The sequence below is a fragment of the Henckelia pumila genome, chromosome 4 (genome assembly GCF_033568475.1).
Source record: "Henckelia pumila isolate YLH828 chromosome 4, ASM3356847v2, whole genome shotgun sequence".
Classification (NCBI taxonomy): Eukaryota; Viridiplantae; Streptophyta; class Magnoliopsida; order Lamiales; family Gesneriaceae; genus Henckelia; species Henckelia pumila.
The window spans coordinates 147,532,807-147,604,895 of NC_133123.1; the positions used below are offsets into that span (position 1 = coordinate 147,532,807).

The following is a 72,089-nucleotide window of genomic DNA, read 5'->3' on the forward strand; positions in this document are numbered from 1 at the left end:
TATAAAATGGTATATTTTCTTCTGTTTTACTAATGACACGTTGCATGTCATATGGATTCATTTGCATTGAAGTTTTTGTGCCAATGCTATCTTGAAGTTTTTGGATGTTTACTGACCATGATTTTTCACCCCAACATTTTCACACTATAACTTCATCCAGAAAATCGATTGTGTTCCAGCTTGGTTAATATGACTCACTCTACGTTGTGCTCGATCGATGATATATAGTACTCAAATCATGTGTATACGGTGCTTGATTAGAAAACTAATGTACTCAATCAGATCTATTATGTACTCGATAATTTCTTTAATTGTCTCTCATCAAGTAAGAATTGTGCTCGATTGACATTATATTGTACTCAATTCATGTGTACACTGTGCTCGATTAGAAAACCACTGGACTCGATCAGATCTTTTTTGAACTCGATAATTTCTTTACTTGTCCCTCATAAAGTAGGATATTAACTTGAATAATAACTTAAATCAATATGTTGGATTTACCTTGCAACGAGATCTTGTACATTTTAGTAGCTAGTGTCACATCAAGTGATGCTAATATAAAATGGTATATTTTTTCTGCTTTACCAATGAGATATTGTATCTCATATGGATTCATCTGTATTGAAGCTTTTGTGTCAATGATATCTTCAAGTTTTTGGATGTTTACTGACCATGATTTTCACCTCGACATTTTCACACTATAAATTCATCCGAATAGTCAATTGTGTTCCTTAGCTTGGTTAATGTGAATCATTCTACGTTGTGCTTGATCGACGATATATAATACTCAATTCATTTGTACACGGTGCTCGATTAGAAAATTAATGTACTCAATCAGATCTATTTTATAATCGATAATTTATTTAATTGTCCCTCATCAAGTAGGACTTTTACTCGATCGACGGTATATTGTGTTCAATTCATGTGTACATTGTGCTCGATTAGAAAACCATTGTACTCAATCAGATATTTTTTGTACTCGATAATTTATTTACTTATCCCTCATAAATTAGGATAATTAGCCTGATCAATAATTTAAATCAATATGTAGGATTTAACTTACAACGAGATCTTGTAAATTTTAGTTGTAATGTATATCACATCAAGTGATGCTACTATAAAATGGTAAAATTTTTTATGCTTTACCAATGAGATATTTTATCTCATATGGATTCATCTGTATTGAAGCTTTTGTGTCAATGCTATCTTCAAATTTTTGGATGTTTACTGACCATGATTTTCACCTCCAAATTTTCACACTATAAATTCATTCGAAAAGTCAATTGTGTTCCTTAGCTTGGTTAATATGACTCACTCTGCGTTGTACTTGATCGACGATATATAATACTCAATTCATGTGTACACGGTGCTCGATTAGAAAATTAATGTACTCAATCAGATCTATTTTATAGTCGTTAATTTATTTAATTGTCCCTCATCAAGTAGGACTTGTACTCGATCGATGGTATATTGTACTCAATTCATGTGTAAATTGTGCTCGATTAGAAAACCACTGTACTCAATCAGATCTTTTTTGTACTCGATAATTTATTTACTTGTCCCTCATAAATTAGGATAATTAGCTTGATAAATAATTTAAATCAATATGTTGGATTTACCTTGCAACGATATCTTGTAAATTTTAGTTGTAATGTATATCACATCAAGTGATGCTACGATAAAATGATATACTTTCTTCTTCTTTAATAATAAAATGTTGTATCTTATATGGATTCATCTTTGTTGAAGCTTTTGTGTCAATGATATCTTCAAGTTTTTGGATGTTTACTGACCATGATTTTCACCTCCATATTTCACACTATAAATTCATCTGGAAAGTCAATTGTGTTCCTTAGCTTGGTTAATATAACTCACTCTACGTTGTGCTTGATCGACGATATATAATACTCAATTCATGTGTACACAGTGCTCGATTAGAAAATTAATGTAATCCATTAGATCTATTTTATATTCGATAATTTATTTAATTGTTCCACATCAAGTAGGACTTGTACTCGATCGACGATGTATTGTACTCAATTCATATGTATATTGTGCTCGATTAGAAAACCATTGTACTCAATCAATTCTTTTTTTACTCGATAATTTATTTACTTGTCCCTCATAAATTAGGATAATTAGCCTGATCAATAATTTAAATCAATATGTTGGATTTACCTTGCAACGAGATCTTGTAAATTTTAGTTGTAATGTATATCACATCAAGTGATGCTACGATAAAATGGTATACTTTATTTTGCTTTAATAATAAAATGTTGTATCTCATATGGATTCATCTTTATTGAAGCTTTTGTGTCAATGCTATCTTCAAGTTTTTGGATGTTACTGACCATGATTTTCACCTCCACATTTTCACACAATAAATTCATCTGAAAAGTCAATTGTGTTCCTTAGCTTGGTTAATATGACTCACTCTACGTTGTGCTTGATCGACGATATATAATACTCAATTCATGTGTACATGGTGCTCGATTAGAAAATTAATGTACTCAATCAGATCTATTTTATACTCGATAATTTATTTAATTGTCCCTCATCAAGTAGGACTTGTACTCGATCGACGGTGTATTGTACTCAATTCATGTGTACATTGTGCTCGATTAGAAAACCATTGTACTCAATCAGATATTTTTTGTACTCGATAATTTATTTACTTGTCCCTCATAAATTAGGATAATTAGCCTGATCAATAATTTAAATCAATATATTGAATTTACCTTGCAACGAGATCTTATAAATTTTAGTAGCTAGTGTATATCACATCAATTGATGCTACTATAAAAGGGTATACTTTCTTATGCTTTACTAATGACATTTGTATCTCATATGAATTCATTTGTATTGAAGTTTTTGTGTCAATTATATCTTGAAGTTTTTGGATGTTTACTGACCATGATTTTTCACCTCGACATTTTAACCCCATAACTTCATCCGAAAAATCAATTGTGTTCCTTATCATGGTTAATATGACTCATTTTACGTTGTGCTCGATCGACGATATATAGTATTCAATTCATGTATACATGGTGCTCGATTAGAAAATTAATGTACTCAATCAGATCTGTTTTTTACTCGATAATTTCTTTAATTGTCTCTAATCAAGTAGGACTTGTGCTCGATCGACGATATATTATACTCAGTTCATGTGTACATTGTGATCAATTAGAAAACCATTGTACTCAATCAGATATTTTTTGTACTCGATAATTTCTTTACTTGTCCCTCATAAAGTAGGATATTAGCTTGATCAATATTTTAATCAATATGTTGGATTTACCTTGCACATAGACATTTTCACGCTATAACTTCATCCGAAAATCACTTGTGTCCCTTAGCTTAGTTAATATGACTCTAACTCTACATTATGCTCGATCGACGATATATAGTACTCAATTCATGTGTACACGATGCTCAATTAGAAAATTAATGTATTCAATGAGATCAATTTTTGTACCAAGACACTGCGACAATATAACTTCATTTCGAAAATGACATGTGTTATTTAGAATGGTTAATATGACTCACTTTATTTGTGCTCGATCGACGATATATTTTACCCAATTCAAGTGTACACAGTGCTCGATTATAAAACCATTATACTCAATCACATCTTGTTTGTACCAAGACACTACTACAATATAAATTCATCTAGAAAATCACTTGTGTTCCTTATCATGGTTAATATGACTCATTTTAGTTGTGCTCGATCAACGCTAAGTTATACTCAATTCAGTGTACTTTATGCACGATTAGAAAATGAGTATACTTAATCAAATATTTTTTGTACCCAGAAAATCACTTGTGTTCCTTAGCATGGTTAACATGAATCATTTATACCTTACATGCCAAAAATTTTGTCTCATATGATTCATCATTATTGAAGTTTTCTTGCCAATACTATTTGATGGTTTTGGAGTAGATAATCATCCTTACATAACAAATATTATGTCAAGGTACATATCATGCTTTTTAGGGACAATACAGAAAATATCTAGTATAAAAAACAACAAAAAATTGAGAACTCATTTTGGGTCCTCTATTTTCTGTATTGTGCTTGATAAATTAGGAAATGTGTTTCTGATTTAGCACACCATATGATTTATATGGTTGATCAAGGTGCATATGATACTTTTTATGAACAATATAGAAAATATCGAGGACACATTGAAAGTAATCGAGCTCAGAACTAGATAAACTGAGAACTCAGTTTGGGACCTCCATTTTCTGTATTATATGTCATAAAGTAGGAAATGTGCTTATGCTTTGTCCTTCCTCCTGCGTTTTGGTGTGGAGCTATTTGGTTGGCATTTGACCTTGCCGTCAAAATTCCGCGTTAAAAATATAAAGTTCAGTTTCAAGTCCATGTCAACTGGTTGGTCACTATGAGGTAAGCCAAAAACAATTGAGAAATCTGCTAATTTGAAAGGGATGATAATGTCATCACGAACAACAAAAGAACATGAATCAACCTCAAATCTGTTTAGAAAATAATCAATCCGGCCACTATTTATTGCAAGGGCCAACATATCAATCCATTTTTCAAATGGAGTATCATTTATTGACTCCTCTGCTGCTCGCCTAATATTGGCTTCAATTCTCCCATCACAGTTTTAAAATAAGGAGGGGAACATCGGGAAAATATCAATTTCCTCTCTTTTTCTCATGATGATCATTAATTGATCTCTCTTCCACAACCATTTCTATATTAAAAACCAGAAACAAATTTGTAAAAATAATTATTATAAACACAACTATGAAAAAAAAAAAGAAGAAACAGATGCTAAAATACCTTATCAATTAAATGTTGCACGTAAATATTGATGATAATTTGCGCCTTATATACATATATATGTGTGTATGCGTGTGTTTCTTTCAATTTCTAATAATATGCATAACAATCCAAATAATTGAATAAATAACAATATCAATCTTCTTTATTTTCAACTTAGTGAGCGGAAAAAAGATACAAAAACGTCCCTCTAAATTTTTTTGCAGTACACCACAACAGTAACCACAAAAAAAAAAATACTCGAATGCCCAATAGAAATTTAATTGCACAAAACACAAAAAATTTCTAATTGCTTCCTTGAAATCAAGCATTGCACCTCATTTCTTAATTTCAAAAATTTTTGGAAAGAGCAATCTAATGCAACTAAACATCAACGGAATTGCAATATCAAACACAAAACCTAGAAATTGGGGGAAATAGTTGTCAATAAGCTAAAATAAACAATTATTGTAGTAGCACGTACCCAAAATCAGTGATTAAGGATTAATCAACGTTAATTAAATAAATTGGGTACCGGACGGATCGGAAACACCGATGCAGGATCGGACGTTCCGATCGAGATCGGAAGCTCCGATGCAGGATCGGAAGCTCTGATGGTATTACGTCAGGCATGACGTGTGGTAGGATCGGAAGCTCCGATCGCACCTATCCGAATTCAACCAGTGATATTTTGACACGTGGCAGATGAGGATCTTCGGAAGCTTCGATGGCAGGATCGGATGTTCCGATCGATGTCTATAAATAGAAGGCCGAGGCTTCACTTTCAATTGCCAATTCCGAGAATCCCTCTCTATTCCAGGAATATTTGAGTAGTTCTAGTCTTCATAGGCTTGACCCGGGGGTTGACGAGGCATTCGATAGTTGTAGCGGAGTTGTGCCTAAGTTCTGGAGGTATCGACATCAAAGGGCTAACGACGGACGAAGGTATAGCTTTTGCTTCCTATAAATATTTAGGAGTATTCAATAGCTTAGTTAAGGCTTTTAGAGTACTATAATGATAGTAGTATCATTTGGCAGTGTAAAGCAGACTATAGGCGTGGACCTAGAGTTGGTAGAGCTTGCACTGATTTGAGGTACAAAAGTACTGTTCGAGATATCCTGACTGAGTATGCATGTATTATGTGACTGCATGGTTTATATGTCATTGATTTATGCTGCATTCATTTGCATACTAAGCTATCTTCTTCGAGATGTCTATTAGTAGGGTTGTACCCTATCCTAATAGTGGATGGAATTCCATGGCTTTGGGTCCGATAAATCCACTGGTATTTGGTATGTGAGCCACCTCCTGAAGCGACGGCACAGCGTGCTACATACCAGGGCCCGGTCTGTCTCTGTTATCTGATCCTTGACCTCGAGTTTATAGGGAGTTCACTTTGCATGCATGTATACTCATACTCTCGTACTGAGCATTTTATGCTCACGTCTCGTACTCTGTGTTTCTAGACACCCTATTCCATGGGGCAGGTTTGCGATTGGATGAGGCGGGTGGATCCAAGAGGGGCTAGGCAGTGGTTGGCCAGCTGGAGCTTCCTTTAGGTTTTTATTCTGTTGTTGTTTTGGGTTTATACAGTTGTTCGATCTGGTTGTATAATATTTGAGTATTTACATATTCCTTGCCTTGGGATTGTATATGTTTATGGTTTCCGCAGTTGAATTCTGATATCCGTTTAATTAAGTTAATTGCATGCCTAAGTTCTGTTTAGTAGGTGATCCAGGTAAGGGTCAATACATTTATGGTATCAGAGCATGCAAAGTATTCTTGGGATTTAGATTCTACATAAGTTAACCGTTAGGTTAATTTTGTAGATGGCAGAACGTGACGACTAGAGTTCTCATGGCAGTATTGGTGGACGTTGGGGTGATGCCGACCGGGAGCCTCATCGGGAACGCCGCCATCGTCATCGAGATGAGGACCGTTTCAGTGTACGTCAATTCTTGCAGATGGGGCCTAAGTCCTTGGTTGGAGGTGAGTCTCCGGAGGATGCGGAGAACTGGTTGGACCGCATGGAGACGACTTTTCAGACTTTCCAATGCACCGAGGAGCAGAAGATGGAGACCCTTGGTTATCTTCTGGATGGACGTGCGCGCAGGTGGTGGAGGTTTACTTCTGCACCTTTTGTTGCAGTGAGAGGAGTGGCCACCTGGGCCGAGTTCCGCATAGCTTTTCAGAAGCTGTATTTTCCTCCTGCACTCCGTCAGTCGAAGGCGGATGAGCTACTGAGTCTGCGACAGGGAGCCATGTCTATTGATGAGTATCAGCAGAAGTTCTTTGATCTGCTATCCTATTGCCCCGAGATTGCCGACAGCTCCAAGATGAAGTATAATCTGTTCCTTCTGGGCCTTAACCCTGAGATCCATGACCGTGTGGTGGTTGGTGACGACATTTCCTACGAGGGTTTGGTGAGCCGTTGTCACCAGGCGGAGGACAGCATTCGACGGAACAGGTATTTCTCTCAGTCGAGACCTGCTAGTTCTTTGGGTCCTCGTGCCCAATCTTTCAAGAAGTCTGGATCTACTTCTTCTTCCTCTGACTCTGCTGGTGTTGTTCGTTTCGGAAAGAAGGACAAGTGTGATCACTGTGGGAAGAACCATCCATCCGACAAGTGCCGTTGAGCTTCTGGAGCTTGTTTCCGTTGTGAAGAGACTGGTCATATCCGGAGAAATTGTCCACTATCTGGGGGAGGCGGTTCTGGTTCTCAGGCCACCGTTCAGTAGAGGTCGCAGGGACAGCCTGCTGGGAGTTCTCATTTGAGGTCACGAGCTTCTGGCCAGGTGTTTGTCCTGAGACATGATCAGGCAGTGGAGGAGAATGAGAAAGTCATTGCAGGTACATTTCTGCTTTATGGTATACCTGCTCTTGTACTTATTGACACTGGTGCATCTCATTCCTTCATTTCTGCACGTTTTGTTAAGAGGCATAAGTTACCTTGCATTTCACTAGATGTAGTAGTTTCAGTTTCTACTCCGATGAGTCAGTCTGCTTTGGCCAAGCGCCTAGTGATGGGTTGCCCTTTAGAGTTCGAGGATAACATTTTGATTGCGAATCTAATGGTCCTTGCGATGGATGATTTCGATTGCATTCTGGGAATAGATATGTTGACTACCTATCGAGCTTCAGTGGACTGCTATCAGAGATTAGTACGCTTTCATTCGGAAGGGAGTGAGAGCTGGTTTTTCTATGGTGAGGGAGCGCGACCCCCGATGCCTTTGGTATCAGCTTTGAGAGCCTATCGAGCTCTAGAGTCTGGCGGGGAAGGTTACCTTATCTATGCAGTTGATTTGTCCGCTGAGAGTGTTGGGATAGAGAGTATTCCTGTTGTGGATGAATTTCCAAATGTATTTCCTGATGAGATTTTGGGTTTTCCTCCTGTTAGGGAAGTCGAGTTTGGCATAGAGTTGATGTCGGGTACTTCGCCTATTTCGCGAGCACCGTATCGTCTGGATCCATCAGAGATGCGTGAGTTGAAGAATCAGCTACAAGATCTTTTGGACAATGGGTACATTCGTCCTAGTGTATCTCCTTGGGGAGCTTCTGTTTTTTTTGTAAAGAAGAAGGATGGGTCGATGCGGCTGTGCATTGACTATCGGCAGCTGAATCGAGTCACTGTGAAGAACAAGTATCATTTGTCTCGTATTGATGACTTGTTTGATCAGCTGCAGGGCACTTCAGTTTACTCCAAGATTGACTTGAGATATGGGTATCATCAGTTGAGAGTCCGAGATCAAGACGTAGCCAAGACTGCATTTCATACTCGCTATGGGCATTACGAGTTTCTAGTGATGCCATTTGGTTTGACTAATGCGCCGGCTATATTCATGGACCTGATGAACCGTGTCTTCAGGGAGTATTTGTACAAGTTTGTCGTGGTCTTCATTGACGACATCTTGGTGTATTCGCGTAATACGGAAGAGCATGTTTCTCACTTGCTGTTGGTACTGCAGACTCTTTGGGATGAGCAGTTATATGCCAAGCTGAGCAAGTGTGAGTTCTGGATGGATCGAGTGGTCTTTCTTGGCCATATCATATCCAGGGAGGGAATTTCTGTTGATCCAAGCAAGATTGAGGCGGTGCTTAATTGGTCACGACCGACAACAGTTGCTGAGATCCGTAGTTTTTTGGGTCTAGCAGGATATTATCGTCGCTTCATTCTGAACTTCTCTCAGTTAGCTCGACCGTTAACGCAACTTACCCGCAAGGGTGTTGATTTCGAGTGGTCCTCCGAGTGTAAGGAGAATTTCTGTGAGCTTCGACGGCGGTTGAATTCTGCGCCAGTGTTGGCATTACCGTCAGGATCTGGAGGGTATGTGGTATACACTGATGCTTCTCTTCAGGGGTCAGGTTGTGTCCTGACTGAGAATGGGCATGTAATTGCATACGCTTCTAGACAGCTGAAGCTTCACGAGGATAACTACCCAGTTCATGATTTGGAATTGGCAGCCATTGTGTTTGCGTTGAAGATCTGGCGTCATTATCTGTATGACGAGAAATTTGAGATCTTCACTGACCATAAGAGTCTCAAGTATTTGTTCACTCAGCCGGAGTTGAACATGAGGCAGAGACGTTGGATGGACTTGCTTAAGGACTATGATTGCGAGATTAAGTACCATCCGGGAGCTGCTAATATCACCGCTGATGCATTGAGTCGCAAGGTGCGACTATTCGCACTTCAGACTTGTTCGATGTATAGTGCGATCAGTGACTGTTGTACTTCAGGATATACTTTAGAGCATAAGAAAGGTATGCAGAGTATCCAGATGTTTGCGATATTATCTGAGCCAGCTTTGTATTCGCAGATTCGGGATGCTCAGATGTCTGATTCAAAGACCCAACGTTTAGCTCGTCTAGCTAACGAGGGTAGCTCGTCTGGATTTCATTACCGGTCAGATGACTTTCTGTGTTTGTCTGGTAGGCTTGTGATTCCGCAGGATGTAGAGTTGCGAGAGGAGATTTTGTCTCAGGCGCATCGCACTAAATTGAGTATTCATCCTGGGAGCAACAAGATGTACAAGGATCTACGTACTCATTTCTGGTGGAAGGGAATGAAACGCAGTGTTTATCAGTTTGTTTCGAAATGTTTGGTGTGTCAACAGGTCAAGGCAGAGCACCGACGACCTGGAGGATTTCTTCACAGTCTGCCTATTCCTGAATGGAAATGGGAGTTTATCACAATGAACTTTGTGACCCACTTGCCGGTATCCCCGAGGAACTGTGATGCTATCTGGGTTGTGTTGGACCGATTCACCAAGTCAGCGCATTTCATTGCCTATAGCCGGGAGTACAATGTGGATCGTATGGCTAGGTTGTACATTCAGGAGATCGTTCGACTTCATGGAGTACCTGTAAGCATTGTCAGCGATCGGGACCCCAGGTTTACTTTTAGATTCTGGGGGAGTGTTCAGCGTGCGATGGGTACTACTCTCAGTTTGAGTACTGCCTATCATCCGGAGACTGATGGTCAGTCAGAGCGCACTATCCGTACTTTGGAGGATATTCTTAGAGCGTGTGTCATGGATTTTGGTTCAGCCTGGCAGGATCACTTGCCATTGATCGAGTTCGCGTACAACAACAGCTATCATACTAGTATTGGGATGGCACCTTTTGAGGCGTTGTATGGGAGACGTTGTCGTACTCCACTCTTCTGAAAAGAAGTGGGGGAGAGACAGGCTGAGGGACCGGAGTTTATCCAGCAGGCGGTTGACATTGTTGATCAGATCAAGAAACGGATTAAGACTGCACAGGATCGTCAGGCCAGCTATGCTAACACTAAGCGTAGGCCTTTGCAGTTCGATGTCGGGGAGAAAGTGTTTCTAAGATTGTCACCTTTCCGTAAAATTCTCAGATTTGGCCTTAAGGGCAAGTTTTCTCCCAGGTTTATCAGTCCGTTTGAGATCTTAGAGAGCATTGGCGATTTGGCTTATCGACTAGCTTTGCCACCACATCTTTCCAGTATTCACGACGTGTTCCACGTATCTCTGTTGCGACGATATGTGGCGGATGAGTCTCATATTCTGCAGCGGTTTGAGGTTCAGGTGAGCAAGGATTTGACCTATGTTGAGAAACCTATTCGTATCCTGGATCATAAGGATAAATTTTTGCGGAACAAAGTCATTTCTCTGGTTTTAATTCAGTGGCAGCACCGAGGCACTGAGGAAGCTACTTGGGAGCTTGAGGACAGGATGCGTGAAGACCATCCTGAGTTGTTTTGATTTCATTCTTCAGTTGTATTCAGTTGCAAACTCTGTAAACGTTTGATTAGAATAAAGAATGTTTCTGATTTCTGTATTACATTCGGTACTTAAGATCTGATTTCGAGGACGAAACATCTTAAGTGGGGGAGAATGTAGTAGCCCGTACCCAAAATCAGTGATTAAGGATTAATCAACGCTAATTAAATAAATTGGGTACCGGACGGATCGGACGTTCCGATCGAGATCGGAAGCTCCGATGCAGGATCGGAAGCTCCGATGGTATTACGTCAGGCATGACGTGTGGCAGGATCGGAAGCTCCGATCAGGATCGAAAGCTCCGATCGCACCTATCCGAAGTCAACCAGTGATATTTTGACACGTGGAAGATGAGGATTTTCGAAAGCTCCGATGGCAGGATCAGACGTTCCGATCGAAGATTGGAAGTTCCGATCGAGGATCGGAGGTTTCGATCGATGTCTATAAATAGAAGGCTGAGGCTTCACTTTCAATTGCCAATTCCGAGAATCCCTCTCTATTCCAGGCATATTTGAGTAGTTCTAGTCTTCATAGGCTTGACCCGGGGGTTGGCGAGGTGCTCGATAGTTGTAGCGAAGTTGTGCCCAAGTTCTGGAGGCATCGACAACAAAGGGCTAACGACGGACGAAGGTATAGCTTTTGCTTTCTCTAAATATTTAGGAGTATGCAATAGCTTAGTTAAGGCTTTTAGAGCACTATAATGATAGTAGTATCATTTGGCAGTGTAAAGCAGACTATAGGCGTGGACCTAGAGTTGGTAGAGCTTGCATTGATTTGAGGTACGAAAGTACTGTTCGAGATATCCTGACTGAGTATGCATGTATTATGTGACTGCATGGTTTATATGTCATTGATTTATGTTGCATTCATTTGCATACTGAGCTATCTCCTTCGAGATGTCTATTAGTAGGGTTGTACCCTATCCTGTTAGTGGATGGACTTCCATGGCTTTGGGTCCGGTAAATCCACTGGTATTTGGTATGGGAGCCACCTCCTAAAGCGACGGCACATCGTGCTACATACCAGGGCCCGGTCTGTCTCTGTTATCTGATCCTTGACCTCGAGTTTATAGGGATTTCACTTTGCATGCATATATACTCATACTATCATACTGAGCGTTTTATGCTGATGTCTCGTACTCTGTGTTTCTGGACACCCTATTCCATGGGGACAGGTTTGCGATTGGATGAGGCGGGTGGATCCAAGAGAGGCTAGGCAGTGGTTGGCCAGCTGGAGCTTCGTTTAGGTTTTTATTCTGTTGTTGTTTTGGGTTTATATAGCTGTTCGATCTGGTTGTATAATATTTGGGTATTTACAGATTCCTTGCCTTGAGATTGTATATGTTTATGGTTTTCGCAGTTGAATTTTGATATCCATTTAATTAAGTTAATTTCATGTCTAAGTTCTGTTTAGTAGGTGATCCAGGTAAGGGTCACTACAATTATAATTTCAAAACCACGAAAATTTTTGTAGCAAAAGATAAATACCCATATTGAAACTGAATTGCACCAAACACTACAAATTTTGATTTACTACCTCAAAATCAATGCAACTAAAAAGAGATTGACTAGCAGTATCAAGAACAAACCCTATAAGTTGGGGAAAATTGGTTGTCAATAAGCTAAAATAAAAAATAATAATTTGAAAACCCCAAATTTTTTTCAACAAAAAACAAATGATAGAAATTGAGAGAAATGTCTTGGTTTTCCTTCGTACCTTTAATTCCTCGATTTCTTCTTATTTGTAGTTGTATCACATTTTTTCTTCATTGTAGCTTCTGCCGATTTGTCCTTTACTTCTCTTTCCTCATTTCATGTGCATGACTCTCTTCATTCTTTCTTCTTCATGTCAATTATGTTGTGGGCTCTGTAGAGGAAATGGAGAGAGAAATATAATGTGGATCTGTAGATGGGTATTTGTGGGTTTGAATTAAATATGAGGACAATTATGTCTTTTGGCTTTCATTAGGGAGTTAAAACATATAAATGATTTTGTTGGGAAGTGATGATAAATCAATTCTGAGCTAGGGACTGACATCAAAGTTCAGTATTCCATTAGGAATTTAAGTATAATTTACTGATAGTTCAAACACCACGCTTTGATTGTTCCATCCAACAGGAGGACAATTATTGCATCCTAACAATCTCCTTCCAAATAATTGTTCTTCCAATCAATGTGAATCGAAGCTATTCCCTTGAACCTAATACCAATTCTATGGACGAAAATTTATCGCTTTACTAAAATTAATAGTTGATGGTTATAACAGTACGACTCAAATATTTTAAAATATCCAATATCTCAAGCATCATATTTCGATTACTCTATCTAACAGGAAAATTATTGTACCCCCAACATAAGCAATTCATGTTAAATGATTATTCTAGTTATATTGATTTTTAAGTAAAAACAGTAAGTTCTTCGAGAGAAAGTGTTTTTTTCCTGTTAATTTTTCCACTTTTGAGTTTTAGTTTATTGAGTTGTCAAATTTTGATTTTGCACTAATTAACTTTTAATTTTCAACTATTTTCAGTCCAATTGCTGACGTAATATCCGAAAACTCAACAATTTTTTATGTCATGTCATCATTTTTATGTCATACCAGCATTTTTTTAATGTCAAATTAGCATTTTTCAGTGTCACATCACCAATTAGGTCATATGGACAAAAATTAAAATCTAGCGTACCAAAAGAAACTTTTGAAAATTTAGTGGACGAAAACATAAAATTAAACAAGTTAGCGAAAAAAAAATATTTTTTTAAGAAAGACTTTATTTGGAGATGAATGTTGATCTTCTATTGATAAAGTATATCTAAAACACATATTATTTTTACCCTCGGTAAAACATGTTGCTCATATACAATTATTATAATTTGACTTGTTTTGATTCTCAATCATTTTGATCATGCATAATACATTCAAATTTTGCTTATGTGTATTTTTTTCATCCTATTGGATAAATTAAATTTGTTTGTTGGACTTGGATAACCAAATATAATAAACATTGAATAATTATTTCATATATAAAATTAAAATAATAAATATTCTGACAAAATACTATAAAATATTTTTGAAAAAATGTTATATAATTATAGTTTTTAAAGAATACTTGAGATGCGTTTTCAGATTTTTTTAGAATAGAACTATGAAAGACAAATATGAACAACATTATTTTTATGAAGTTAAAATATTTTTACAGAATGGTTGTCGAAACACATATTTATTTTTAAAACAACTTTTAAAATATTTTATAAAAAAGTTTTTAAAAAATATTTTTATATAAATTTTTGTAAGTACATATCCAAATGGAATCAAAGTATCCAGATATATTATATTTGTATTTTTTGAGCATCCAATCATTATATGGAGAGAATAATGTTGTCGTCTCTAATATCAAGCATTAATCCAATCCATAATGTCTTTAAAAAACACATATATTTTTTCTGCTTAATTTCTTCAACAAATATCAAACCAAGATGCTTTAAATGTGATATACATATCAAGTACATGTAGTTGTATATGTCATAACAAACATTTATGGAGTGTGATGGTTTATAATTTGTAAGAATAGTATGTTAAATATATTGTTTGTAATAAAAATTCACCAAACCAAAAAAAAGAAGAAAAAAATATTTTTTTACAGGGTGAACAAACGTATTTTAAACAAGTTAAAAACTTTTATAAATCTTTTCAATGATTTAAATGACTTAGATATAATAATAATTATCTGACATAAAAAATCGTTTTGAGTTTATTGTGATTTTTCATTTTTCTGTCACACAAATATTTATGATTCCATAAGTAGTAACATTGATAATTAATTTTATTAACTAAGTATCAATGTGAAAGTTAATTATAATCATATAATTTTACCTTGGACAAAAGAGTATCAATGTTGTTGATTATAATTTTACTCCTTATATATAGTTCACCACTAAAAAAATTTTGGCCCCTAAAATTTTCAAAAATATTATATTGTTAGTCCTCAATATTAGTTTTATAGTCTCCCTTTCTAAAAATTGAAACATCAGGAATGTTATATCTCTTAGTTTTGGTGATAACAAACAATATTTCATTTTAATAGATCAAGTTGTCTTGCATTGTAATACAGGTACTCGACCGCTCATATTAAAGACTCAAGAAGACTTGTCAACCGGTCTCAAGCAGTTAAGAGTTGTTACCTTGTGACCTTGTCTCGAGTAGTTAAGAGTCCTTAACCGATCTCTAGCAGCTTCAGTCTTATCGACTGTCCAGTCTACAAGAATATATGATCGCCTTTTCAAGTAACAGATAGTACTCGAAATTACGTGTAACTCAAGTTCTACAAAATATTAGAGATATACCGCATTATATTATGTATGATATTGTTTTTTTGTGGGGTGAAATGATGAAATATGTATGTATGATATAAGAATGATAAATCAATAACTACGTGCATAACATAATGATTTTATCGTTATTTTGTAGAACATGATGCAAACATTAAATGAAGTATAATAAACTAATACCTCATATATGGCACCAAAAATCATGCCTAGCTATATGTTAATTTAGTATTCATGTATCATGTATCTTTCATCATTCCATGATTCCATCACCACAATTCAAATATTGATGATTCACGCCTTAACCATGTTAAATGGGTATTTAACGTGGGAATTCACCCTATTATAATTCATGCACCAAAATGATTTATGCATCACAAAAACTTCAGTGAGATTCTCACTATCAATTTTATAAGACAGATCTTATATTTAGCAAACTCATGAGAAGAAAATATTATGTTTTATGTCAAAAATATTATTTTTTAATGATATGAGTAAGGTCTTCTCATAATAAACCTACCTCCTAATTATCTAATGGGATATACAATCACTTTGAAATTAGATGAAAAAGTATTTTTTGAAAAATAGCGAATGTTCTTGAAAACAACTAAACTTTAGTGGGCTTGGAAAAGGGACGAAACTATGAGTGGGCCATCACAAGCGAAACTATAAGAGATCAAAAATTTCCTCTGTATTAATAAATGGGCCAATTCATATAAAATCTTGATTCATGGACCGGTTTGATCCACACATTGTGTCCACACAACTGAAACTATGAGTGGGTCATCGCACCGACGATTATAGGCATGACCCATATCACTTGGCCCACATTTTCTTCACCAAATGTTGTTACCTTTTCTCTCTCTTACAAAAAAAAAAAAAAAACATAAGTTACCATATTGTTTGATCAATAAAACATTTCATTCATTTAAATAATTGTCGGTACGTTTCATGAGTTGTTATTTATTGTGACATTAAATCATGGAGAGTATATAAAAAAATTAATGTTACTTTTAGGACATTAATGTGCGTATGTATATAACAGTGAACATTCATTCTTATAAATTGGATTTATTAAAAAAGTGAGGATTCAATATAAATATTTCAAATAAACCTGGTCACCTGGAGATGGTGAGTTTTCAAAAAACTGATTTGATTAAAATCATTTATTAAAATATTTATATTTTTTATTTTTTGTTTTTATATACTAGCATCTCGTCAACCCACCACACGACTTATGCAAAATATTTTTAAAACCCTTTAAATAAAATGATTTGGCAATTTTGAGCAAGTGTGGTTCACGTCATCATGTGGAAAAATTCGATGCTACCTTTCGAAAAGTTCTTCGGGTTAATACCCGAATGGTGCATCGAATGGCCCAGATATAATTGATTTTGAGTCTTTGATGTTACAAACAGACAGTCGATTCTTACAAGTTCAAGTGACACCTGTCCAAGCTTTCTTTCTAAATTCCATCACTTCATACAAGTGTTTTACTCTCCTTTTGGGTTTGTTGTTCTAAAATCGGTTCTTTACTTCTTCTTCTTCTTATTTTTTTTTTCTTTTCTTTTAAAAAAAAGAACTATTATTGCTTTGTTTCTTGAGGAAAAAAACTTTATTTTCGTATCTCCCAACATAATTATTAATTTTAGTTCACGATTGAATCGTTTCTCAAAAACAACATTAGAGCATATTATATTATAATACAATATTTAAAAATTTTAAACAATCATTTACCACTAAAATTTTTATTAGCAGTTTGTATGATTTGACAATTGCGGGAAATATGTTTTGTTTCTTCTTAAACAAAACGAGGAGAAAAGATTTCTTCCTATAAAGTTAGTTTGATAACTTAATAAAATCAGATGTTCATTTGGTAAATCACGAGATGTTGGCACGACACTGTATATATTAATAAAATATATGATGTAACGTTTGGTACTTAATCATTAGTTATAGACAGCTTTAAGAAGAGGCCATCTAGACAGTTACCTAGGGCATCCATTTGACTGAGGCCTCAATTTTTTCAAAATATATTATTATTATTATTATTATTTTTTCTTTTTGTTTTTTTTATTAAAACCTTGGCGGAGGCCTCAATTTTTTCAAAATATATTTTTTATTATTGCTTTTTTTTCTTTTTGTCTTTCTATTAAAATCTTTTAGGATATCTTAATTATTTAATTTAATATTTGAAACGGTGGTCAATTTTTTGTATTTATTCTAAAAAAAATCTTTGTTCTTTTTAAAAGACTATCGTTTTTGTTAAATCGCTCAACTCAGGTGAGTTAGGTTTTTTAAATTGGGTCAAATATATGTTCTTTTTTATTGAATATGTTTTCTTGTCTAATTGTGTATTGTGGTTGATGTTTTTATTTTTAATATTTGATTTTCTTTTGGCCTATGAGAGTCCAGAATTTTGAGGTTTGCTCATTTGGCTCTTGGACTCATTTTTACTTCATTCGATTATAATTATTTCTTTCATTTTGTTAGTATTTAAATTATAATTTGTATTTTTTTGTTAGATTTTTTGTGAAGAAAATAAATTAATGCTTCCTTGATTTGATTATTCTCATTCAATTTTTATTATGCACTGATTCATCTGTGACTCATAAGATTGAGTTCATTGAGTTCTTTTTTAGTTTATGTCTTTATTTTTAGTTGGAAAGATTTGAAATTTTGATTATTAGACGAAATAATCGTATTGATATTTAATTAAAAAAAATTATGTCTGACTGGCCCTCCGAAAATTCGCCTAAAACCTCCAATTTTCTAGAGACGATCCTGTCGTTAGCATTACTTCAATATTCAGTGTCACGACATACCATCAATGATCAAACAATGACGTACAAAAATTGAATAAAAATATCAACCTACCAGATTAAATCTGATCTTTAACGACTTGCGTACATTACCGAATTATACAAAAAATTATAAAATTAGGGAACGAATTTTACAATTTTTCCAAAACAAAATCAAACAAAATATACTACAAAGTTTGCATTTTTCAGATTAAAAAAATACTTAAAATTTATATTCGAAATATACACAATTTCACAAATAATCAATCCAATTGAAAAAAAAACCATATCTCCTAACAATCAAACATGATGTCAAATTACAAAAAATCATGTTGAGAAAATTTTCAAAAAATAATAATAATTGGAAGCCAATGAGTCTGAGGTGTGGCCAAATGGTGTCCATACATGCTTTGAAGGATTCCTCCAACCATAAGTTAACCGTAGACTTTGTTTGGACATGAGAATAATTATGTGGGTTTGCATAATAATAGTTAGATTCTTAAACATATAATTGCAAGGCTTGCATTGTTGTCTACATTTTAGCAGCCAAACACAGCCGTAACCCATGATGTGCTGGGGACAACTCCCATTACTTGTCCCCTTCCTCTAATAATAAACCTAGCAAACATATGCTCGGTTGGGAAGAGACACCACCTTCTATTCTAATTAATCTTATTAATTTTTAAATAATAATAATAATTATTATTATTATAAAAGTATGTTAAGATATTTCGATTCCCCCTACCAACACCTTTGCAAGCTATTGCGTTAGTCCGGGGATTTACCCAGTGCACACCAAAAATAGCGGTTGCGGGTTTCCACGTCACAAAAAAAAAAACAGAATAATACTTCAAGTAATTTATTGAAATATATATATGTATCCGTATCAGGTTGAGAGATCGATCTTTCATGCAACTCCACGTATATTTAATTTGTTTGTATTTTAATTTTTATGAGGTGTCTGTTAGTTCTTGCTATTTTATAAAAGTTGAGACAACTATACTAACTATGTACATTTTGTTTCCAAAGTCGTATATCAAATTTTTCGCCAAGAGATCGATGTCCCATGATTCTAGCTATAATATCTATATATATATATATATATATATATATATATTAAAAGACATTCATAACAAAGTAGATCAAGTCATAACAAAGTAGATCAAGTACTAAGACTTAAGACTTGTGATTGTTATTATTTTTTAATAGGAAAAATATTTTTTTTTTGGTACTCCATTAACTTGTCCATTTTTAAGTTTTAGTCAATTAATTTTTCAAATTTTGGTTTTGATACACTAACTTTTAATTTTCAGTGATTTTGGTCTAACTGCACACGTACGTGTCAGCTAGACATTGACACACATCAGCATTTTTCGGTTGACGTGTGTCAATGTCTAGCTGACACATATGTAGTTGAACTAAAATCACTGAAAATTAAAAGTTAGTGTACCAAAACCAAGTTTTGAAAAGCTAATGGACCAAAACCAAAATATGGACAAGTTAATGGAGCAAAAAAAGTATTTCTCCTTTTTAATATATACATATACATACACACACACACACACACACACATATATAGGGAAAACTGCAATATTGGTCATGTATGTTTGTCACTTTACGATTTCGATCCTCTATGTTTTCATTTTTCAGTTTTAGTCCTGCATGTTTTGATTTTTGACAATTTCAGTCATTTTTCTTCGAAAATGCTTACGTGACACTGTACACGTCAGCTCCACCTTAGCACTGCATCGGTGCCACATCAGCGCCACATAAGAAAAATGACTAAAATTGTCAAAAAAATAAAGATAGCGGAACTAAAACTAAAATCTGAAAATATAGAGGACCAAAATCGCAAAGTGACAAACATACTGGACCAAAAAAGTAATTTTCTCATATATTTATTAGCTTTTGACTAAGAAGTATATCATTTATGAAAGCAGTAATTGCACTATGTGATGTATTTAATGACTTTCAAGCAAGCAAATTTGATCTCCAACGTCCCTCTCTCACAACATTATATTTAATTCATCACTAACATATAAAATATTATATGTGAGCCCACTGTCCACAAACCAACATTTACTAGGATTCATAAATATTTTTAAACGTGATCCTTGTTTTCTTTTCTTTTCTTTTTGGTTATGGAAAAGCTTTTTAAAATCTTGTGTTGCTCAAATTAATTCAATTATTATCTATTCTTGGGTTGTGTGTTATTCCCAAATCCCAAAAGATATATATGTATATATATTATTCACTAAATTTGATGCCTTACTAATTTTTCACCTTGATTTTTTTTTCTTGATCACACTGACTAAAAATCAGACAAATTTCAATTTTTCAGATCTCGTTGAAGGAAAATCCGGAGATTACCTTATCCAACGATTCAAATTATATATATATATATATATATATATATATATATATATATATATATATATATATATTTGAGGTTGTGAAGTCCTTATCTGAACGTTCATCTAGACCCTACAATCTCAAATGTATGGGGGATCGCTAGACTGGGTGGATTAGAAGTAAACTCTTGTTCATCAAAATGGATCTATCAAATCGAAACAACCCTTCTGTCATTGTCATTATATATGAGAAACACACGAAGGACTAAATCTCACGAAGGTTTTGAATACTACGAACTGTAAAACATTTGGCATTTTGGCAACAACCCATGTGAGAATTCTGCCCAAAATAGGATTTATTCAAGTTATGTGATCGATTCATGGAACCCAACCCCATAATTTTCGAAAATCCCAAATTCAATTAATAATAAAAATCATATATCAATTTCAATGTTCTAAAAGGCGTCGCCTAGACCCGCCTAGGCATCGCTTAGGTGCTAGGCGGTTGTCCACTGTCTCGCTTTCTTGCTGGGGTATGCCTCTAGGCGTTGCCCGCCTAATCTTCCGCCTAGCGCTCAAGCCGCCTAGCGCCGTCTAGGCTAGCAGAAATCCATCTAAACGGGCAAAAATCCGCCTAGATTGTTACTATTTTTTATTAAAAAAAATTAAAAATCAAAAACTAAAAGAGAGACGCGGAGGCGAAGCGAGAAACAAACACAAAAAGGAAGAAGAAGCGCAGAAAAGAAAGTCAAGCAAAAAATTAAATCTCATTTTACATATGAAGACTTGATATCTATTAATATTTATGTTGTTGTTGTTATTATTATTATTATTATTATTATTAAACTTTTATAAGAGTTTCGTGAAAAACTGAAAAATATAAGATATAAAAATTATATTTTAATTTATAATAAAACTTATAAATATTTTAAGTTATTTGTTATTTAGATTTTAACGACCGCCTAGCGTTTTTTAGAACATTGATCAATATTGTGTTCTTTCACATTCTACTTAAATACAAAATCAACTTAAATGAAAATACGCGTACCTATCCGTATATTATAAAGAAATTTTATATTTTACTCTTATTTAATGAAAACGAGATATAAAAATTAATATTGCTAAGTAGCGGCTAATAAGTTTAATGGATCAGTAAAAGAATTAATAAAATAATACTAAATACTGACACTAAACTATATATATATATATATATATTTATAACATGAAAAATGAAATATAAGCATCTAAGAGAATATCACATTTTCGTAACATAATTCCATAACGCGAGGGATAATGAACGATCTTAACATATAGGTTAAATTAAGGGTACTGTTAATGGATGATATTTGATGTCAATATGGATTAATCATTTTCGTAGATATATAGAACGGAGGCTCATCGTACACGGTTTTATTTGCGCAAACTTCCCCTGGCTAGCTAGCTTAGCCTAGGACCCAGAATGTCACAGGTTGAGATGACTGTGGTAAGACAGCTCCAATTTGTGGCCACACCCAGATCTATCTCATCATATATGGATCCCAACTATAATACATGCAGGTGACATATATATATATATATATCATTATTTCATGCATTAACCTAGCTAACGCGTATTCATAACATGCCACTTAAGATTAATATTGTCAGACACCGTTTGATGTGACTGATAAGATATTGACTATTCATCTTGGTTTTATCCAATAATTATGATTAATTGACTCTCGTTCTTCAAAAGAATTAGCGTCATTTAGAATTATAAGGGTGTGTTTGAAGTTAGATATAACTAATCTACCTATAAATTATCTTATCTATCTCACGTATTTTTTGTCATATTATTTATCCATTTTTCAATTATTATCTCAAATCAGTCAAATCATAAATTATTTATCTTACATCAATCAAATCATTGAATTTAAATTACTATATTACCCATTATAAATAATACTATTCATATTTTTTATTAATTATTAAAAGGATAAAATAGTAATTTACTATTTTTATATAATATATAATCAATCAAATCAAACAAACTATAATCTATCAATCAAATCAAATCTTATATTAACTATCATTTCTTATTTATTTTTTATTACAATATATTACGTATCTCTAAATTAATTATCTTATCTCCAACTTCAAACGGACCCTAAGAGGACTAATTAACAATATTGTAAAATGCTAGCTAGCTACAAATTACTCTCGTACTCATTTTGTTAATACAAAAGACTCTTGAGTATTTGCCTCTGCATCAAAATTAAATAAAATTGAATGCATGGAATCAGAGAGATTAATGGAGGAAGTGAAGTGGAATGGACCCGACCCGTTTACTTTTGGGTACCATGTTGTAGCTGGTATGCGAGACAGGCAATTGAATTCAAAGTAGTCGGTTTTCAGCTGCTTCGACCGTCCCCTACCTCCAAATTCTACGCGCAATACAATGTTGCAGATCCCCAACAATTTGCATGATCCATCTCTTGATTTTGTGAGGGAAAATTACGTTTTTGGTCGTGTATGTTTACTTAATTAATTGACATTTTGATCATCTATATTGTTAATTTTTGTTTTAATTCGTTATCTTTCTTTTTATTTTTATTATTATTTTTTTTGCAATTTTAGTTTTTTTTTTTTATGTGCATAGCGCAAATATATATGTATCAACAAAAAAAAAAACTAAAATTGTCAAAAAGTACGTGGAATATACACAAAAATAATCGTATAGTTTTTTCGTTCTTTATATATAATATATAGATCGTATCTCGATTAAATTCGTATACTCAGTAATTCTTGGCATGGGATATATGTACGTACATCTAGCTCGACAACCGATTTTGATACAGAATGCTATTTTAATTAATAACTTTATACCTAATTCAGAAAAAAACGAATTACGTATAACAAATTTTCATTTAGATATTTTAGGGATGATAGGAAAAACAAACGTTCTCTAAGTTTGTTAATTTTGTGTTTTGATCCTAAAAGTATTTATATTTAGATTTTGGTCCTGTAGGTTAGGTTGTGTTTTGGTTTTTAGTCTTTTTTTTTAGAGTGTTAACGTGAAACCTGACACATGCATAACCATTTTTCAGTGTCATGTAATTATTTTCAGATATATCAGCATTTTACCATCCCGTCAACATTTCATAAAAAAATATTAAAAACTAAATTATAACTTATCTTAATACGACCAAAACACAAAATTAACAAACTTAATTACATTGACTATTTTGGCTATAATATTCCTTCGATATTTTATGGTAAATGAATAATTTTTTTTGGTTAGGTAAACAATTAAATTTTTCGGTCACTTTCAAGTAGGGTGGTTCGGTACGGTACACCGCGGTATTCTTTGAATACCGCATATCGTATCAAAAATTTTGGTATACCGACATGATTGCGGTATGACATAAATTCATACCGATACCGTTCCAAATACCGAAATTCGGTACGGTATCATACCGTACCGAAATTTTTGGTATATACGATATTTTTTCGATACGATATAGGCGGTATGACGACATTTCGGTATTTTTTTTCCAGCCCTACTTTCAAGCGCTTGATCAATATATACGGGGCTAATAGCATCCGAACCCCTGTAAAAATCCTAATGGCCACAAAACCCACTATAAAAATTTAATAGACTAATATTTCTAGGGGTGGATTTTCGATATACCGTATCAAAAATATCGGTATGAAAAAAATTAATACCAATACCGATACTGAAATTTTGAAATTTTGATGTAAAAAAAAATCCATATTGATACCGTATAGATCCCCAAAAAAAAATTCGTATACTGAAAAAACGTCTGTATATCGAAAACATTTCGGTACGGTATGCCGAAAACTCGATATTCTGGGTTCGGCATGCCAGCCCTAAATATATCCTTGAATTTTTAAAATTTTTGTACACATCCCCCTTCGACCTTTGTTGTAATTGCACGCGTCGTGAAAGCAATTATTTATTATATTTTAATGTATTCTAACATATGATTTGACTCAATTACCAATTTATATTATTTTCTTCCTTATACCATATTTGTATGCATTTTTTTTCAAAAATATATCCTTAAATCTTCATTAGTCTTCATTTAAAAAAAATTACATGTATTTTAATGGTGGAGGACGCATATATTTTTTGTTTATTTAATATTTAAGGACCGGAGGATACATTAATTCTCAATAAAAATTCTATATTTGGGAAAACAACTTATAAAATATGGATCAATTTATTACAAAAGAAACAAAAAATGTCAAAATAAATAAATAAATAATGGTGGAGGAGACGAAATGTCGAGTAGTACATTTTAAGCAATAGTTAATTCTTAAATATATTATATGACAAATATTCATGTTAATTAAAACAAATCGAAAAAACTAATATAAGAAATAATTTAAATATCTTGAGACAAAAATTTTATATTTTAAAAAATATTATATATGTAAAAATAAAAAATTTTGTCCTTATAATATTTTATATGCATCAGAACTATTAATAATACTCAATTTAATTAATTTATTATAGTAATATTTTCTTTAAGATATAACTTCTTATATTATAAATTTTAGCTAACCTTAACAAACTGAAATAAAAAAAACTTTTATATGTTAGCAAAATAATATCACAATCTCTTATATCATATATAAGTAAAACGAAAGATTTATTTTGATATTAAATTAAATGTGTATTATTTATATTATATCCCAAGTGCTAGTATAAATATAAAAAAATATGAGTCAAATTTTTTTAAAAATACTGAAATATAAAATTTTTAATTTACAACATATTATCAAAGTTTGGGAAATTTTTTTTTAATATTCAAAAGCTATATTATACTGTTATTATTTACATATTTAAATAAAATTAAAATATATCTTCCGGGACAAAGTTTTTATTATCTAAAATTTTAATATAAACCATATATATATATATATATATTTATATATATATATCATATATAATGTTAAAAACGAAATAATAAAACTAATTTATATTTATTCTGTTTTCATTTCAAAGAATGTTAAAATATAAATATGTTAACTATGATAAATAGTATTTTACTTTAAAATAACAATAGAAAGTAGCTATATTTTTAATAAAATATTATGATTAATTAGAAAGTTAATTTTTAACCTAAAATTTAAAATTATGGGATACAAAAATGTAGAACGTTAAAACTATTCATAACTTGTCTTGAAAAATTCAAAATAACATATAAATTAAGATGAAAATAGAATAAAAATTAATATTTAATTTTATAAAATTTTTATATTAATTATATTTATATATTTAATTATAATTTTTTGAGTAATAGATATTTTAGATAATAAATTTATAAATTGAAATTACTAATGAATTTATCAAATATATACTTAATCAATTAAAGAGTAACACTATCGATTTATAAGATAAAAATGAAATATTCATATAATATATATAATTTAGACTTGGGAAAGTTTTTAACATGATTTTATTTTATATATGTAGTATTTAGTATTTGTATTTTATTTTTAAAATATATTAAACATTTGGACAAATCTATATTATTTTAGAGTTATATTACATAATCTTGAGAATAATTAAATATCGATACAAAGTGATATTATCAAAGTTTTTTTTACCAATACATCTTTGGAATGAAGTGTCTCAAACTTGTAAATGTAATTTTTTTTTTTTTAAAAAAATGAAGACTAATGAAGATTTAAGGATATATTTTTGAAAAAAAAAGATGCATACAAATATGGTATAAGGAAGAAAATAAAGTAAAATGTTAATTGAGCCAAATCATGTCAGAATACATTAAAATATAATAAACAAATGCATTCACGGCGCATGCAATAACAACAAGGGTTGGAGGGGGCGCTAGCTGTACGCAAAAAATTTAAAAATTCAAGGATATATTAGCCTATTAAATTTTTATATGGGGTTTTGTGGCAATTAGGATTTTCACAGGGGGTCCGGATACTATTAGCCCCAATATATACTGACTATACCGTATGTAAAACATCAAATATATACGTAATACATAAAATAACTTAAAAGTTGTGTTTGGATTTGTCGATTTTATTTCGAATTGTATAATTTGATACCGAATGATGGAATCTGAAATCTTGTATGTAGATGCAAGAAAGAAATCAGAATCGCTGCTATAATATGAAAATGTGCGAAATTTTTTTAATATAAAAAAATATATTTATCGGCCCACCAAGAAGCAAAATTAAACCATGCACATGCAATGTCGCCTAGGGGCAAATCCAACGGCGACGATGAGGCCTTTGCAAAGCATTCCCAAATCCAGAGCCGTCGGATGTGCCCATATCCACCTTTTAATCTTGCCGGGCCATTCTTGTGTTTGAAGCAGCACACTCTTCCCCACCATTGCTTCTCATGTGAACGACCACTAAGCTTGCTCGACCTGGCATTGTCTCTATTAATCTTCTACGCGTGGACTCATCCAAATTCAACTCTTTTTTTTTAAAAAAAAAAAAATGTTTTTGGAGGTACAACTCCTCAAAATATATGGAAAGTTACTTGCCTATAAATGTTAGAGCTTTTATTTTCCGCTGTTATTGTCGATGTGCTGACGTGACGCTTGATATTGATATGTGGCATCCGATGTTCAAGCAATGACGTTGATGTGGTTATCTCACATTAACATTGAAGTGAAAAATAACTCTCCATGTCTTGTTTTCGTTTCGTCATGAACAAATTTCAAAATTCATAAGTATTTGAAAGAGATGATTTGATGTATTGAAAGGGAAAACATACAAATGTTTATTGTTCACTAGCTAATTAACTTGTGTAATGTTGGGGGTTTGGTTTACTAACTAGCACTGACCATAATCAGATACTTAATTACATTAGGGAAAAACTCTCTATTTGACCTTGAAAAGATCACATTTGTGGAGTGGTGATATATGTACGTAGCATTAGAAAATGATGACGTAACATGAAAAATTGCTGATATGATCATATTGAAAAATAATAGCGTATTTGACATCACGTCAAACAATTGGATAAAAATTAATGAGAAAATAATTTTATTGGTCCATTAAATTTTGGTTTTGGTCAATTAACTTTTCAAAGTTTGGTTTTGGTACATTAATTTTTAATTTTTGGTTAATTATTTTGGTCCAATGGGTAACGTGGCACCAGAAAACGCCGACGTGACAACGGAAAATGATGACGTGGTACCGGAAAATGTCGACATGTCAAGTTGCCACGTCAGTCATTGGACCAAAATAACTGAAAATTAAAATTAATTAGTGCACCAAAACCAAATTCTGAAAAGTTAATGGACCAAAAAAATCATTTTCCTAAAATTAATCTACCAAAAAAATAAATTTTCCTATTTTAAAATACAAGCTTATAATACCTTAAAATAAACTTCACATGACTTTAATCAAGATGGTCAGAGGGATGACTCGAGTCGAGTCCGATCCAGAGAAAAACACGAAGTACTAGACGATTCAATGAATTCATAACCTGCGAACCCTATATTTTAATAAAATTATGCAAACATAAAAAATTCGAAGTATTAATTTAACTAACATAAGAAGTTGGAGACAGCCCTTATTTACCATAGGGGGCCTACATGTTTTGTTTGATTCATTATAAAACCTACCTTTTAAATTGGCCTCTCAGCACACACATTTCGAAACTAAAATATTATAGAAACTAAGGAACCCAAAGTAATATTCCCATCATCACTCAAATGGAGAAAACCAACGGTTTAGGTATGGTACTGGAAACCGAGCTGAGGCTGGGACTTCCCGGCGGGGGCGGCGGCGAATCGGGAGAGGTTAATAAGAATGAGAAGAAAAGGGTGTTTTCCGAAGTTTCTAGCGACGGAGGGGATAGGACGGAGAACAAGAATCCGGTGGTGGGGTGGCCGCCGGTGTGCGCGTATCGGAGAAAGAACAGCTTGAAAATGTACGTGAAAGTTAGCATGGATGGAGCTCCTTTCCTTCGCAAGATTGATTTGAGTGTGCACAAAGCTTATTGTGATCTTGTCTTGGCTCTTGACAAACTCTTTGGATCCTTTGATAACGGTCAGTTATTTTTATTTAAAACATATTATATATATTTGCATTATTTTCCAGTTTCTTTAATTTTTTTATATTTAATTAAATAGATATTTTGGAAATTCCTGCCATGCAAAATTGGATTATATCAACGATTATCTGACATATATATGATAACATATGAGATTATTCAGTTTGTGAAAGGATTATTATAAAATTATGTGAAAGATATTGAATTCTCGCAATATTTAATTTTTTTGATACATTAATCTGAACTTTAATGATTATATTATATATAACTTATTTACTAAAATGTTTTCGATATTGGACTGCTAGTGGATTTGTGCAGTTCTTTAGTGCATCGATAGTCTAACACTTTTTTCACACACAATTGTTGAATTGTTTTTTTTTAGAGATGATTTTTCGTGATTTAGTTATAAAATTAAATATCACACACACATTAAACTTCATAGATTTCCAATAATTTTTTATTTTGCTTGCAATAACTTGAATTGGGTTAAGCCTAATTTAAAATTAGAAATAAATGTTTAGTTAACTTTGCCGCCTTATTTAAAGCATAGTATTGAAGAGAAATATATAAGTCCAAGGAGAGTAAATTTAATTAGTTTGAGGCACAATCTATTTATTGATATTTGTAAGTTCAGTTTTTATTTTCAACTTTCGAGAAAATCAGAATTTTTTTTAAAAAAATATTTTTTAAAACGTGTTTTTTTAGTTGAGAGAGAGGTTTAGTCTCGGTAATTAACCACGAGTCCACGAAATATAGAATATCTTGTATATAATATTTAAAAAATGTACAATAATTATGTCTCATTAACTATATAACTATATATAAAAGAGAAAAAATAAAAAAAATGGGATCAATTTAGAATGAGGCCAATCATGTCCATTTCGATTTCAGAAAGAGTTAAAAAAACATGTTTCCAAAAGACAATTCTTTAATAAAAAAATAATTTGTGGTTCCAAAATCCAAGCTGCAACATAGGATGCAGTTAACGTAGGGCAGATCGAAATTAACTTTACCATCAATTTTCTGTAGGAAATGTCTGGATCGTACATAGCCATTCATTTTTGTCAGTACTAAAAATAGATTTAAATATATTTGATTATTATTAATATCTGATATGACGTTAAAGTCTCGGATAATCGAAATTTAATTGTAATCAAACAATTCTCTAGGACTAAAAAAAAGCTAATTAATCCTAAAAATTTTAAATTAATTAAATGCCAGGGACACATGTAAATTTTTTTAATAAAATTATTTCAAAAACTAACATTATAATTAAATTGGATTAATATTAGGGGAGGGATCTAAGGATGCAGACAATTGTGAGTACGTTCCAATTTACGAAGACAAAGACGGAGACTGGATGCTCGTTGGAGATGTCCCATGGGAGTAAGTCTCTCTCACCCAAAATTTTATTTATTTGAATTTTAATTTAATTAATTAAAATTAGTTGATATTTTATTTTAAATAAATGTATTTAGTTATTGCCGACAGGGTTAAATTTTGGTAATAAATCTGATTAATTACGAGACAGGAAATGTGGGAAAGGACAATAATGCCTAGTAAAGACAAACATTATCATGTACATGTAGAAAGTTTTGAAGACCATTCATCATTTCCTTATACAGCCACATCGTTCATTGTCATGTAACACATATATTATGAAAATGTCACAAAAAAAAATTAATTTCTTTGCTGTAAAAAATAATAATCTAGGATTAAAAAGTTATGACAAATTGTTATATAACTTTCCTTTTCACCAAAATTGGTTTTACTTTTATGCAACATATATACATTTATTGGATTCAATTTTTTTAAAATCAAATCCACCTACACTCGTGCACTATATAAACTATAAAGTACTTCATGTCCGGAAAATGTTTTTGGTAAAAAAAGAAATAAAAATTAAAATGTTGATTCGTTTACACCTCTATTTATGTGTGAGTTTTTATTTTATTGAATATGTAGGATCGAATAACCCAAGATCTATGTACATAAAAAATAATATTCGATTACTATTTAATTTGTAGGATGTTTATAGAATCATGCAAAAGGCTGCGGATTATGAAAAGATCGGAAGCAAAGGGTAAACTTCAAGCAAAAGATCTTCTCAAGGGACTGTCCAAGGACGAGTAATTAAACCCTAAGAGAGGGTATATCCGTCTTTTATTATATAAATTTTCTATCAAGGGTTTGCTCCTAGACCAATTAGTAATAATATATATTAAATTTGTATTAATTAATTAATTAGTTAATTAAAATCGCGATTTATGTTAAGTAGTTGAGATATAACTTGGTTACATCTAGACTTTTGGTACCTATATATTGTGTTGAATATTATTGGTTGTGTGCTATATATGTTGATTGATATATAATTCATTATTAAAATTAATCTATCTTTCCAACATTATTAAGTTTGTTAGGTTAATATTTTAACGATCACTAGTCACTATTTGCAACTACATATTTGTAAATTATTTTTTAATTCACACACACACACACACACACACACACACACATATATATATATATATATATATATATATATAATTTATATGTCATAAAGTTTTGTATAACATTATTGAACTATTGAAGAAGTTGAGTGGTTTGTTCCGGCCCCTACTAGCAAATAAGAAAGTACTGGAGTATTTTGTTATTTATTTATTATTATAATTATTATTCAATGTTTACTTTGAACCATTATTCAATATTATCCTTAATATATTTCCCTAAAAAATATATATTATTAATAGTGGTTATAAATTAACCCGACCCGCCAACTAAAAATAATTATTTTGAGAATGGAATAATATTTTTGGTTCACCATCATCTATGTTATCATATTTTAAGTACATTATCATTTTTCGACCTCGTATCAATATTTTTTGGTGTTATACACTTACGTCAATACTCAAAACAGAAATGACTAATTACACAAAAAAATCAAACTTTGAATATTTAGAAAATAAAAACTCAAAATAGGATAAGCAACTGCATGCACCTGCTTCTCATCTCAAAATTAATTAATTACGCATCCCATCTACATGCTGAGGCATTAAAATTGGAAGCTTCTGCTCAACTCAGCTTAAATATAAATTCATTTATTTTAATTTTAATAATTAGCTAGTAGTTGAGTCCCTTTTCATTTGCGGCAGCTAATTGGTCCAAGTCGGACAGTAAAAAAAATTTGAAGAAAAAATATTCATTTTCAATTTTCAAATATATATATTTTTTATTTGATTGAATCACAAATTTTTAGGTTTGCTTGCAAATTTTCAAGAACTTTAATTTCTCCTTAAGAATCTGTCAAATTTTTTTAAATATTTTTGGAAATTATTTATTATTATTATTAGTAGTAGTAGTAGTATTTATAAAAACCCACGTAATAATTCCAATGGTTTCCACAATGGCACCATCATTCAATTGTGAAACTTAGTTTTCGTAACCAAGAACTAATTAATTAAATCTTGCTTAAGTTTTGCCTAAAGTTAAGTTTCCCAATGTTTTGGAACATCTTCCTAAAATATCTAATAATTTTAACAAGAATCAGAAAATATTCATGAAAAACGACACTAGTTCAAAATTTTAATCCAAGACAACTATATATAATTCACTAATTGTTGATATTAGTTAAATATTTGTCTATATATATCAAACAAACACACTATTAATCCAAGACAACTATATATTCACTAATTGTTGGTATTAGTTAAATATTTGTCTATTTCAAAGTTGTTTAATACGATTTACTTGACTAACGTGATTTAGTCTCAAACTCAGAAGTTGCTCGGTGCGGTTTATCTGCCTGTCTGTACATAAATTAAACCAAGTAAAACATCGATTGAGGACTATCACTTTACACCACTCTCAGTCAACAAGCCATGGATGTTCCTCCAGGAAACCAAGAAATGTCATATACTTACCATGTTCAGAAAAGACATGAAGAGAAAGGATGCCTCTATGCTTGGTCAGTTTCATCAGTTTCTTTTGTTTTTCGAGTTTTCATATATATATATGTTCGTGGATCCTATGAAAATTTTGATTATTTGATGTTTTGATATTGCAGCTTCTTCGCGTTGTGTTGCTGTTTTTGTTGCTATGAAACCTGCGAAGGCTGTCTGGATATCTGCTGCTGCAACTGTGCCTGAGTCGATATTAGTTATTGATAATGTTCCAAGATTGATTCTTGTTTGGTTTTTTATTCTGTTCTCGGAAATCGTTGGTTGTTTTAATTTCATCTTATTGTGTTCATCTGTAAAGGTGAAATGATAATGATAAATAAAAAGAGTTGTTTGCTGATCTTACAATTCAGAGTATAAATATAATGAACACAAAAAAGGTAAATGTTATTTTAAAAAAAAAACACAATTTACCCAAAACTAAAAACTATTCAATTATTTAAATAAAAATGAAAAATGTATTCATTTCACATAATTATATAAGAGAAATGAGGCTGTAAGCGCAATTATTTGGAAATTTATTTGGTATAATTTTACTTTATATAATGATAAAGATAACAGTAATGATGATGATAATGATAACGTAAAAAGAAAAGCGAATCAGCTTTATGCTTTTCTTTCACACAACTTTAATGGATTTCAAACAAAAACTGAAACGAATCCCAATTTAGACTTTTTATTTAATGTTTTATGCACCTAACAATTTAATATGACACTTCGCCAATCTTTAGGTGCTGAAAAGCATTAATCTTTTGTATAAAAAAACAAGTATTAATCTTTGATGGGTAGCTGAGAAAAAGCCAAAAGTTGTAAACTTGGTCAATATAATACTTCCGTTTATCATTTGGAATCATCTGTGTTCTTGGGTTGGCGAAAAAAGGGTGAATTTTTTTGGCGAAATGGGTTCTTACGGGACTCTCGCGAGAAGGGCTTTGCTTACTGATACTCCTGTAATGGTTCAGGTAATCAATTTTTTCAATTTAAAAATGGGATCCCTTTCCCTTTGTTTCTGGACCAGTTGATTGTCAATTGCTTTACTATTGTGAAAAGAGAGTGTGTTGACTTGAAGCGAAATGAATGGATTTTATCTTTCGATTCTCAGATACAAGAATTGATCCGTGGTTTGAAGGATTATGTTTCTCTAGCTCAGGTTTGTTTCAATTTTCCTGTTTTTCTTAATCTTGTATGGCTTTGTAGAACATATGTTTGTAGTAATACTCGTGTCTCTGCGTATGGAGTTCGAGGTTTAAGAACTGTGAGCTGGCCTTTTCTGTGGGTTTTTTTTTCGGGGAGTTGATACATAAAGCCAGTGGTGCCTGATTCTTGGGAAATTTTATTCCTTAAACTTGGCATTTGTACAATCGCAGTCTTCTTTCGAAATGATAAATGTGATTGAAATAATTGTCTTTCGACTTGTACTGGATTGCTGTTACCAAGATGCCTTGTACTAGTCAATGAGTTATTGATGGCATCACTGAACTAAGATATATCCAAATTTTCCATCCAAAACTGAATTACTTGATGATTTGTGACCGCAAGGTGTATCACTGTATAACTGGTTTTTTTCTTTTAAAGCTATCACTGTATAACTTGGCTGGCTAATGGTGGTGCGATGGCTTGAACCATGAGCAAAGATCTTGATCTGTTGATTTCCTACTGCTGTTCCGGGCATAAATCCGAAATTGCTCGTAGTTCTCTTTCTTTATGTTTGAAAACTGAATCACCTCCTTTTTCCTTTCCGATTTTCTTGGAATATTTAGGCATATCACTAAATTGCTATTTCGAAGTCAATCACTAGTGGATATTTAAAAAAGTTTGTGCCCCTGATCATTGTTTGCTTACGGTCTTGGTGCATTAGCTTGTACGGTCTATCTTGTACCACCTGGACATCCAATCAAAGATTTCATGAGAATAACGATATTTCCATCTATTATCAATTGGCTTCGGTATCAAAGCATTTTGCCAGCTGCTGACTAAAACCTGGACATGTTGCTCAACAGGGTGTAGTATATTGGCAACCACCAAAGAAGGCATTAGAAAAGGTGCAACAACTAGTATGGGATCCTTCAGTTAGTCGATATGGTGCTGATGAAGGTCTGCCTGAGCTGAGGGAGGCATTAATGAAAAAGGTGGCACTTGTCGGATTATTGTTTTGTGCTAAACTTTGTTTCTTTAAACATCACTTATTGCATATATAGATGCGTGATTCAGAATATTGATTCATGCCTTTATTCTTAATATTGATGTTATTTTTTCATGGCATGGTGTCTTCTCTCAAAGTTATAATGAGTGAAATAATGTAGAGACTGTCTTTTCTAAATCTTTGTCTTAATTAGTCTTTTTAAGAATAATTTTTTACCTTTTCTCTGCAGTTACTCAATGAAAATAAGTTGTGCAATTCCTCTGTGATGGTCACTGCTGGAGCTAATCAGGTGGGCGGGCTGTTTGGATCTGAAATTTACTTTATGTAAAGAGTATAAGATGCATAGCTTGTCATGATCCGTAGCACTAAGGATTCTAGAATTTCTTTATGATACCTTTGATATTTATTATTTGCCTTCTTTGATGCTCGTCCACTTGTCTCTGTGTCCTTATTCTTTGGACCTCTGTACAGATAGTAGTGTCAGTTTCTTGAGCTTGAAACTAGTCAAATGAGATTGTTCTTGAATTGGTTTTAATCTTGCACGTTATGATTTTCCCACCACTCCTGCTAACTGTTAATTTGCTTGCGCACGAATAGATTTTGATGATGCATGCCAAAACTTTGGTCACTTTGTGTTTTACATAGTTTCACATGTAATTTTTGCATTCTCCAAACAACTGCATCATTCTTTTAACATTCATTGCTGTCACCGGGACTTCATAGAGAAAAATCCTCACCAATTGCTGCAGGCTTTCGTGAATATCGTTCTGACACTGTGTGATGCTGGAGATTCTGTCATCATGTTTGCTCCATACTACTTCAACTCATACATGTCATTTCAGATGACCGGGGTAACTAATATATTGGTTGGTCCTGGGGATCCGAAGACACTCCATCCAGATGCAGGTTACCACCTTAGTTCCATATATCATACAAAACTGATTGTAATAAGCATGCTTTGATGGTTTTCCTTTTCTCGCTCTGAATTTGTTTGTTACGCAGCTTACGCTCATGCTTTTGCATCTACTTGATGAATTTGAATATTTTATTTTATTTTTGTTATTATCAACTTTCATTTTCCTTTGGCTAGAATTGAAGAATCCCTTAGACATGAAATACTGGATTTCGTCAGTTTTGGATTTGAAATTACTTTATGAAAAATGTGAATCAAGGTTTAAAAAAGTGGAGGGACAAAGAGGCCGTGAACACGACAGATACAAAGGATTTATTAAATCACAATGTTTTCAATTCTTTGACTATGGCAGTGCCCGTACCTGTTTTCTATTTGATTTTAGTGGAAGGCCTTGTGCAAATTATTGAACAATATTGTTGGGTACTTAAAGAATGAAATTTGGCAACTAGGATGTAATCACATTGCACCTCTTAAAGTATACAGGCAACAATGACGAGGAAAGAAAATTTTCATTGACATATTCATGCACAGAAACTAATTTATTGTATAGTTCCAGTACTCTTTCCGTAGCCGACCGCACTTAGTAGGAAAAATGCTTCTTCTTGTTGTATAAATATCAAATTTTCATACATCTTCAGACTGGCTAGAGAAGACCTTACTGCATACAAAACCGACTCCGAAGCTTGTAACTGTTGTAAATCCTGGTAATCCATCAGGAACCTACATCCCAGAACCTCTTCTTCAGGTCTTTCTCTCTCTCTCTCTCTCTCTCTCTGAACGAGCTTAAATTTCATTGAGCATTTATCAAAATGAAGCTAATTCAAAGCATTATTCGATAAAGGATTAATTGTCTATAAACATTCTTTTCCATTTACTCATTACACAGTTCTCTTGTGTGGATTTGTTGTCTTTAAGCAGAAAATATCAGATCTCTGCAGAAATGCTGGATGTTGGCTTGTGGTTGACAACACATACGAGTGAGTCGACTTTTTTATTTCTTCATTTTTTATCCTTTTTGTCGACACATTTCTGGTGTGCTATTTTACAAACAAGTCGTGTTGCAGGTATTTTATGTATGATGGTCGGAAGCATGTATGTGTGGAGGGCGATCACATAGTCAATATTTTTTCGTTTTCTAAAGCTTATGGGATGATGGGATGGCGAGTTGGATACGTGAGTGAAAGATTTCCGATCTTTCATTGTTTCATTTGAAATCTGGAAAACGATTAAATCATTATAGGCTTTTCCCCTAAACTCATAAGTTTTTACCCCTTTCCCTTTAACTTGTATGTCATGAAATTCGACATCTTGGTAAACACGAACAGAGCATATGGTAGAATCTTGACTTAAACTTTCGAAGTATCTTGGTTTTTCATATCTATGCATCAAAAAAATTGAACGTCTTTCCCGTTTCAGATCGCGTACCCTACGCAAGTACAAGGTTTCGCGGCTCAACTTCTTAAAGTCCAAGACAATATACCCATCTGCGCGTCTATAATCTGCCAACGGCTAGCTCTCCACGCATTGGAAATGGGACCTGAATGGGTTTCGGATCAAGTCAAAAACCTTGTAAAAAACAGAGAACTATTATTAGATGCACTGTCCCCGCTGGGAGAGCATGCCATCAAAGGAGGAGAAGGAGCAATATATTTGTGGGCTAAGCTCCCGGATGCATATACCGATGATTTTGAAGTAGTCCGATGGCTTGCTCGTAAACATGGGGTTGTTTTGATTCCTGGAAGTTCTAGTGGATGCCCCGGGTATGTTCGGATCTCGTTCGGGGGACTGGTCGAGGATAAGTGTCGTGTCGCCTCGGAAAGGCTCAGGAGAGGGTTAGAAGAATTGGTGAGTGAAGGAATGATCCCATGAGCTTATCTTAGCTAGAAATTGAACAAATTTGTGCTTTTGCAATTTCTAACATTTGATCATTACAGTGTAAAAGAAATTGTTCAAATACTCCAAATTACATTGTCATCAAATGAATACATACCATTAGTTCCCTACTTGTTTGCTTAGTGGTATATATTTATTTGTGTGTGTTTTGTTTAGTTTTTCAAAAATAATATGGTTCTTTATCCCAAAAAAAAAAAAATTAACTTATTTATTCAGTCAATTAAACTAATAACAGAGAATATTTTAGATTGCATAATATACAGCACATACACAGACCACAGTATGTCTACCAGGCAACTCATCTATGCTATCTACTTAAGCATCAACTCCTTAAGAGTTTAAGTAAACAAATAAAAATACCTCATATTTCCTTTAATATTACTAAAATTATCATAAAAATCTAATTAGTAACTTTAATTTATAATCAACTTACAACTACCATATCTAATACTTTACATTTTCAATTTCTGGAAATGACCAAAATTATTTAGAATCTCAATCTATGATTAATCATCACTTAAAAATATAAGAAATAATTAATTACATTGAAAAATCTATGCACGCAATATTGCAAATGTGAATGTAGGATTATAGCATTGTAGTGATTTGATGCCAAAGCAAGAGGTATTCATCGTGTCTTCATAACTTAAGATTTTTTTTTTTAATTCAGAGAAAATTATAATGTTGATTTTTATATTTCTCTTTTTTGTCAAAGTTTGGTTTAATCCGTTATCTTCAATTTTTTTCCTCACAAATTTATTTTTTTCCTGACGTGACGCTAATGTGGTGTAGATGCAACATTGACATAATAACATCTTCAGTACTCTCAATAAAAAAATGACTAAAATTAAGATATAGGACTAAAAATAAAATTAGCAAACATAGAATATGAAAATTGCCAATTATTTTCTCGGAAAAAAAATTGCCTATATTTCCTTTCGTTGGTTTTCTTCTATTCTATAGTTTGGTTCATGATGTTGACAAAACTATACACAAAAAAATTGTCGTGTGACCTTGACCCCAAAGGCTTTTAACAAATTACTATAATATATATCAAGAGATCGCTTGCAATCAGTAAAAAAAATTATTATTAGTTTTTGAATTTTTTTTAAATAAAAGCGTCTTTTTGTTTTTTAAACTCGGATTCAGCGTTAAATTCTACCTAATTTTTATTAAAATTAAAAAATTACTCATATGATTATTTTGATTTTCGAAAAAAGTGATTTATACTAAAAATATCTACTTCTGATTTTTTTTAAACACTACTAATTTATGATTTTTTTAACCATTATCTTCTTCTGAATTTATAAATTTAATTACTTCTATAAAAATCATTTTTTTTTCAAACATTCCCGATTCCTTAAATAAGATTAACAATATATAGTCGGATGAATGATATCCTAATACAAGAATAGTTACCTTATTCAATGATACAATATTATATCATGGCATGAAGAGCATATTGTTTGTATATTTGTTCCACTTCCCAAAACTTGCTTCGTGGTGATAAGATTCTCAGAATACAATGTTACAAAAACATCTGGGAAGGGATAAAATGTCAGTAAAATCGGGATAGAGAATGGGAGTAGTCGTTAAATGATTGAATTGCATTTAACTATATATTATTATATTTCTATTTTTTTTCAAATATATATATATATATATATATATGTATGTATGTATATAGTTGGTCCTTCAAAATCTTTAAATCACAACCTAAACCTTATCCAAGTTTTCAAATCCGCTTGCAATTTTTTTTTTTCTTTTATATGAACAATCCAGATAATATCATAAATATCATATGTATTTATATTTTATCTGTTTAAATATATATTATATATTATATTTAAAATTAGAGTTGAAATTATATATATCTCCTTACCTGATTTGTCGCTAGTTCATAATATTTCATAAGCACATGCATCAGCAATTCAGGATGGATGCCCATTAATTTCTGATATTTTTCACCAATATTCAATGATTTGAAAACATCCCATTTCATATTTTGTTATTTTCCGTTTGATCCCTTGGAAATGAGTTCGTGTACAAACAAAATTCACCTATATATCTAACTTTCACGAAATTCTCGTCACATGGCATATTGTTAAATAAAAACAACAATAATAAAATGAAATAAATAATTCCTTGGATTATTGTGATTAATTATTATAGTCATCAATCGATAGCTCATAGCTATATATATGAGGGTTTTTTTTTTTTTTTTTTTTTCGATTTAAGTGTTATAAAAATCTGCCTAGCTAGAAGTTAGAACTTAGAACTCAGGCGCTAGCGTCGGCCAACCGTACTGATCAAGTTCTAGTCGACCAGCTTAGGAGGCGTTTACTTGGCGCCTAGACGACCTTAGACGATCTTAGGCGCCGAGAAAAACTTTTTTTTTGAGCTTTTAATTTAAAAGCCCAATTTTTTTTAAAAAAACTCAACGGTAATTTTTAAAATTTTCAATTTTTTTCTGTTGGCCTTTAAACAACATACAATTTTATAAGCCTAAAACCAACATCCGATAAGAAAACCTATTTGTTGGCTTGTCCTAATATCAAACTTCATCTCATCTTTCGATTTTCAATTTTCTTGTTACTCAACTTTCTAGCCTAGAGGTAGAAATCGATTTGTAATACAATTGATATTAATGTTGTATTAATGTTCGATTTCTACTTAATTAATTTGTGGAACTCGCCTAGTGGCACCTAGGCCGCTAGGCGTTGGTCTGTCTCCCAACTAACGCTTAGCGAATTTCAGAACCTTAAACAATATACAAAATTCGCAACCACTACTTTCCATTATTGCACATTATATATAAATATCGGACTAACACAATAGTTTATAAATCATGTCAAATAAACTCTATGCAACATACTTATCTCATAAGTAAACGTTCAAATAGAAATTTCCAGTACTTGTATAATATAGTATATAAAAATTATGAGAATAGAGAGCAACCAACCCTTGGTGAATTTTAAATTTGCGGTGCCTCGACCGTAGAAAATCCAGTGACCTTCGGCGTTGTCCAAGGTACAAAAAGTCAAAATTTGGTCACTTTGTCCATATTCTACTTTGTCATTTTCGTGAACTGATGTCTTTTGTCTCTATTTGGTCATTTCCACTTTTCCCCCCTACCTAAGCTACTTTACAAGTGGTCTTGCATTTCCATTGGTTCTCCAAATAAGTTCTTATGTAATATCTCTAATAATTATAAGATAATATAAATAGGCTCGCGTTACTAAACCTAGATATTTGTAACTAAACCTAGATATTTTCGTGGGACGAGGACGGATATGAATTAAATAGTTTATAACGAAACTCGTCACATAAATAAACCCTCACTTGCATGCATGGATTCTTCGCGCTCCTCCTCCAACTAGAACGAAGACTCTGTTTTATACAAACTTGTCCTAACTTATAGTTTATAACAGTGAGGTTCGATAGTGAAAATTCATCCATCAACTAGTTGAATGGTGAAAAATGAGTAAAAATCAAAATATAGAGAAAATTAATAAGAATATATTTAGTATGAGATATTTATTAATATCTAGGTAGCTAGCTAGTTAGGTCGGTACACGGAATTAATTATTTAAAAAACCCCAGATATTATTCCTAGTTGAGTAACAGTAGCCTGCATTCATGGATCTTGTCCTTTTTCCAGGCTAGGCCAAATAAAAACACGACCATTTTAAATACCCACAACGCATGCAGAAGCAAATTAAAATATCATGTGATATGTTATAATTTTATCATTTAAGTCACCTATGCAGATATAGATTATATATGGTCATGCAAAGCTTTGTTTTATCGAATTTGTAAGACACATCTTTTTTAAACGCTATACATAAAATTATATCCAAAATTAAAATTTTGAAACCCGAAAATCACATCTATATATATAGTTTTTCTTCTTTGTTTCATCGCATGCTGATCAATTTGATTGTTATATACAAAATTTGCAAGAATTGTATTTTTAGTCATGTATGTTTGCTTCTTTGTCAAATTTCAATATAAGTCAGTAATCTTTAATTATTTTACATTTTAGTTATATATCTTTTGTCGTACTGGCGTGACATTAATTCGACACCGACACAACTTTATACATATACATAATTTAGAAATGAAAGAGAAGCAAGTGTGCAAGGCCAGATTCAGGAGAAGTAGTACTCCAAAATGGCAGTGACAAATTGGTCTTTTCATAATGAATAGAGAACAGACAAAATGTACAAAAGGGCCCCTTCTCATCGCCAAGCTTGCTTGGAAACCTTCCTTTGTTTTCTGTGCCTATCACGTCTCCCTTTCCTCATCCACGTAAAGGACAATATGGTCCTTTCATCTTTTGGATTTTCATCCTCTCAATTATATATCCGTACTATATTAGATGTAGGTATTAGGATTTTTTTTTTAATAAAAAATATCAAATATATATCCACCCTTACAATTTACCTAAACAAGCACATGTACACACCACAAATTCAAAAATCAAAACCTAAGTTGAGTATGTCAATGACTTTGTTGCTTACATGACACCAATCCAAGTTTTGAGCCAAAGCCTCAGGTTCGAGACTCAATGTAACCATTCCCTCTTCCAGCTAAAAAAACCTACATTGAGTGTTAATAGTATATTTATATAAATTGGGGATGTTCTATGTTATATCGAGATAAATTTATATTTTTTTAAGATATTCACACGAACATCAAGCTGAAAAAAAACATGTGGATTCCATGAGTATTTTTTTGTTTGTTTTTAGTGTGATGTTAGCTAAAAAAAATTATGTTGACTTCATCAATATTTTTTTTATTTTTAGCGTGATTTTTCGTAACGAAAATATAGGGAGTATTTCTTCTATTTAACATAAAATCTCCCTATAAATCCTCATCTCCACCCTCTCAATATAAACACCATAGACACCAACACAATCTCTTACATAAACAATCAATTATTTCTCCTACGTATAATAAATACAAACAAATTCGACTTTCCAACGCAAAAGAAACTATGCCTTCTAAAGGACTTTCGGATGTATTCACCGCACACTCCATCAATCTTCACCACAAGACCGTGGACCTTAGCTCGTTCGCCGAGCTGCCCGACTCCCATGCATGGATGCCCCGAGGCCTCGACCGCCGCCCTACCTACGGAGGTGGAACGTGTGATCCTGAGGCGATCCCCGTCATCGACCTAAACGACGAAAATGCTACCGAGCTTATCGGCCATGCATGCAAGACATGGGGTGCGTTCCAAGTTATAAACCACAATATTCCAAAGAATTTGCTCGATGAAGCTGAAAGGGAGGAGAAAAGGCTTTTCTCTTTGCCGATGCATCAGAAGCTCAAGGCCGCGCGGCTCCCGAATGGCGTATCGGGATACGGGGTGGTTCGTATTTCTTGTTTCTTTCCCAAGTGCATGTGGTCTGAAGGGTTCACCATTGCTGGCTCATCGGTTGAACATGCTCGCCAACTTTGGCCAAACAACTATCACAAGTTTTGGTATGCACTATATATTAATAAATTTATAATTCTATAATTTTATTAGTATTTTATATTTATATTTGTCTATGGATATGTAATAAATCCCCCATGCACGTACAAGGGTTTGAGTCTTTCTTTTCTCCATTTTCCAGTGATACAATAGAAGAATGCAAAAAAGAGATGAGAAACCTAGCCCATCGGCTCATGTGGCTTATGCTCGGTTCTTTGGGCATACCCCAAGACGATGTTGAATGGGCCGGCCCAAATGGAGAGGTGGAAGGAGGTACCGACGTCTTACAATTGAACTCATACCCAGCATGCCCGGATCCGGACCGCGCCATGGGGTTGGCGGCCCACACCGACTCCACCATCGTCAGCATTATCCACCAAAGCAACACTAGCGGTTTGCAAATGATCCGCGAGGGCGGCTCGGGTTGGATCACGGTGCCACCGCACCCGGGAGCCCTCGTGATCCATGTAGGTGACCTCATGCACATTCTGTCGAATGGGTTGTACCCGAGTGTGCTCCATCGGGCTGTTGTGAACCGGACCCAGCACCGGTTATCGTTGGCCTATTTTCTTGGGCCCCCGTTAAGCGTCAAAGTTGGGCCGTTGGAGAAGCTGGTTGATAAGTGTCATCCCCAACTTTACAGGCCCATCACATGGAGGGAGTATCTTGGGATTAAGTCTGGGCTTTTCGACAAGACCCTTGCATCTCTACGGCTGTGCTAGCTCCCCTCATCGTCGATTTACCAATATCAACGGTGATGATCATTCCTGATTATGTAAAAACATTTTCGATCTTTTGTATTGAATATATTATTTCAAATCTTGTTTCTACATGAAAGTTTTATTGTCTTCTACCAAATTAAAAGGATGCATGAGTTTTTATTATTAAATCCCATTATGTTGAATCTACTTTGAATAGCTACCATTTATTTATTTATTTATTTATTCTGTATTTATGAATTTAAACTTGACGATACAATTTTGAATAGATATTGTGCATTAAATGGATGAAGACGTGTTCACTACCTTTGGCTTTTATTAATCAAAATAGCTTTAATCTTCTAAAGTTAATGCATGTGTCTTGTTTTATTTTATTATATCATATTTAGAAAATATAATAAGATGTCCATTTGGATAAAATATTTTCTACAAAAATAGGGTAAGTTAATATTTTGAATAAAAAATTAAAAAAAGTTGAAACATTTCGATAATCATGTGAAATTTCAAGTTTCTAAAAGAGTGTGAATTGTGATGAAGTGTCATGGTCAAATTTTAAGTTTTATAAGATTACAAGATTTTAGTACGAGTTTGATCGTAAAAATGTATTTTGAATATTTTCTATTTTTATAATATTTATCAAGTCAAACAATAGATAAAACTCATAGAAAAACCATAAATCTAGGATTAATCGAATAATTTTTTTTGAGTTCTTAAAGCATAAAGTTTTAAAATTATAATAATTAATAGTTTCCAATGGGGCTTTGGGCAACCAAATGAATATAGACATATAGTGCGAGTTTGGCCCGCCCCGCCTCGCCTAATGGTGGGTTGCGACGGGATTTAATTAATTTTCATAATATTTATTCTTGTGTATAAAAATGCTCATGCAATAAAATAAATTAAATATGTATTTCGGACTCGATATTTTCCATAGGATTGTCCAAACTCCTGACCCACTAAACTTAGGTCCAACTTAGACACTCAAGCTCATTAACCATCTATCTAGACCCAATAATCAAAAGTCTGGCCCATTAAGCCCAACCCATCATACTTTGGCCCAATAATTTTCATTGCCATAGGCCCAATAAAAATTATTGGACTCATTTATTTAAATAAGCCGACTCGCCCCGCTTACCCGTTTTGAGACCGTCAACTCAGAGGCATAAATCCCAATCAACCCAAATAAAAGATAGGCCCAGTTAATCAGCCCACCAAAATTCTTGGTGCTCTCTTCTTCGTTCGTCGATAAGAAAACTACCGTTTTATTTTGAGAGAGAGAGAGAGAGAAACTGTATAGTACGATGGTGGCGTCATCGAGCTCATGGTCACGAGCTTTGGTTCAGATCTCTCCGTACACCTTCTCCGCCGTCGGAATCGCCATCTCGATCGGTGTTTCAGTCCTCGGCGCCGCCTGGTAGGTTTTTATTTCCGAGATCTTGCTTGTATGAGCTTACCTTAGCTGAGTGTTATCCTTCAATTTTACCCCTATTTATCGTATTTGAATTGTTGAAATATCCAGGGGAATATATATAACCGGGAGCAGCTTAATTGGTGCTGCCATCAAAGCCCCCCGCATTACTTCCAAAAACCTGATCAGGTATTTTCTGCGTAATTTTTGTGCTAATTTCGTGTGCGTATGGCGAAGGAGTTTAATTTCTTATCTCCAGTGCTCCTGTTAACTTATTCGATGCTAGTTAGATGCATGTTATCCGAATTGAATTGCTGCAGTTTAGCTGTTTGTACTTGCCATCCATTTGTGTGTATATATATATAATCTGTATTGTTGAATCCGAAGTGATCCCTTGCAGAGCTACTTTGTTCGGCCCAGTTTTAATCTAAATTCATTATTCATTGTTAGAAATTTTTTTCCTAATGAAGGGTAAATTAGAAGAAACTACCAACTGCTGGGAATAACGCTATTACAAGATTCAAAGAGCTCTGTACTTGGCTGGAAACTATATTCAACAGCCTTTTAATTTTTAGGATTCCAAGAATAATACTTTATTTGCCAAAATGAAGTTTTGGCACAAGATACCCTTGTGCAATAGTGGATGCACGACCAATATGTTTTGAGCCACAACTTTTTACTTTTCCAATTTACCTAAAATTTCATGTCAATTCATATTGATTCTTTTTAAAGTGGATAGGAAGTGCATCATTATACTCATTTCTTATACTTGAGTCATCAGAAGTATTGAGTTAAGAGAAGTGATGGAACTTGAACGCTCATCACTGTTATGAGAGTCATCATCTTTGTCATCTCTCTTTTTCCTTCTTTAATCTTCAGAGTTTTTTACTATCCAGCCATGCAAGTTTTACTTATGCAATTTAAGGATATTTTTAATATGATTTTAGGATTTCCTTGATTTCTTGGTAGATTTATTCTGATTATGTCTGGAGCCATTGATATAGTTGAATTCCAATGTATGTTCTATTTAGAAAAAGTTTCATTTCATGAAGTTTCCGGACATGGATCGGTAGACCCTCACTCTATTCCCTCCTATGACTCGGGAATAATCGGCTCGTTTAGCTCATAGGCTAGGAAGGAAGATGTGCAAAGTATTCTTTTCGAATTGCATTGATTAGTTGTATGAGAGTGAGATAAGCAAGGAACACGCGGCCGAAGCCAAAAAGAAGTTGACCCACTTCATTCGCTAAGCGATTGAGTTAATGAGCTATATATCTATCCTTGAGGGGTTCTTAATGGCTTTTATATGGCTGTTAAGGACTTCTTAAAGAGTTATAAGAAGCCATAGAAGTGTAGGTCCTTTGATACAGTGTTTATTAACCGCTACACTTGTATATACGGTACCGCTGGAACGAGGGTGTCAAAATTATGCATTGATTGAATCGTGGGTTTTGAAGAGATGTATTTGAATTCTTTGACTTTTACCAATAATATGATAGAAGGGCCAGAGGAGATTCATCTGCATGTAGATGATTTACTACTATCAATTTGACATCCAAAGGTTTTTGTCACACTTCTGTGATTGCTAAGGAAATTTTGTCAAGAATCCCCCTAGCCCTTTTCAATTCTATGTTGAGTTTCTACCTAGGATTTGTTGCTGTTAAGAAACTAATATGTAGCAAACCAACTGTCAGCATCATTAAAAGCTTGCATTTTTGTTTTTCAAGGACTGAGATTTGTTTTCGGCTGTGGCAGCCTAGTTGAGTTGCAACTACGGGCTATCTATTCCTCTTGTCATAATTCACATGAGCACTGTAGTTTGAAATACATTACTTTTTTAACTTATTGATGATTACTGTGGAGTCTTCTAAACATGAACCATTGTTCAGTGTTATTTTCTGTGAGGCTGTCGCCATATATGGAGTCATCGTGGCTATAATTCTTCAAACAAAGCTGGAGAGTGTACCTTCTTCAAAGATTTATGAACCAGAGTCCCTTAGAGCTGGTTATGCTATATTTGCATCTGGAATAATCGTCGGTTTTGCAAACCTTGTTTGTGGGTGAGATTCTCACTCTCCTCTTATGCCTCATTTCTTGGGCAGTTGATAGACTTGACACTTTTTTAAATGAGTATCCACCAATTAACTTAAATTCGCATGTTCTTTTTTGGTTTTTGCAAAGGCTATGTGTCGGAATCATAGGAAGCAGCTGCGCGTTATCTGACGCCCAAAACTCGTCACTCTTTGTGAAAATCCTCGTCATCGAGATATTTGGCAGTGCGCTTGGATTGTTCGGTGTCATTGTAGGCATCATCATGTCAGCTCAAGCAACATGGCCATCCAAGGCATGACTTCTTTTTTCTCATTACTGTGTTCAGTCGTGTTGTGTGTTATCTCGCGCATTTGTATTTATTATTCTTGTTGCTCGCGTGCAATGTTAAGCGATGAAATTTTGGGGTAAAACGAGAAAAAAAAAAAATTATGTGATTATGATATAACATTCGGCTCTGCTTGTAATTTACCTCTGTTGAATAAGTTTTACCCACAATTTCCCAGCTTTTTCGATCTGTATATATCATATATCATTTGTGTTTCCAAGAGCGCAAGTAACTTTTTTCGAAGGATCGATGTGACTATTTGATTATATTTCGAATCAATTAGAGTTGAAATTTATTATTTTAAATTTCAATGATCAAGAAAAAATAATGCATAATTTTTGTGTGTGTGTGTGTGTGTGTGTGTGTGTGTTTTTTTTTTAAGCATAAACTCAGCGTAGTGGTTAAACTTATTAAATTCAAGTATAACGATTATATTACAAAATATTGTGAATGTTTATTTTTTTTAACGTAAAAACGAAGTAGTGGTTAAATTTAATTTATAAAAATCAAGTCGTTGATATAGTTCAAGTTGTATAATTGTATTTCGGAATTTAAGATTCTTTTTGTAGTTCTCGGCCACTCGGGCGAATGGTAATTTGGGTTTTCTAGGGCGAAAAAATAAAAATTAGAAATTATGTAAAAGAACCGAGGTTAAGGAGTTCATTATGTTTAAAAAAATATTAAAACAAAGAAATATCAAATAAGATCGAGGTTAAAGAGTCGGGTTCTGAGGGGAAAATAAAAAACGAGTAATGTAAAGTGCCACAAGGTAGTGGGACGGGCCGTTGAGGTAGGTTGGCCCGTAGACCGCAGCAACCCACCACAAAATGGTACCATCTAGCTTATTTTGATATTTCTATTTGTCGCACTCAAAGTTATAAATGTGTATACAAAACATTCAAATTTAAGCATTGACTTACCAATTGACACAAATTTGGTGTATAAAATAAAACTATGATTTTTGGATTTCTAAGTTGTAGAGTTGAAATGAAAAACACAAGTTAAAAGACAGTTTTCTAGCAAGGAAACTGAATCCTAATTTATGTTCGCTCTTAGAGATTGAAGGTGCGATCGTAAACTTCAACAAAAGCACAGCATTTGTCAAAGCCTATTTGTCCTGCAATATATGTTTCAGCTTCACATCGTTTATCGGACCCTTCAACCAACAAGTTCATAATATGACATAATCACAAATAAGGCCTCTCGATTCGGGGAAAAGAGACAAAAAAGTAGCTGCGTGCTCTTAATGGTGTTACATTGATTGAAAAAAAAAGAAAAAAAAAGAAGAGAAACTCATATATTCTAAATCTGTAATTTTTATTTATTTTAGTATAAGAACTCATCAAAATGCCTTTGTACCACAAGTATATATATGCATATATGTGTTTGTGGTGAGCGCAAGGGTGCGATAAAAGTTGTCGAAAAATGTCTAAAAGCTTACTCATCATTTCACGTTGAAGCCCCCACACACTGACAACCTCTCAAACAGGCAAACCATAAGACGAGACATGCATACACTGAGACGCACACAAAAAATACATATAAACTACTTAGCATCCAGGGTCTTTTCATCGGTGGTGTTCTCGCTTGCATCTCTTCTCTCTTCTTTGGAGATATGTGCATTCTCTAACTGGTGAGCAAGCTCGTCGTCTACAGGATTGTCTTTCTCGTTTTCACCTAATGGACCAATCTGCCATATTCTGATGGTACCATCTTCAGATCCAGAGGCATAGGATTCACCTCCAGGAGAGAATCGCACACAATGAACTGGACCATGGTGTCCCTTGTTGCATCCTGTGTAACACAGGATTTAAAAACGTTGGCTCCATACACACAAATAACTGAAATCTGTACTCGAATAATGATTAAATAGAACATGTATCGACGACAACTCTGAACAGGGGAAGAAAAAGATATTTGAGAATGAAAGGAAATTTAGACATTTGGAAAAGGCATGGAAAGGAACATGTAAAACAGTAGGACCCCATAAGCAAATAAGAAATTCTATCATAAAAGTAAATGAAGTGCTGATTTTTTATTGAGCAATAGAAAATTTTTTAGACAACCTATAACAATTAACAAGTACTTACCAACTTCTACTCCTGTGTGAAAATCGAAAACATGAATCCACATGTCTTCTCCACCTACAATGAACTTGTTACCATACTTTGGTTCCAATGAAGCTGATTCCACAATGCAGGGCATATCGTAGCTTTTTACCAATCCAAAGCTGGTAAAAGAAAAACATTGGATCATTGGTAACAAAACCAGTTTGTGTAAAGTCACAAGTGCGTATTGAAACAGAACAAGATTGATGTATCCAAGAAGTACAGAAAGAAAAAGGAAGACATACTGATTTGCATCCCAAAACTTAACCGTTGACCCATCTGCAGTTGTTATATAGCGGCCATCTTGACTCACTTCAGCGCTGGTTACCGAGGACTTGGTTTCAAGGGTTCGAACAATCGCACCAGTTCTCACATCCCATAACCTAGGGTTATCATCAAATAAGAAAGACTTAAATTAAACTGACAACAGTATACTACTAGCCTTGTGCATATTGAAGGACAAAAATATTCAAATGATTTTTGTAATAATGAAAAATCTAATATCTTGAACAACTGCAATCATTAAATATTAATGATCTGATTGTTAAACACATGGAAGCAAAAAGGGGAAATGTTTGAGCAGCACTTCTTATTCGGTTCAATTTCTAGCTGGTTATATAGTACACTGATTCTATAATCAATTTGGATACTAAAGAGGCCAAGATCACCTTCAACAAATCAACATTATCAGATTATCACGTACCTCACTCCTCCCACATCAGTACAGGAACCTAGGATCGTTTGATCACTGTGGAGCCAAGAAAGAGTCCTGACAGAACCAGGAGATTTTTCGATCTCCCGCGGAAGTCCATCAGGCCGATTTAGATCAAATATGCGAAGAGTTTTTTCCATCCCTCCAGTTAGCAAAAGGCGCGTATCCTGGAATTCAATCAAACTTAGAATTCTTCATTCTGTGTCTCATATATCTACATATGTTGCAAACTGTCAAACGAGTGTTTTCTACTGAAAAATGGATTAAGCATTGGTAACTAAAACTAAAAATGAAACCATTTGTCCATGTATAGGACCAAGACAAACCAATGAACTAAAGAACAAGGAAGAAGATATTGTTCAAAAATCACTTTGATAGACGAAACAATTAAATTAAATAGCAAATATTGTCGAGGTGAGCAACAAATCCCGCACACAGCCACGTCACAGATATATTTCTTTTTTGTACAGGCATTGACACAAAATGTAAATTGTAACATGCTGCATACCTAGTAGCAAATATTCGACTTTAGAAATGTTAATCTTTTAAATTAGATAGTAGATACAAACATGGAAAGTAACCTACACCAGAATCACTAAAACTATGAACAGGTAAAAAATTAACAGAGATATTTGAAAGTACATATGGCGTACCTCTGAGAAGGCACAAGAACGAACAATGTGCTTGTGCTCAAATGAATGCAATTCATCCCCAGTTATTGCATCCCATAATTTTCTGCAGTCAATAAAATAAGAAAACAAAATCACCTCGCATACTAATAAAGTCAGATATTTCAGATAAGTCTCTATTAGCTGCGTGTTTACTGCAGACAATTAAATTAATCAATTAGCTAACGAAATTTATGAGACTCTGAGTATAGAAAAGTTCCTAACTGATATTGAAACAAGTATGCCTATTAAGAAATGCTTTGATAATTTTTGGTTACTAAAAGAGATGAGAATCTTCATGACTCGCCACTCACGCAGAAAAATCAGCTGATGCAGAGGCAGCACGCAATGCAGGTTTATCCAAGCAACAACTCCACACTGCACCTTTATGCCCTTGAAAGGTACCAATCCAATCTCCAGTCTCCCCATTCCTCAACATCGGAGTCGAATCTGCAAAAAGCCAACAACGCTTGTGAAACTTGGTATGATTGAAACCTATTTTCAGTAACAATAACCGAGCGTAAACTCTTACCCTTGCTCGCGCTAACAAGGAAGAAACCATCAGGTGTTATGGGGCTGTAGAACACATCAACCACTGGACGCGAATGCCCGTGGCAAACCAGTGGAGCTACAACCTTCTTCTTATCCATATTCAACTAGCTGAAATGCAAGTCCAAATGCAGACTTCCTTCCCCAAATATCAATAACAAAAAACACTGGTTCTTGATCCCACTTTCCAGGCCTCAAAATGCAAAAAAATGACTCGACTTTGACAATTGAAACCAAAAAATACGCACAATTGCCAGGTAAAAAATATCAGATATTCAGATTACAACAACGAAACTTATTCTAAACGCAATAAAGTGTCGAAACCTCTTCAGCAGAAACTAGAATCTAAGAGCGTATAAGTATAAAGTATATTGGCGGTAATACACAGGTGGGAAACCCTAATCTTCGAATAATTCCAAAAGCTTGCAATTCTCCGCGGATCCACACCTCCTAACCCTGCCAAGATCAAAATCAATAATGAATTTAGCATTAATTGAGAATAATTCAGGAAAATGAAAGTAGAAATAACTGAGCAATGGAGATTTTTCATTTTTCATGAACGTAACTGGACTATAGGGCTAGGCGCAAGAATAAACTTGCACATCCTGTTCATATTTATAGGAACAAAATAACATTTTTGCCCTCAAACTTTTATATATTCATTTTTGTACCCTCGATTCTTTTCTGTTATAGTTTTGTGTGTGCAGGGGTGATCACTATGCGGTTTTGCGGTTTTTTTTAAAAGTTAAACCGAATTGTCATTTGCGGTTAGGTTATACTTTATTTTTTTAATTATGATTTTACATATAAAATTGGTTTTGCGGTTTTAAGCGTTTGCGGTTAATGATAAGTAGAATGGAAAAAAATCTCAAATTATTTAAAATAATAATAAATAATAATAAATATCCTATTTAAAGATAATATAACCACAAATAGTACAAAATATAATTAGATAAAATAGATAACATAAAAAAATACAACATCAAAATAAATTTAAAAGTATAAATAAGATGCTTTAAGTTTCATTTTTAACGATGAATATGAAATAACTTTGAAGAATATTTGTTGTACTAAAAATAAAGAAGAGAAAATATTGAAGGAATATTGCGAGAGAAAATGCACTTCAATGTTAGAAACAAAAAATATATTATATATTAAGATGTCGTTTATAACATTATTCAAAGTAACTATATAAGGTAAGGTGGTGCGTTGCGGGCGGTTTTGGTGAAAAAAATAATCGAACCGTGGAGGCGGTGCGATTTCGTATTTAAAAAAAATGCGGTGATTTATAAATAATGAAAAAAGCGGTTTGATTCGGTGCGGTCGGTTCGGACTATTATTGAAAACTTTTGATCATCCTTAGTCGTGTCGTGTACGGTATTCAATACAATACCTAGGTATAAATGTATCAAAATATAAATTAACATAAAACCCGAATAAACGAATGACTTATACACCAACATAATAAATTTAAAACGGTATTGTAATAAACCAACTCCAAGCTAAAAAAAAAATCGAAATATATCATTATTTGTATTTTGGATTATATCGTAGTATATGAGATAATGAGGTCAAATGAATAAATATATAAAAAAAATGTGAGAAAAGACTAATTTATATTTGAGTGATTTGACTCCCAGTTTCCTTGGGGTCAAAACGGGAAACCTTATAAAAAAAAGGGTCATTTTCTAATTAACTGAAGTACCGAGGAAGAAATCTGAGAGCCTATTTAGCTTCAATAAAAAGAAAAACCAAATTCCGATCCCAACATTTTCCCAAACGTTGCTTATCAAATAAAATGGCGACGGTGGCGATAGATTCTCGGCCGGCGGAGAAATCTAAGCTGAACCAACAGCAAGGCGTTAGTGGCCCTGTTGGCGGTGAGGGGCTTCGGCAGTACTATCAGCAACGTATACAGGATTCGCAGCTCCTTGTTCGGCAAAAAGGCCACGATCTCCAGCGCCTGGAAGCGCAGCGCAACGAACTTAATTCCCGAGGTTTTTCTTTGCTGAATTCGATGAAAGACTTGTGCTTTAATTATTCTGCTTATTGCTAGAACTCTATAAGCTTTTTTTTTTACTTCATGTAAAGTTGTGAACTATGGAAATTATGACTCGGTAGTGATTTATAGGGTTTCTATTGGTTATTTTACCCGTGAATTGTTGAGTCTTGTTAACATTGTTTCTAGAGAAGGTGCTTTTGTAGTTTACCTTTTCTTTCTTTCATTTCGCTTTCCCCGGTTCTAATATTCGTACTTAGTGATGAACTGGGAACATGACGGGATGATTCCTGTTCCTTAGTTCAACATTTAACTCTGGTTTCCTTTTTGCATCATTGTTCATCCTAAAGGCATTTATCATTTCTCATTTTGACTGGATAGCTTGTCAAAAAAATGATGCTCAACTTTGTACCTAAGTGAATCTGGAAATTGCTACACACTTTTCTCTCCCTTCTTTTTTCCTTTTTTTTCGAGGGGGTTTTACTTTCTGAAATCTTTTCTCAAATGTTTAGTTTTCAATCCAAATTTATATAGTTTAATTCGAAATGGTAAGGGAGAGGCACTGCATGCCTCTCATTATGACACTTGAGGTCGAAGGGATGTAATCTATTTGTTAGCTTTATGACGGATAGAAGTTTGCTAACTATTTATGTTTCATGCCTCCTGTTCCTTAAGTTTTGGTCCTGCAGATATCTACTTCACAATATTCAAACTTAGTTATAAAGTAATGTCATGTATTGTCTTCATTATTTCCCAACTGTATATTGTATTCTGTCATTTTGTTCTATTTTATGTCTAGGTTCATCCCGAGGGGAAGTATGTTGTTGACATTGACAAGAGCATTGACATCACTAAGATTACACCGTCAACAAGGGTTGCTTTACGCAATGATAGCTATGTGCTACACTTGATTTTGCCAAGTAAAGTTGATCCGCTGGTGAACCTTATGAAAGTTTAAAAGGTTCCAGACTCTACCTACGACATGATTGGTGGTCTTGACCAGCAGATTAAAGAGATAAAGGAGGTCCATATTTTTTGTTCTTTTGTGTTGAGAATATGCTCACGTGCATTTTCACATTGCTAGTATCCTGTGTTTGTTGTCTTTTTGTTCATTTGAATTTCTTAGTTTCATCATTTTAATGTCTGCTGCACGAAATTCAAATCATAGTAGTTTCAGTGTTCTGTTTATATAAGTTTTCTAGTCAATAAAGGTAAGGTGGTGTATCATCTTTAGCTTTAATACATTTCTTAGGAAGGGCTGTATTAACAATTATTTAAGATTCATTCGAAGGCAATGAAATTTTCTGGTGTGATTTGGAGTTGAAGAGTGATTATTTATTGTATGGGAACTTAAGGGTGCTATGAAGGAAGCGTGCCATTGTATGGGAACTTAAGGGTGCTATGAGGGAAGCATGCCGCATATCCCTGGTTAATATTTGTTGGCTTTAAGGAACCTCTTATTAAAATTAAACGGTTGCTATTGATGACCAAACTAGTTGAGAGCTGGTATATTTTGGGTTTGCTGTTTTTAGTTTTCTCGGCAGATTTTTTGTACATGTGTTGCATATTACAGCAGTTTAAAATATGCATCTTTTTTGTTAGGTAATTGAACTTCCTATCAAGCATCCTGAATTGTTTGAGAATCTTGGAATTGCTCAGCCAAAGGTATGCAGAAATTGGTGACGGTCATTTTTTGAAAATTTGAAAGCATTCATGAACTCGTTATCTTTTTCATGTGAATGGAGTCTTGCTATACAGGCCTCCTGGCACATGTAAAACTCTTCTTGCAAGGGCAGTGGCTCATCATACTGACTGCACTTTTATCCGAGTTTCGGGGTCAGAATTAGTTCAGAAGTACATAGGTGAAGGCTCCAGGATGGTGAGAGAACTTTTTGTGATGGCCAGGTTAGTTTCATCTAATGTTGTTGTTTGTGCATTATTTTATTAAGAGGCTCTCTCCATTGTTCATATGATTTTTTATGCCAAGATCACCTGATTATGATTTTTTTTGGGACAGAGAGCATGCCCCTTCAATTATCTTTATGGATGAAATTGATAGCATAGGGTTTGCACGTATGGAGTCTGGAAGTGGCAATGGGGATAGTGAAGTTCAGCGGACTATGCTTGAGCTTCTCAATCAACTCGATGGCTTTGAAGCATCTAATAAGATTAAGGTATCTTAAAGTTCTTGTCAACTTTATACCTTGGCTATTGTTTCCTTTTGGTTCTGCTGTGAAAATGTCGTGGTTTTATGTATGATAACTATACAGGTATTGATGGCTACCAATAGAATTGACATTCTGGACCACGCTCTACTTAGACCTGGAAGAATTGATAGGAAAATTGAGTTCCCAAATCCCAATGCAGAGGTATACCAGTTTTCTTTGCTGATAATTCTTTTTTTGCGTTCTCTCTTGCTTCCATTCTCTTAACACTCTAGCTTTGACAAATTTGATAGCGGGATTGAGTTACACCCCTCCTTTCCATTCTATTTTTATCCAAGATATTTACAGACCCTCCGAGACAAGCACACTACACTTACTTGACTTTCACATGGCTAACGTGATAATTATTTTCAGTCTCGGCTTGACATTTTGAAGATACACTCGAGGAAAATGAATATGATGCGAGGGATTGATCTGAAGAATATTGCTGAGAAATTGAATGGTGCATCTGGTGCAGAACTTAAGGTATTTCATGATTTTTCCTGTCGTGTACTTACTAGCAATGCATCTGCTCCTGTCGTCATGTTGCTTAATTGTCACAACATTAACATATCGTCTGGCTTATGCAAGTAATGGCGTCGTTTTGCAGGCGTTTGCACTGAAGCTGGGATGTATGCTTTGAGAGAGAGAAGGGTCCATGTAACTCAAGAGGACTTCGAAATGGCTGTTGCCAAGGTCATGAAGAAAGATACTGATAAAAATATGTCTTTGAGGAAGCTTTGGAAGTGAATTGTATGTTGTTTATGGATACTCAAATTCGACAAACTGTTACTCAGCATGTTACTTTCCTACTCCAAAGCTCGACTTGGGCTTACGAAACTTTTCATCAGCTCAAACTATATGTTTATTTTGAGTATCATAATGAATCTTCTCATATTTCCTTTTTTTGGTTTGCAAAATATTAAGACTGGAAAAAAAATTGGCTCCAGCTTCCAAAATACAAATGGAGAAAAGCTTTAAAAAATTTTATTTCTGATAATGATTTTTACCACAATATAAATTTAAGCTCTCTTACCATATGAAATCACCCTCACTAGCCTTTCTTTATTCGATAGATTTCTTGGATCTGTAGTATCTCAATTTTGCACTGATTTAAGCTCTCTTACCATATGAAATCACCCTCACTAGCCTTTCTTTATTCGATAGATTTCTTGGATCTGTAGTATCTCAATTTTGCACTGAGCACATTAATAATTTAATACAAAAGGAGATAACATGTGCACTTGTGCATTATAATGAAGTGAGTGATTCAAATGACATTACAAAACCTTCTACAGATCAAGCACATCCAATTACAAAAAAAGTTTATACATATACACACACATACATACATACATACATACATACATACATACATACATACATACGTAGATAGACGCACAGACGTGCAATCGAAGGCAAAATGCACCTAAGGATCGATAACAAAGATATTTATAGTTTCAGTTGACAACATCAAGGACCAACTTCCGGGACTTCAAAACTGACCATTTCAAGCACATCTAGTAGCCTCCTTGGAGAAGTGCGAGCGATAAAACAAAAATCCATTTGAAACCCATCTGTCCCGATTCCAGAAGAGAAAGGTTTAGGCTTAAGTGCAGTGATGAGTGATCTATCTACTACATTAAGCTATGAGGAGAAACTGTTTTCCATGCCAAACGTGAGGTATCAAGAATATTGTGGATATACAAATGATGCATGCATAAAATTCTTATCAAATTAAGACTTCTACCACAACTACAACGTTTACATTACGACAGGTTCTTTCAAGTTCTATCCCCACAAACGACTTGACAAATGTTCATGGCATATATATTGCTAGACCTGGAGTGCTTACAGGAACAGACTTAAATGAGAATGTGTATGAGACAGAGAGACCGGCGGAGAGAAAGGCGTACGAGTTTTCGTTCTTCCATTTCTGGTTCAGCAGCCCTTGACAAAAAGGTCACAACATTTTTTCCCATCTGCAACGATAGAAGACAACAAGTTGCTTATGCATTTGATACGACACGATTAATAAGCACAAAACATAAAGAACATGTCACCTGTGCTTCGGTTGCAGGGGTACCATCTTCATACTCAATAGCACCATCATTAAGCATTTTTGGCATCGCAATTGCTCCACCAGGGAAGTAAGGATTATAGTAAAGACCCTCGCGAATCTGCTATTTACTCGCAGATCCAAGGCAACGATTAACTTTGTCAGAAAGGAAATACATGGATCATTGCTGAAGTTATATTTGAACTTGTTAGACCAAAGCACCATGGAATTGCACAAAAACAAGCAAAGAGAGCACACACAAAACAAAACAAAAAAACGTGAAAGCCAACGTCACACTAATATAAGAGAACATGTGTGCAAGAGGTTTCATGAATTGCAGCACAGATTTTACATACTAGATCATTTCTAGCACGTACAAGAGACAAACAGATGGCAAAGCGCATAAATTACCGTTACACCAGCAGGAGGATCACGGTACCCTGTTAGAAGAGCAAAAACATAATTCTGGCCATTGTGGCGGGCCTGATGTAAATATAATCAGAATTAGATGCTTTACCTTTAAAATGGCTAAAAAAATCCAATCTTGGAAAATCATGAAACTACCTTAGTGATAAGACTTAAATCAGGGGGGTATGCTCCTCCGTTTGCAAATCTTGCAGCCTGTTCATTAGAATAAGGTTCGGGAAAGCGATCACTCAGCTTCCCTGGGCGAGTAAACATCTCGCCCTCATCATTCGGGCCATCAGAAACTTCAATCTCTGCTGCCATAGCTTTAGTTTCTTCCTCAGTGTAAGCCACACCAACAAGATCGCGATAAGAAATAAGTGACATCGAATGGCAAGATGCACAAACTTGTTGGTAGACCTGGTGACCGCGGCGAATACTGCTAACACAAATTAAAATTTCATTGCCAAGACAAGGAACTAAATACCAACCGAACATAAAGGGCATTTGATAACAAACAATAGGATAAACATATCCTTGGAAACATAAAATCCTTCAGGAAAATAATAGAGCTAGTTTCTCTCCAAATTCAATCAGCGCGAATAGGGAAACAATTGCTTGAAACCCTAACTTTATGTCGAAAAGAGATCCACATCTAAAGTTTCTCAAACTCACAAAATTTGTAATGATGGATTTACTTACGAAGCATGGTCATATGAACTAAGGATGCCTTTATGAGGCCAGGGATAGTTAGGACACTCCAACCCATGCTCAGCCTCATCAGAAGCGTAAGCTTCGCACAACTCAGAAGCCCTGAGGCTCCCACTCCGAAAGCTAAAAATTATTTGAAGAACTTCGAGCCAGCAAATTCAAATCCGCCCTCGCCATGTTTAGGAAGAAATGATGGTAACAATGGAACAGTCTGCACATTACACTAAAAATGTCACTAAGGTAGTTGCAAGAGCTTATTTCAAGTGCTTCTTAGCTTCGACTTTCGATTTCCAAACATTTCGTTGGCTGGAAATTCGGAAGCGCTCTTGCAAACACTATTTAATTAAAGGAATCAAACCTCATTTCAATTTTTTTTACAGATTTCCACTTCATCTAAAACATGCAACTTAAGCAACTAATAGATTCATGAAAATACCTTGAAATCGACAGTTGTAAGAGGAACATCATGCACTACACTCCTGCGGGTGAATTGCGAGACAAATTTGTGGACAATCGCAAATCCTGATACATCATTCAAAACCAAATAAAAAGGTTACGAAAAATTCCTTGCCTAAGATTACTTAATCCCTGTTGAAGCTATCATAATTAACACAAAATCGTAAAAAAAAAACAGTAAAATTGTGCAAACGCAAAAGAGACGAATCGATGTATTGCTCACTCATTTTCTTCATCATCCTTCTTCTTGCAGATTAGAACACAGAGAATCTCAGTGACTGAAACTTCGAGCTGCGAAGCGTGTGGATGGGAACCATGAACGGTCGACAGCATCAAACCGGTTCTATGAAGTACCATCCGGTCTAATAGATCCAATATCATTTGGGGCAGGCCTGGCTGTGGCTGGAGCTCCGCAAGTTTGACCCGATAAAAGTTTGGTTTGAGCATCAAATGATTATAAGATCCAACTTATATGATTTTTTTTTAATAAATTAATAATATTGGTATCATTAATAATGTAGCACCCTGTATTTTTTTTTCGTAAATTCGCATGCATAATTAAGGAAGATAATTATTTAAAATTTAGACTTGTGGGTTAAATATTATTTTATGTGTATTAAGTTCATGATTTAAATTATTTTAGCATTTAACCCATAATTATGGAAATTCTAGATTTTTAAGAAATTTATTATTTTGATCGCGTAGACGGGACCGTGAACGGACGAGTTAAAAATATTTCATCCCAATTATTTTTAGGAGATTTTAGTAGCCATAAATTATTATTTTGAAGTTTTTATTTTGAAAAATTATGGTATTTTATTTATATATTTTAGAAAGCTCATTTTTAGCCAAAATAAGTCATTTTAATGACTTTTATCAACTTTTAAAAATATCCTAATATTATATTTCGGGATTTTAAAGTTTATAGAATATTTATCATGTATTTAAAAGTTTAAAAATTTTATATTTTTAGAATATTATCTATTCTAAGTAATTATCTACCTAATTAGCCTAATTTATCTCTAATCACCCCATACCCTACGCTTTTCTCTCCCAGCCGTCAGAACCCTTCTCCATCATCATCCCCACGCCCCTTAGCAGCAGAAAAGCCTCCATAGCCGATCTTCAAGTTTGTCATCGTGTTTTTCCGTCGTCCCGGAGCCGTATACGCAGAAATCTTCATCAAATAATTAGCAAGGCATGTTTAATTCTTTTTCTTCTACACCATATAAGCTATTAAATCACTTTTCATCAGAAATACCATGATTTATACGTTAGAACTCTGAAGTTTTTGAAGCATGTATGTTTCTTCCTTTCTTGTTCATGTCTTGCTTGTTTTCTTGGTGTTGGGAAATCATCGATCGATCCGCCACCGACTCGTTCGCGTTTCACCTGCAAAAATACCAAACACAACAGGGAAACCGAACCAACAATAATACTTGAGTTAACACAAGGGATTCCGGGGCTCAGACGCTATGACTCTCCAAATCACCGGCAATCCACGGCGAAGACCATAAAGGTTCTCCCCAACCCAACTCACGCTCTATGCCCGCACTACACAAGTAGTACCTCGAACTCACTGCCCTCTACACACACCTACACACAGTAGGAATCTCCGGTCAGTCCACGAACGAGAGCACACGGGATCGGCTCACACAGAACTGAGGCGAGAGAGGGCAGCAACACTAAGTCGGCCGCCTCACTCTCTCGCCCAGCACTCAATCCTCTCGGCCTCGCTCTCTCGGCTCTCTTTCAATCTCACAGAGAAGGAATAGAACGGGCACACAGCCTCACGAAGAAGAAAACAAAAATGAGAGGGGAACATGCATGAAAAGGGGAGGAGGCGCACAAGCAAAAAACACAAAAAAGGGAGGTGCACGTTTGTCTTCAAAATGGGGAATAATAAATTTGGTAGAGGGCTGGGATATTATATAATATGGATAGTGGGTTGGGGTAATATAATATTAGTTAGTGGGGCCAAACCCCAACAATCTCCACCTTTTGGCCCAACATCGGTTCAATGGTTACGAGAGTCACCTATAGCCATCATCATCGCCCCACAACAATACACAAAGTTAGTACAAGACACAATATGCAGCACACACAAAGCAAGCTACAACACTACACCGAAAAACATAACAAATCTGTCAAAAATCAAAGTTTAAAAATTTTCAAATAAATATTAAACTTTTCAACATTTTCAAAACAAGTCTCGAACCAAGTAAATGCTCCACCTCGCTTGGAGACCAGTCAAGTTTTGAAAAATAACAATCATAACTATTTTTCACACAGAAAAATAGAAAAAACATGCTAGAAAATTTCACACAGAAAAATGCACATAGTCACAAAGACACAGGTGAATCACAAAGAAACACAAGCACAAAGCTAACGGATTTTCACACAAAAAACATGCACATGGTCACAAAAACGCACATGGTCACAAAGACGCGGGCGAATCACAAAAAAACGCGAAAACATGGAAACACGATAGTAACCAAGCATGGAAACACAATAGTAACCAATCACACAAAAATTCTAGGCTTCTACCAGCAATACATGCATACAAAATCTCGGCTTCTACCAACACATAATTCCGCGGCCAGCGGTTACGCTACTAAAGCGATAAAAAGCGGTCAAGCCAATATACCAGAGCGAAACTCTAAGTAAGAGTTTCAGTTTCCGGCAAACCGAAGGCGACTGCAACGAACAACAAATGTCATGGCACAACGGGCACATGGCCAATCAACCAGTGGATAGCTCAAAGTCCAGCAGGTCGACGGAGGCGGCGGCAGACAGGCAGCGGCTGTCCAGCGGCTCCGGCAGCAACCATGGCGGCGGCGGCGGCCAGCAGCTCCAGTGGCTGCTCCGACGAAGGCTCTCCACCTAGCTTTCGACGACGGATCTCCACCTTGCTCTGATACCACTGTTGGGAAATCATCGATCGATCCGCCGCCGACTCGTTCGCGTTTCACCTGCAAAAATACCAAACACAATAGGGAAACCGAACCAACAATAATACGTGAGTTAACACAAGGGATTCTGGGGCTCAGACGCTATGTCTCTCCACTGTTGGGAAATCATCGATCGATCCGCCGCCGACTCGTTCGCGTTTCACCTGCAAAAATACCAAACACAACAGGGAAACCGAACCAACAATAATACGTGAGTTAACACAAGGGATTCCGGGGCTCAGACGCTATGACTCTCCAAACCACCGGCAATCCACGGCGAAGATCATAAAGGTTCTCCCTACCCAACTCACGCTTTATGCCCGCACTACACAAGTAGTACCCCGAACTCACTGCCCTCTACACACACCTACACACAGTAAGAATCTCCGGTCAATCCACGGCACGGGATCGGCTCACACAGAACTGAGGCGAGAGAGGGCAGCAACACTAAGTCGGACGCCTCACACTCTCGCCCAGCACTCAATCCTCTCGGCCTCGCTTTCTCGGCTCTCTTTCAGTCTCACAGAGAAGGAATAGAACGGGCACACAGCCTCACGAAGAAGAAAACAAAATGAGAGGGGAACATGCATTAAAAGGGGAGGAGGCGCACAAGCAGAAAACACGAAAAAGGGAGGTGCACGTTTGTCTTCAAAATGGGGAATAATAAATTTGGTAGAGGGCTGGGATATTATATAATATGGATAGTGGGTTGGGGTAATATATAATATTAGTTAGTGGGGCCAAACCCCAACAATCTCCACCTTTTGGCCCAACAACGGTTCACTGGTTACGAGAGTCACCTATAGCCATCATCATCGCCCCACAACAATACACAAAGTTAGTACAAGACACAATATGCAGCACACACAAAGCAAGCTACAACACTACACCGAAAAACAGAACAAATCTGTCAAAAATCAAAGTTTAAAAATTTTCAAATAAATATTAAACTTTTCAACATTTTCAAAACAAGTCTCGAACCAAGTAAATGCTCCACCTCGCTTGGAGACCAGTCAAGTTTTGAAAAATAACAATCATAACTATTTTTCACACAGAAAAATAGAAAAAACATGCTAGCAAATTTCATACAGAAAAATGCACATAGTCACAAAGACACAGGTGAATCACAAAGAAACACAAGCACAAAGCTAACGGATTTTCACACAAAAAAACATGCACATGGTCACAAAAACGCACATGGTCACAAAGACGCGGGCGAATCACAAAAAAACGCGAAAACATGGAAACACGATAGTAACCAAGCATGGAAACACAACAGTAACCAATCACACAAAAATCCTAGGCTTCTACCAGCAACACATGCATACAAAACTTAGGCTTCTACCAACACATAAATCCACGGCCAGCGGTTACGCTACTAAAGCGATAAAAAGCGGTCAAGCCAATATACCAGAGCGAAACCCTAAGTAAGAGTTTCAGTTCCCGGCAAACCGAAGGCGACTGCAACGGACAACAAATGTCATGACACAACGGGCACAGGGCCAAGCGACCAGTGGACAGCTCAAAGTCCAGCAGGTCGACGGAGGCGGCGGCAGACAGGTAGCGACTGTCCAGCGGCTCCGGCAGCAACCACGGCGGCGGAGACCAGCAGCTCCAGTGGCTGCTCCGACGACGGCTCTCCAACTAGCTTTCGACGACGGATCTCCAACTTGCTCTGATACCACTGTTGGGAAATCATCGATCGATCCGCCGCCGACTCGTTCGCGTTTCACCTGCAAAAATACCAAACACAACAGAGAAACCGAACCAACAATAATACGTGAGTTAACACAAGGGATTCCGGGGCTCAGACGCTATGACTCTCCATTGTTGGGAAATCATCGATCGATCCGCCGCCGACTCGTTCGCGTTTCACCTGCAAAAATACCAAACACAACAGGGAAACCGAACCAACAATAATACGTGATTTAACATAAGGGATTCCGGGGCTCAGACGGTATGACTCTCCAAACCACCGGCAATCCACGGCGAAGACCACAAAGGTTCTCCCCAACCCAACTTACGCTCTATGCCCGCACTACACAAGTAGTACCCCGAACTCACTGCCCTCTACACACACCTACACACAGTAGGAATCTCCGGTCAGTCCACGAATGAGAGCACACGGGATCGGCTCACACAGAACTGAGGCGAGAGAGGGCAGCAACACTAAGTCGGTCACCTCAATCTTTCGCCCAACACTCAATCCTCTCGGACTCGCTCTCTCGGCTCTCTTTCAATCTCACAGAGAAGGAATAGAACGGGAACACAGCCTCACAAAGAAGAAAACAAAATGAGAGGGGAACATGCATTAAAAAGGGAGGAGGCGCACAAGCAGAAAACACGGAAAAGGGAGGTGCACGTTTGTCTTCAAAATGGGGAATAATAAATTTGGTAGAGGGCTGGGATATTATATAATATGGATAGTTGTAACACCCGGAAATTTTAATACGTAAATTCGCATGCATAATTAGGGAAAATAATTATTTAAAAATTTATATTTGGGTTAAATGACATTTATGTGTTATTATGTGAATTATATGCATGATTTAAATTTATTTTATCATTTAACCCGCAGTTATTGTATTTTTAGATTTTTAAGAATTTTATTGAGTTGATCGCGTAGACGGGATCGTGGACGGACGAGATACCAATATTTTTTTAGCCAAAAATATTTTATGAGTTTTATGAGGCTTAAAATATTATTTTAATGTATTTTTTCAAGAAAATTTTAGTATTTATTTATATATTTATTTAAGAGTTGATTTTTAGCCAAAATAAGTCATTTTAATGACTTTTATTAATTTTTAAAAATACTATAAATTAGTATTTCGGGATTTTAATTTATTATCAGATTGGTAAGTATTTTAGGAGTTTAAAATGTTATATTTTATGATTATATTATCTACCTAATAAATTTATACCAATTATTGACCTATATCTACCCAAAATAAAACACTCCCTACCCTACGTTGTCTCCCTTAGCCGCCTTCAACCCTCTCCTACCCTTACCATCAGAGTTTCAGAATTTCTTCAACCTCCATAGCCGATTCTTCAAGGATTTTTGGTGGTGTTTCATTCGTTCGTCGTCCTGGAGCCCCGAATACGCAATAGTCCTCGTATTTAATTTAAAAGGCATGTCTAAAACTTTTATTTGGCCACCATATAAGCTATTAATCATGCATGACGTGTTTTATATCAGACTTTTCATGGAAATTTAGAGTTTATGCATGTATGCTTTGTATTGATGCATGTTCTTGCTTGTTTGGGTCATGATTCACGTTTTTGCCAAGCATGGTATGGTCCAGGGCTGAGGGCTCGAGTCAGAGGGGTCCCAGGGTGCCTTAGGGTCGAGTTTGTTCAGAGTTTTAAGGTGTCATAGGCTGGAAACGAAGCTATTCACTTCTGATGCACACAGACGCGCAGGTTAGGGCTTTGGGAAGAGAGGGGTCGTTCTCCTTCCTCAGGCCATGGATTTGTACGTGGTTTGTTGGGTTTAAAAAATTTAGATGTTGGCTAAAATTGAGAAGTGGTTTCACGGTCTTTGGTTGTCGGAGGAAGCCGTATGAACAAAAGTTTGGCGACTGCTCAGTCTGCGCGCGAGGAGGAGGAAGGCGTCTGGTTCAGAGCTTCGTTCTCACTCCTCAGGCAATGGTTTTGGATGAGGTCTGAAGGGTTTGAACCCCATAGATGTTGGATAGGATTGAGAAGTGGTTTCACGGAAAAATATGTCCGGAGTAGGGAGAACGATCGGATTTACGGCAGCCGCTCAGGGCTGGACGCGAGCTGGGAGAACAGCCTGTTGCAGGGCTTCGTTCTCCTTCCTCGAACCACCGTTTGGGCTGATTTTTAGCTTGATGGAAACGTCTTGATGTTAGCTAAGTGCTAGAAGTGGTTTCATGGTCAAATATTGTCTGATCAGAGAGAAAGAAAGGAATTAGTACAGCTGCACGGAGTTGGTTCTGTGCAGAAATATGCTTGGGTTAAGTTTTGAACTTCTGGGTTTTATTTCGGGCTGGGCTTGGGCTGGGTGGTCCGGGTCGGGTCTGGGTTGTCATGGATCGGGTCAGTAGGGTCCGGGTCTGGGTTAGGTGGGCCGGGCTTGGGTATTTTAATTTTTAAGTAATTAAGAGTTTAATTGGTTTTTGCGCCAATTAATTAGAAATAAAATTATTTGGACCTCCAAATAATTTTATTTGGGCCTTAAATATTTATTTAAGTTAGCCCAATGATTTTTATGGGTTTGGGAGCCCATGGAAATTTTTGGGTCAGTCAGTGGATTTTGGGCCAGTCTAGAGTTTTATTGGGCTTAAGTTAAGTAATTGGGCTTAAATATTTTATTTAGGTCAAGTTAAGTTTAATTAAGTTATTTGGGCTAAAATATGATTATTGGATTTTATTTAAGTTTAATGGGCTTAGAGTGAGTGATCAGCAGTCTGGACCAACCCATGAAAATTAACTAAGTCCGGAATATATATTTAATTCTTTTTTTTATGCATGAAGTTTATTTTAAGTATAAGTATATTTATTATTAAAATTAGTTAAATATATATTACGGACATATTTTAAGTGCATGCATACATGAAATATTTTATGATGTGTTTATGATTAAGAATTGAGCATGAAAATTTTTTTTATGGAAATTGAAGTGATGTGACAACATAGAAGTGGTTTTACCACTGACACAGAGGTAGTTCTACTACCGGCATAGAAGTGGTTTTACCACTGGCACAGAGGTAGTTTACTACCAGCATAGAGGTGAATTTATCCACCGCCACGTACGATGGTTCTTTAGACTGATCAGTCGGCACAGTTATTAGTCACATTCATGGATATGACCATACTCAGTTTTTATGATTATGACATGCTCAATTATGTTATGTATGATTAGTTATGATGTATGTACGACTGATGATGAATAATTTTTATGATGCATTTATTTTAAGATCATGCATGCATGTCCACGTAAGTTATATGTATTAGTATGATTATGTGATGCATTATTTTAAACCTCGTTATCAAGTATTAGACATGTTGAGCCTCTAGGCTCATTACGCTTATATGGTGCAGGTGAGTATGATGATGTCTATGTAGCTCCTACCGGTGGAGAGGACGTATGAGCGAGCATGGCAGTGGACCCCGTGACCGTTGCAGTTATTTAGATTATTGCATTGAGTTTTGAAACATTTTTAAGGATTTATTTATTTAATATTTTTTTTAGGTTACTTAAGAAAAGTATGTTATTTTTATATACATATATGTATGGGCGTATATGTATAGTATTATTTAAAAAAAAAAAAAGTTTTTCCGCATTTATTAGTAGTAGATGTTTCAATAGTGGGTTGGGGTAATATATAATATTAGTTAGTGGGGCCAAACCCCAACACTTGGATATAGCCACGTTTTTTTTGTAGCCATGGAGGGTCCATCCTGTTGGTGGCCAGGTAGAGGCATGGAAGAGGGTTCATAGGACCGGGTGTTGTGGTCGGATCGAAGGTTAGGAGGATTGGTGTGTGCCTGGTTAAGATCGGGGTCTATAGTGCACAGTTTAGGGTTCTTTGGAAGGATGGATCGGGCAGGGGCTAGGGGTCATGGCTGGGTCTGAACCATGACAGGTTAGGACCGCCCAGACGTGGGCTACGTCTGGGCGGTGGTGCTCCGATTAGGGGAGGCCGGAGCAGGGCGGCAGCAGCCAGGTAGTGGCTGTTGTTCACGGCCGAGGGCAGCTGGGATAGGGGGTGTCGGGTTGGGGGTTCTGGGTGGGTTCCGGGTCGGGTCTGGAGTCTGGGTCGGGCCAGGTTGGTCCGGGTTTGGGATAGGTGGGTCGGGCTCGGGTATTTTATTTTCTAAGTAATTAAGGATTTAAGTGTTATTTGGACCAAAATATTTAATTAGAAAATTATTTGTGTGACGATCCGAGTTCTAATCTCTCAATAAACATTAATCAACAATAATAGACAAGTATCAATGTCTAAACAAAAGAATAAAAAATTTTTTTTTTTTTTTTTTAAAATAGATTGCCCTGCGCACGCGCGGGCATCACCCCTCGTGCGCGCGTCGGCCAATGAGACCGAGGTCTCAAGAGCTGGCTCGCGCGCGCGCGAGTACTTGCTCGCCCGTGCGCCGGCCACTGCACCAGAAAAATTGCTCAGCTGCTGTCAAAAATAGTTCTTCAAGTATTTCCATCCAAGATCAACTCAAATAAGGATTTATTCATGATCTAATCCATAGCAACATCTAACATGCATTCTAACATGCTATACAGTGGATACCATTAGATCATAATAAGCCTTACAATCATAATAATCAAGACTTTCCAAAATATGCAAGACACATTGCTATATAACAAGATCAATATACTTCATGGTGTTTTAAAGATTTACATCAAATCTCAAATCCTATAAACATCAACAAGACAACAAATAGATCATTTACAAGTCTTGATACAAGTATCTAAAACATGCTCATGTTTAGAATTCAACTCTACAACATGACAGCTCACTCAACCATCTAACTCGGATCATCACACTATATCTCTTCAACCCTTGTTCTTCAAGATTGCCTTTGTTTTGCTCCATTTCCTCCTATTACCATGACACATACAACATAACAATAGCCGGATAACTCCGGTGAGAAATATATTTCCCAGTAAAAGCAACTAAACATGCATATCAAACATATATCAAGATCATGATATAAAAGTAAATACAATGCATGTTTTCAAAACAAGGTTCATTTCATCATTCGTCGGTTGGGATCCCGAGAAGTAGATATCATAACTAATCCACCGACTCTCCCGCTCGAGGTGGGGTTACTTATCTTTCTTCTCTAAACTTTGAAGCAATCATATATGTAAATCAGACGCTAGGCTAAAACAACCACCCAGGCCATACAGATACGATTCCTCAAATCGTCTATTCGAACGTTTTCGTTCATTTCAAAATCAAGGAATAAGTCTTTCAAGATGAATGCAATATATATCATCATCAAGGCATTCATTATATCAAGAACTTATTCAACAACTCAAATGAAAGCACATAAGAGCAAATAAACAAGCAAGTATGTGATTTAGGGGAAACTCGATACAAACCATCTCGAGTTGTATTCCCAATCAAATAGTAGTACACTTTTACCTTCGTATTTCGTCTGTTCTGAATTCTTCAACCTCAAAACATGCACATAAATCTTTGTTCAATTCATTCTTTTCAGAATCGATTCGAAATCATCAGCACATCTTCAATCAAATCATTTCAAACCTCAAGCGAACTTCCTCGGTTCACAATTCGACTTCTTGAGTTGCTTGAGTTCGTAGCATGTCTGAAATATAAAGATTGCATCTAACAAAATCAGTATACAATCCCAAGATCATTGGCTCAATCTTAGACTATCAATATGGCTTCAAAACATAACCGAGCATCGTAGCGATTGTAAATCGGGAATCGTTACGGTATCGAATTCATTTCGAACTTATTTAACCTCAATCCAATTCATACATCCATTCCAAATCAATACTACATCGTTCGAATCTTCATATCAGTAGCTAAACATATCAATATCAGCTGGACATCATAACAAGTTTATTCATTCATCCATATTCGATCCGGTTTCGAAAATAAACGATACAACACGTCAAGAACAAAATCAAAACTCAAAGTACTGATCTCTGCCATATATCGATCTTCAAAACATATCGAAAGGATCAAATACTTACATCAAATCGAATTACTTGTCTCAAGGATTCCAGAACATCTTTCGGAATCAAAATCGGACGCACGAATCAAAAGTTACGGCGATTTGAAAAATCAAAATCACAAGAAAAAGGAAGAGGTTTCGACCTCTGTTCTAACTTTCTGAAACCTTTTTGCTTCAAACACGTTTCATTCTGATTAAATTGGATAGATATTGCATAAATTGCAATTTAGTCCCTGAAGTCTTCAGTAATTGCAATTCAGTCCTCGGCCGTCGTTTTAATTCAATTTCAATCCAAAATAATTTAAGAATATTAGAATTTAAATCAAAACTCTAAATATTCCCAAATTAAATATACTCGGATTAAAATTAATTAAATTCGAATTAATTAAATAATCCGGCCTTTTGCACTTTAGCCCTTCAAATGTCAGTATGTGCAAATCAGTCCCTGATCGAGTTATATCTTCCAAATTCATCTTCTTTAATTTCCGAAACATGGAATTTAATCTTAAATCCCATAAATATTCAAATCGAATATTTATTCTTTTAATTTAAGAATTCTCGGAATTTAATTCTCAAAATCTGTTGGAGAACGCGGCGATCAGATCAATCAGAATTGATACCCGGTGCAGCAGAAGTTTAAAAATTTTATATGGAACAATTCCATAATGGGTATCAAAACTTTACGATTAAATTGTGTGTGTAAAAATTAAATAACAATTATAAATTTTTACCTCCAATCTCGAATCGAGATTATGGACACCAACAGATTGCTCTGCTCTTGTTGTATATCCCTGGAACTGATGGACGAACTGTTCTTCAATCAGGTCCACGAACGGATATTTAATCCCTCTGATAGATTGGACTAGAAAATCTATCAGAAGTTTCTACGAAGAGAATTAACGAATTTGATCCGTTAAACCAGACTGTAATTCAAAATTCACAGACTGGATTTTTCCGAGCAGAGGGGAGGGGGGCGGCGGCCACACTTAAGAAAAATAGGGTTTTTTTCGAAAATAATTTTGTGACCTATTGTGTGTAATTTCTGTACTGCAATAACTTATTTATAATGTAGGCCGCTAACAGCTTAGGGCCCATTAGTCATAAGTTCAAGCCCGACAAGCAAAGCCCGCATGTTCAGAAATTAATATAAAATTCATCGTGACTCTGATTGATAAACCGATTTCACCAATGTGCACAGAAACCATTTCTGCACCTTTTAAAGTCAAGATAAATTTTTCTGAATTCGAATTCAGTGGTTTCCAAAAATGCCCATCCCTATATCATTTTAGGAAATCTTACTCCTCTACTCTTAAATAAGAAGTCCAACTTCTTTGTTCATTAAATTTAACTCTTTAAATTTAACTATCTCAACGGGGATTAAAAATCCATTACTCTGTGTGATCCTCAATAGTTCAGGGATACAGCTAGCCGTGGGCTCACAACTCCTTGTGACTCGGAACAACAATTTCCGACTTGCCCATCGAATCATGGTAAGAGCGCCTAGCAACATCGCCCCATGATTCCCTAGGTATCACTGATAGTGCCTGCAAGAACCAATAGATTTTGGTTAGCGTACAGTACGGTCCCTTCATCCATATATCCCGATCGAATCAACAACCATTGGTAAATCGAGAGTCATTCGAGATTCGATAACTATGCAATACATCTTGAAGATCAAATAGTGACATCGCATGTGCTACTAAGAAACCATTTCTTAAAACACATCATGTACTCTGGCCAGAGATTCGTCACACTAATATCTCCTCAGATCGCATAGGATATCCACACTCGCAAGTATGTGGTGAATCCTTGACAACAAAGCATCGACTCCTATATGTGTTGTAACTGTACCCAATCCCGACACCTGATGACCCCAATAGAGTCGGTAAACAAGTCAAAGCACAGTACTAGCATATAGAGTCTCAATGATGTTTCAAGTAGTAAGGACTAATGGTGTACAACCAAAACCGCGGACTTTATCCACTCGATAAGTGATAACCACTTGAAAAGTTCGGATAGGGTAGTTCGATCATTCATCATATGAATATCCATTTGCATGCTTCGAACATCTCTATGTTCCCTACCAATGAAACGTGGTATTCTGCATCGCAAATGCTAGTC

The 72,089-nt window shown here is 34.9% G+C and overlaps 5 protein-coding genes and 2 pseudogenes across 5 annotated transcripts; 5 read left to right on the forward strand and 2 right to left on the reverse strand.

The window, feature by feature from the left end:
* Window positions 1-28,169: 28,169 nt before the first annotated feature.
* Window positions 28,170-30,917, forward strand: LOC140859922 (auxin-induced protein AUX22-like). The gene is made up of 3 exons (XM_073262546.1): window positions 28,170-28,559; window positions 29,856-29,949; window positions 30,591-30,917. Exons 1-3 carry the CDS (start codon window positions 28,223-28,225, stop codon window positions 30,694-30,696), a joined length of 537 nt encoding a protein of 178 aa, XP_073118647.1. The 5' UTR covers window positions 28,170-28,222; the 3' UTR covers window positions 30,697-30,917.
* A 2,232-nt stretch (window positions 30,918-33,149) lies between these two features.
* LOC140859921 (aromatic aminotransferase ISS1) lies at window positions 33,150-37,578 on the forward strand. Its single transcript, XM_073262545.1, has 9 exons — window positions 33,150-33,481; window positions 33,622-33,669; window positions 34,520-34,648; window positions 34,892-34,951; window positions 35,412-35,568; window positions 36,214-36,320; window positions 36,494-36,552; window positions 36,640-36,748; window positions 36,992-37,578. The coding sequence occupies exons 1-9, from the start codon at window positions 33,419-33,421 to the stop codon at window positions 37,442-37,444; spliced, it is 1,185 nt and encodes a 394-aa protein (XP_073118646.1). The 5' UTR covers window positions 33,150-33,418; the 3' UTR covers window positions 37,445-37,578.
* Window positions 37,579-42,467: 4,889 nt separating this feature from the next.
* Window positions 42,468-43,787, forward strand: LOC140867570 (gibberellin 3-beta-dioxygenase 1-like). The gene is made up of 2 exons (XM_073272640.1): window positions 42,468-42,958; window positions 43,093-43,787. The coding sequence occupies exons 1-2, from the start codon at window positions 42,468-42,470 to the stop codon at window positions 43,670-43,672; spliced, it is 1,071 nt and encodes a 356-aa protein (XP_073128741.1). The 3' UTR covers window positions 43,673-43,787.
* A 1,115-nt stretch (window positions 43,788-44,902) lies between these two features.
* Window positions 44,903-47,674, forward strand: LOC140864948 (V-type proton ATPase subunit c''2). Its single transcript, XM_073269396.1, has 4 exons — window positions 44,903-45,083; window positions 45,189-45,266; window positions 46,967-47,137; window positions 47,259-47,674. The coding sequence occupies exons 1-4, from the start codon at window positions 44,971-44,973 to the stop codon at window positions 47,425-47,427; spliced, it is 531 nt and encodes a 176-aa protein (XP_073125497.1). The 5' UTR covers window positions 44,903-44,970; the 3' UTR covers window positions 47,428-47,674.
* A 1,078-nt stretch (window positions 47,675-48,752) lies between these two features.
* Window positions 48,753-52,131, reverse strand: LOC140863767 (uncharacterized). The gene is made up of 8 exons (XM_073267409.1): window positions 52,058-52,131; window positions 51,475-51,947; window positions 51,257-51,392; window positions 50,928-51,009; window positions 50,266-50,441; window positions 49,808-49,945; window positions 49,545-49,684; window positions 48,753-49,248 (listed from the first exon to the last, which is right to left on the reverse strand). The coding sequence occupies exons 2-8, from the start codon at window positions 51,590-51,592 to the stop codon at window positions 49,001-49,003; spliced, it is 1,038 nt and encodes a 345-aa protein (XP_073123510.1). The 5' UTR covers window positions 51,593-51,947; window positions 52,058-52,131; the 3' UTR covers window positions 48,753-49,000.
* A 1,158-nt stretch (window positions 52,132-53,289) lies between these two features.
* LOC140862002 (26S proteasome regulatory subunit 8 homolog A-like) lies at window positions 53,290-56,591 on the forward strand (annotated as a pseudogene).
* A 348-nt stretch (window positions 56,592-56,939) lies between these two features.
* Window positions 56,940-59,663, reverse strand: LOC140863890 (cytochrome c1-2, heme protein, mitochondrial-like; annotated as a pseudogene).
* Window positions 59,664-72,089: the final 12,426 nt, after the last annotated feature.

What these genes read in the sequence shown, in the direction of transcription:
- LOC140859921 (XM_073262545.1), top strand. Translation starts at nt 33,419, where the DNA reads ATGGGTTCTTACGGGACTCTCGCGAGAAGGGCTTTGCTTACTGATACT. An exon ending in ATTATGTTTCTCTAGCTCAG is followed by an intron (nt 33,670 to 34,519) that starts GTTTGTTTCAAT and finishes GTTGCTCAACAG; the next exon opens with GGTGTAGTATATTGGCAACC. An exon ending in TCACTGCTGGAGCTAATCAG is followed by an intron (nt 34,952 to 35,411) that starts GTGGGCGGGCTG and finishes CAATTGCTGCAG; the next exon opens with GCTTTCGTGAATATCGTTCT.
- LOC140864948 (XM_073269396.1), top strand. Translation starts at nt 44,971, where the DNA reads ATGGTGGCGTCATCGAGCTCATGGTCACGAGCTTTGGTTCAGATCTCT. An exon ending in ACTTCCAAAAACCTGATCAG is followed by an intron (nt 45,267 to 46,966) that starts GTATTTTCTGCG and finishes ACCATTGTTCAG; the next exon opens with TGTTATTTTCTGTGAGGCTG. An exon ending in TTTGCAAACCTTGTTTGTGG is followed by an intron (nt 47,138 to 47,258) that starts GTGAGATTCTCA and finishes GTTTTTGCAAAG; the next exon opens with GCTATGTGTCGGAATCATAG.
- LOC140859922 (XM_073262546.1), top strand. Translation starts at nt 28,223, where the DNA reads ATGGAGAAAACCAACGGTTTAGGTATGGTACTGGAAACCGAGCTGAGG. An exon ending in CTTTGGATCCTTTGATAACG is followed by an intron (nt 28,560 to 29,855) that starts GTCAGTTATTTT and finishes GATTAATATTAG; the next exon opens with GGGAGGGATCTAAGGATGCA. An exon ending in GTTGGAGATGTCCCATGGGA is followed by an intron (nt 29,950 to 30,590) that starts GTAAGTCTCTCT and finishes TTTAATTTGTAG; the next exon opens with GATGTTTATAGAATCATGCA.
- LOC140863767 (XM_073267409.1), bottom strand. Translation starts at nt 51,592, where the DNA reads ATGGATAAGAAGAAGGTTGTAGCTCCACTGGTTTGCCACGGGCATTCG. An exon ending in GCATCAGCTGATTTTTCTGC is followed by an intron (nt 51,010 to 51,256) that starts GTGAGTGGCGAG and finishes TATTGACTGCAG; the next exon opens with AAAATTATGGGATGCAATAA. An exon ending in ACTGATGTGGGAGGAGTGAG is followed by an intron (nt 49,946 to 50,265) that starts GTACGTGATAAT and finishes TGATAACCCTAG; the next exon opens with GTTATGGGATGTGAGAACTG.
- LOC140867570 (XM_073272640.1), top strand. Translation starts at nt 42,468, where the DNA reads ATGCCTTCTAAAGGACTTTCGGATGTATTCACCGCACACTCCATCAAT. An exon ending in AACAACTATCACAAGTTTTG is followed by an intron (nt 42,959 to 43,092) that starts GTATGCACTATA and finishes TCCATTTTCCAG; the next exon opens with TGATACAATAGAAGAATGCA.